Source organism: Triturus cristatus, chromosome 3_1 (genome assembly GCF_964204655.1).
Source record: "Triturus cristatus chromosome 3_1, aTriCri1.1, whole genome shotgun sequence".
Taxonomy (NCBI): Eukaryota; Metazoa; Chordata; class Amphibia; order Caudata; family Salamandridae; genus Triturus; species Triturus cristatus.
In genome coordinates, this window is record NC_140583.1 from 934,727,393 (window position 1) to 934,799,481 (window position 72,089).

The window sequence follows — 72,089 nt, forward strand, 5'->3', positions numbered from 1 at the left end:
ACATTACGCTATGCCAAAAAACAAAGCTTTAGATTTGTTTTACTTAGCACTATATAAAATCCATTCCATCCTCATATTGTCCTCTCCTACATCAAAATCAAAATTAGAGGTCAGATCCTCTCCTAATTATATTCCAAATTGTTATACAACTTTAAATTACAGGTACAGGAGTTGCATGCAGCTAGTTCCTGATCTTTTCACTTAGTGATTATATCATCCAACAAGCTAAAAAACAGACGAGAAAAATGTGCACATTACTAATTTGGTTGAGCTTACTTTTCCCATAGGTCATATATCCACCACAGTGCGTAACCCCTAAGATATCTCCATCACATGAAAATTCACCTTCTACGTTCAATCAACAATAACATAATGGCATATTTTCTGCTAATATAAAACTCTTCAGCAAAAAACCTCATCATCTCTGCATTCACATATATTACACCTCATCTCACAGATGGATAGTTACAGCAAATTGTAACATGCCCCATTGAAGGTTTTTCACCCATTCACTCACCTGTCAACATTTCAATCTGGGTTTTATCCTGAAAATAGACACAAGTACAAACCTATTGATAATCCCTTCTTCTCAAGGTCAGCATCTTACTTCAGTTCCTTTCGAGTTTGGTGCCAGAGAAAATGTTGCCTCTAAGTCCTGGACTGGATACTCCTGCTATCTTTCACAGTCAGACCATAGGTTTTCCTAAAGTATCACACAAAAAATACAAATACAATCATTCCATTATCAATCCACTCAATAATTAATGCTTTTGCACGTCGAACAGGGCTCTTCCAACAGTAATACCCTTCAAAACACAACACAATGAGAATCCCAAACTGAATTAGAACAATACAGTAAATTGTAATAAATTAAATGACATCAAAATGACAAAAAAAAACATAAGGAAAACCAGAGATGCGAATATTAAAAAGCGTTAGGTGCCAACTGCGGTCAAATGGTTGCTTTTAGACTAAGGCGGCTCCACAAGGTCAGAAAGCCAGTGGAGGTGGCCCAGGTGAAGCCATTCATTTTTGGTGAGAACATTTTGAGAGTTAGAAAATAGAATTTCCCGCTCAGGTAAGGTCCCTCACCAGTTGGATACTTTTGATGCTTTTGCCTGCCAAGATTTCTACTTTCTTACTTAGAGCCTGATTTATATCTTGGAGGAAATTTTACTCCATAACAGCAGTGACTGAATACCACCAAGATAATGGTCCGCCCACCAACTTTAAAAGTGGGCAGACCTTAGGTTCAATCGCAGCAGAGACTAGTCTGTCAACGCTATGATTAAACCCCTCCAATGGCCATGCAAAGTAGATTCCACTGCCCATCAATGCCAGAAAAACATTGGCAGTAAGGGACAGTGAAAACTGCTAAATGCTCCCGCCGCCATGGGAGAGGACTCCCATGGCAAGGGGAGCATTTTCTTCTTAAATTTAAAAGGAAATCTCACTTTGGTATTTTCTTTTTGAAAATAAAACAGAAAATAGTTGGGTGCAGGGCTCCATCATGTTGATGGAGTCATGCACCAAACTTTAAACAGCGTTAACAGGAATCACTGTTACTGCGGTTGCTGCTAATGCTTTTGAAATGACCGTCAGCTAGGTGGTCAATTCTAAATTTGGCACAAGGCATCTCAGTCAGAGTGATGGAGTAATTTACTCCTTGTCCCTTATGGAGAAAGAGGCCCCCTGCCATTATATAAATCAAGCCCTTAGTCACTTTTTCATAACTTGGAATAGTTCGAAGATCAAAGCTGCAGGCCAGTAGCCAAAGATGGCCTAATGAAGCTGGATACCTTCTCCATGCAGTCCAGCTGAATCGGATTTGCTGCTGCAGAGAAGCTCCAAGTCGAAGAAATGTACTTCCTATCTGAAATGTACTTGGCTCAGATCTGCCTAGCAGGTTTTCTCCAGTCCTCTGGAGGTGTAGTTGAAAGTTCCTAGGCACAGCCTAAATAGTCCTCCTTCCAGGGGAATTAAAATACCTCTCCATACCCAGGCCTTTTTTATCTGCTCTGAGAGCAGTTTTCACACCTCATTCAGGGCTTGAGTACTCAAAGGGCTGCAACTGACATCCAATACAATTAACCTCCAGAAGCTTTAGGCATGGAAAAGGTAACTTTCTAAAAGTTAGTTTTCCTTAGTGTGTATCAAAAGTATGACTTCATCATTAAATTACGTTTTTTGATCAATATAGTTTTTGTATCATGTTTCTAGCTGGTCCTTACCCTGATATAAAATTAATAATTAATATTTTTACCCAGTGTTTCTCTATGGGCCAGCCAGCCTTCCTACAGTGAAAATTGCTTTTGATTGCTAGTAACCATAGGAACATGTGAACATTACATTTCTACATGTCCAAGGTTTTTAAATACTATCCTCTCTCCCCGGTGGGAGACACAGCCTATTTGTGATTACAATATTATTCATAAAAAGAAGGTATAAACCTGTCGAAATGGTTTATTTTGACAGGTTTAACTGTCATTTTAAACCTGCTTCTGGCAGGCTATTATGGCAGGCCTGAAGCCATGGTTGCATTGCTAATGTAGTGGATGCCATGATAGGTGCTGCAGCCCACTAGTGACATTTAACCTACATGCACTGGATACACCTTGCACCTTAGGTATTAGGGACATAAAAATAAGTTATATATGTCAGTTAGGGTTATGGAAATTGTGTCATGTTTAACAAGCATTGGCATAGCCAATAGGTCTCGCCTTTGGGACCTTATAAGTGTTTAGCCATGCAACCATTGATATGTTGCACCGACAAATATTGTGCTGCATAACTAAATACTTATGAGGTCCCAAAAGCGAGACCTATTGTCTATGCAAATGCTTTGTTTTGTAACTAACAGCTCATGTCATGAACGGCGCGGTTTCTCCGGAGCTCAATCGCTTTCTGTTGTGCACATGAATGTTTGCAACTGTGGGCACTCTTTGAATCAGTGCAGTGCTATGCTGCAGACACTGCTAATAAGTCGCACTTCAAGGGGGTTACTACTAAGCTGCAGACTTGAGACACAGTGTCTGGAGGGCTTCAGGATGTGGCAGTTACCAAACCTGACAACTACAAAGCCATACCTGCCGGTAGATACATCACAAACATTCTGCTGCATCATGGTAGCACGCGCAGCTTCGGGAAGTGCAGAGCTTGACTCTTCTCATGCTGCACTGGTAAATCTAACCAGGGATTGAAGAGCTACACAATTGCTATACACTGGGTATGCCTGTGCTGATGTAGGTCATTATGCAGAGTATACCAAATGTGAAAGGTAAGCTTTTAATTTGCTGAGTCATTTTGCTTAACTCACTGAGCCACCCTTGCAGCTTAAATCGCTGTCTGGGTTGTAGTTTTTCCCTGAAAGTTAGTGTTAGTCTGAATCTTTTTTTTTTTTTTTGTCATTCAATCATCTGTTATGAACTTTGCCCTTAGAGTATTATCAAATTCCTTCACTTCTTCAGATGCTGTAAATAAACATTTTATTTGCTTACAACCCCCATTCTTGTAAGTATGTGAACAGCGTTATCAGTGTAACGCATGAAGGGGTAACGACTTTGGCGAGATTGGCATGTCGCAAACACACTGTGCAAAGAGAATATTCGTGTGCTCTAGAAGAGCTTGCAGAACAAAAGGCAATATTTCCTTTGTGATGGTGAGCCCATGACATTGTAGGACACACACACCCCCAGTAGTCCCAGCTTGCACCAGGCACACATTCCACCCGGAGTTTTCACAACACAGTAGATTGCATGTGTACTGACTGTAAATAAATTTTAACTAGACAGCTGGGACAGTGAAGGTCAGTCTCACCTCACTCCGCTGTTAACCCCTGCCTGGTCGCAGACAGATGAGCAAAGAGTATTGGGAAGAACATACCAGTGAGAACCAGCTGAGAGTGGAGCACAGACAGCGAGGTAGAGGAGGTGGGGGAGAAGCTGGCTGAGGAGGGAGGGACAAATACAGAGGAAAGACAAAAAGTGTGGAAATTCAAGAGGGAGATTGAGATAAAGAGGTGGCAGGTTAGTAGAGAGGGGGAGAAAGGAGGGTGGGAGAGGGAAAAAGGAGGGCCCGAGAGGGAGAGAGAAGCGGCTGGGTGAGTGGGAGAAAAGAGGGTGGGAGAGGGGTAGAAAGGAGGCTGGAGAAGGGCAGAAAGGAGGCTGGAGAGGAGGAGAAAGGAGGCTGGGATAGGGGGTGGAAGAGGGGGAGAAAGAAGGGTGAGAGAGAGTGAAAAGAGGGGGAGTGAGGGAGAAAGAAGGGTGAGAGGGAAAAAGGTGGGTGGAAAAGGAAAAAAGAAGGCTCAGATTGAGAGGGGGAAACAAGGGGATAGCTGTGAAAACAGAAATGGGAGGAGATGGGAGAAAATTAGAGGGTTGTCGCAGAACAAGTAAACAAGAGCTCGGCGCAGGAGGGACTGACTGACAGTGGAAGGAGCCGACGCTATTACGTAATGATAGTGGAAAGAGGACTAAAACCATTGAAGATTTTACCAACGAAAGGCCCGATTGAGGTGGCCATCTTTAAATGGCAATAATTTTGTAAACAATGCAGAGAAGCCTTTTTCTTTACGAATTCTGGATTTTTTTGCTAGTGCTTAGAAACATCCACACATCACTAAACTAGCACAGAATTGCTAAGAACACTGAATATATTATAGTGTCAAAAAGACCTGACCAGTGCATTCGAATCAAGAAAACCTGAGCTCTGTCTATGAACTATAATGAGCGTTTAGAATACACAAACATTGGTATTCATACAACGGGAAACGCGTAAATGTCAGCTAGCTCTTGTGCGCATCGTAGCCCTCAAAGATTGATAGCCATGCGGTATCGTAACAACGGCTCCTCACAGTATCATGTTCTTCATGTTTTGCCCTCAGTCATTCCCTCGGGGCAGTGCAGGCTCCCTCTGATTAGCTAACACTAGTCTTGCTCCCATTGGCTGCAGTTCTGGCAGGGTACGCAATTGGTTTGAAATATAAGTTGTAGTAGATGCCCTAGGTGTACAGCGGGCAACGGCGAGATTGGCGCCTTTTTCATAACAGAGAATCTGTTCACCGTGGCTTCTTCAACCATTGCACCTGTCGGTCTCCTGACCTGAGAAAGTGGATACTTGAGGGCTTAGGCAGCCAATTACTGACAAAGGTAAAGAGGAAGGAGGGTGAGTATTGTCAAGGGAGATGAGGGCAGAAAAGTTCAGGACCGAAACAAAGGAGATAATGAAAACCAGCGCGCGCGTGAAAGAGGAGGAGGCAGCAGGGGGAGGGGAGAGAGGAGGGGGCCTGCAGCTGTTTCCCTTGCAGGAGCGAGTAGAAACCATATGTTAAAGCTCGCTCCCGCAAGGGAATTGCCAGACGTGCACGCGTTGCATTCAAAGCAATGCAATGCGTGCACGTTTTTGGCAGCAAAGCTGAAGCGATTGCTAAAGGTCTTTTCCTACGTAACGCATGCGCACTGCGTAGGCGAGACCTAAAAAGGGAGAGCAAAGGCAGCAGGGGTAAAGTTCACTGAGTTCTACAGCTAGCAAAAACACATAGGGGAACATTCTCTTTTTTTGTTTTTAGATTTCCTTTTCTTTTTATTAACATTGCTCAAACAAAAGATCATTCTGTACATGAATTACATATAGTCTCACATGGTACAGCTTTGACATCACCGCTTTTGCATGAGGGATATGCAGGGAATCGTATAATTACAATGGCTTCAAAGACACAAGTCAACCATCAACAACATCAATAGACCAAAGGCGAAATGGCCCATCCACTAATCCCCTGCCATTCTTATATCCGAACATGACCTACGCGTCCTATTCATCCCCCAGCCTTTCTCTGTATTGGCGCCTTGAATGCCATATTTTTTCCCACTTTTTAACACAGCCCCTAGTTTTGTACACTGTTTCCTCTGCATGTTGGCACCAGTCCAGATCTCTTTCCCACTCTCTCAATGATGGCGACGAAGGCAATAGGGGAAAATTCTCGAGGCACACCACACAAAAGATGGTCATTTCCTAGAGGGATTTGCCACCAAGTTCTTAACTTTAAAGAAATATGCAAATATTTTACAAAAGATATCTGATCCCCTTTTAAAATCCTAAATTAAAAGTGTACTTTCACATAACTGAGTAACTGTGAGTGACCGCAGGTGAAAGAATAATAATAAACCCATTGTTAAAAGTTGTGTGGTGGAAATAGATATGGTAGTCAGAGATTTGTTTTTACCTTTTATCTTTTACAATGTTTTGATTGTTATGCATGCAACTTGTGTATATTTACAAGGCATAAGTTGCCGAATATTTAACAAAATGTCACTAAAATAAAGGTTTCTTTCTTTGTGAATGCCATCTACTTACATGTCAAAAGTAAGACTTTCTTGAGTGAAAATTCTTGTTGTTTTGACTGGTAACTTAAGAGCTGGTGTAAACATTACATTTCACTTAACCCCTTCGCTGCTGCGGACATTCCGCTGCAGCGCTGGGGGGCGCAGGGGGGCAGCGCGGTGGGCCTGTGCTCATGACGGAGCCGCTTCGTCATGAGCCACAGTTGAGCTGTGCTCATGACGGAACGGTTCCGTCATGACTCCGCCCATTTGCGTTGTCCCCCCGCACAGGCGGGGAAACAGCGCCGCGTAGGCGGAGCGGCTGCCAACGGGCGTGTCATGACGGAACCGTTCCGTCATGAGCACACGGCAACCGTGGCTCATGACGGAACGGTTCCGTCATGAGCGGGGAAGGGGTTAAGTTGCATTACTTTTGTAAACCAGCGCAATAGACTCAAGTGCAAAGAGTCCCTGATATGTCACATGCAGAAAGAACAGATATTGTTTTTAGAATTTCTGAGCTGCTCTGTTTCATTCACTAGCAGGCCACCAAACCCCTCTTTAGAATTGGTGGTAATAAGTTTCAAATTACAATATAATTCAATATAATACAAATCTTAGTTGATGAACAGATTTATATTAATTAAAAAATAATGTATCATGCGATATTAAATTGGAAAATCGGTGTGAGAAAATAACTTTAGATAAAACATTTTTTGAAGTTCTATCCATACTTTTATAGCAATTTGATAAGCTGAATTTGTTGATTTTTTTGGTGAAGGAGTGGCTGTGTTAGTGGCTCTATAGATGGGTAGGATGGTGTGTGAATGGCTGTATGGGTGAGTAACTGTCTGTTTGAGTGGGTGTTTGGCTGAGGGATTGGGTGTGTAATTGGTTGTGTGACTGGGTATGTTAGTACTTGTATGAGTGAGTGAATGACTATGTTTTGTAACTCTAATATTTCTTTTTTTGTGAAATTGTTACGTTTCTAGCAAGAAATTATTTAGATATTATAAGATGCGTATATAGTTTACATTTTTCATTGTTTTTGGTTACTTTTTTGTTATTTAAAATGTTAAACTTTTTTTGATTTACACTTTTTATGTTTTTTCTGCATTTTTTTCTTGTTATTTTAAAATATTTTTAAAGAACAATTCATTTGTTAGATAACAAGAAAAATTACAAATTTTGTGAAAAGTTTTGTGAAAAATATTATTTTTTTCAAATTGCTTTTAATAATTTTAATTTCATTTTATTTCACTATTTTTTTGTGTTGCGGTTCCTCCGGTGCACAGAAAACTGACACTGGACTTTATGGTATCTTATTCCAATCACTTGTACACAATGTATATATATATATATATATATATATATGAAGTACACCAGAATTCCCACCACTTGCTCCACACTCGAGGCAAAGATAGGGACATGGACTCCAGGTTGGTGCATGATTTCTTTCTTTCTTTATTCAAATAAGCAGACGCTTCGGCATGGTGGCATGATGCGTTTCGCCCAACAGGTGGGCTTGTTCACATGACGAGACTCTCGTCTCTCACAGCATTTAAACACATTTTTTACCACTCATTGCGTCACGTGATTTAGTGAAGGTAGAAGAAATACTTTTTAGGTAAATCATTTTGGTGTTCAGTGTAATTCATGTTATTTTTTTTAATTGTTATTTTAAAAAAACACAACAATATTATTCTCATGGCTTTTATATTGCACAAAGTGCAACGTGCAAATAAATGGTCATGAACAATTGAATAGTATTGGTTTAAATACTACAACAAATCAAGTGCAAAATAGGCATTCTTTAAAAAAATAGTTTGAAAAATAGATTCTTATAGATATAAAATATACATATCATTGTCAAGCAATTCATACTCGTCTAATGAATGTATGGGTTAATTTGCCTGCAACTGCCCAAGGGAAATCTTACAGTCCTATGATGTGATGTTACCTTCTATATTTTATGCTGAAATGACAGCATTATCCTAAATATTTTTTTTGTTTGGGGGAAAAATATAATGGACCGCAATAATTCATGAAGAATTCCCTTATGTCTTGCTCTCGATCCTTAATTTAAATTAATTTGCTATTGTTTTACTTTGTTAGCCATTGATCTAAGTGTGAACACCATATAAAAATATACTTCAAAGTTCTTCTAAAAAGTGCTGTTTAAAGTGTGTTTAGTGCTTAAAACTAATAAATAAATAAATAATCACAATTGTACTTATTGGGATTAAAAAAAAATTCTAACAAGAAATCCGAATTGACTTAACAATTCAGATTTTTGGGAGTTAAAGGGAAGATTTTAAGCAAACTGCTGTTTCTGATTATTATCGTAAACATTTTAATTGATGGAGAAAATATGTGTCTTAGGTCGTTTTTACTAGCCTGATACTATAGTCATTGATTCAAATTTTAGTTAATGAGACAGAAATGATTTCAGGAAATCAATAATTAAGAATTAAGAGATTTCGCTCACCAGGTACAGTTAAATGGGGACCTTAACGGATACAGTGGGGATGTTTTAAGAATATCAGCATAAGAAAATGTGAATAAATATGTCAACAAAGATGTTCATGGAAAAGGGAAGATCTGTATTTAGTGTATTGGCATTTCCTCTATTCTAAAAGGGGTTGTTAAAATTGCTAAAATTATGATATATTGTAACAATTTCATAAATAACCTCTAAAAATACATATAAAAATATATATAAATATATATAAATATATATAAATATTTATAGAACAAATGTAAAACAAATGTATAATATTGCATTCCTATAAAATACAAATATTCTAAAAGACAATCCACAAGATCTAATAAGGCTATATTTTCTTATAAAAAGTTGTTCAACTCTTCCCCATTATTATGTCCATTGGGAGTGCGGGTATTTATTTTGAGTATAAATTTTGCCTCCAGTTGTCTAAGGACTTTTTCCCTGTTCCCTCCCCTTCTCATTGGTGGAACCGCAGCTATGACATAATATTTAAGATCTTCTAGTTTGTTCCTGTGGACTGCCTTAAAATGTCTAGCCAGGTGGGCGTGGCTTGGGCAAGATGGCCGATCGGACCTAATCCGTGTCGGCTCCCGTGCCACCCTGGGCTTACCCCGGTTGCTGAGCTGTCCCAGGGCTCCCAGACAGGCTTGACGCCCATCGAGTGCCATGACAAGCGGCTGGGCATGCGTCGGCGTGGTCAAGACGGGCTTCCTGGCCGTTTGAAGCGCCCGCCGTCCGACAAGTGCAGCCACGGCAGAGTCCCGCAAGATGGCGGCCCCCGGAGACGTGAACGTGCTGCACGCCTGAAGAAGAAGAGCCGACAGGGTATGGATCGCGGCTGACGACCCTGCTCCCCGCTGGTTGCCTCCGTTGCAGTCCGAGCTCGGATGGGAGAGTTACGGGCCGCTCATCTGCCCGCCTCAGGTTCCCTCAAGACACCAAGCAGTGACGCGGCCGAGAGACACAACCCGGCGGCGCCCGGTGAGGAGGCCGCGCTGGTGACCGGCTGGAGCACGAGCGGTGAGCTGAACGGCAGAGAGATCTGGCGGCTTGGTGTTCGTGGCGCTGCAGCGGCTGACGATGTGGAACTCTCTGCGGGTCAGTGTGTGAGACCCTGTCCGATGGGCCAATTAGTGGAGAGGTCCCAGCCCACCGGGTGAGTGCAGCGTTCCCCCCTGGGGAGGAAGAGAGGCGTCGTCTGGGCACGCACGGCCTCCTCGAGGAGGCCGCGTGCGCCCAGACGACGCCTCTCTCGTTTTTTGTCGGGGTCTCTGAGAGACGCACAGATTCTTCCCCTCTCCGTCTCTGACCACAGTCTTGTCATGATCACCCTCCATTGGGCTGGCCCACGGGATAGCCGAACCAAGTGGTACTTTCCCGCCTCTCTTACTAGAGACATTGTGCTGCGCAAATCGCTACGTGAGACCATAGACAAATTCTTTACCCTTAACGACACGGAGGAGACTTCGGAGCTGATACGGTTGGACGCTTTTAAGCAGTGCTTAGGGGCAAGTGCATCGCACTTAACTCTGCGCTCAATCGTAGGAGAGTGGCGGAGTGGGAACGACTGGAAGCTGAGCTGGTGGCTGCGGAGCAGGCCCATAAGGCCAAGCCCTCCCGCATCACGTTACGGCCCCTTACGGTGTTACGGGGCAAACTGAAGTTGATATACGCAAACCGGGCCGAACTTACCCTCTTGCGCCTGCGCCACACCTCATACTCTCAGGGGAATAAAATTGGGAGGCATCTAGCCCGGCAGTTCCGCGTTAAAAGGGACAAAGAATATATAGAGGGGATACGAGACGCTGCAGATACGGTCATACACTCCGACAAGGGGAAGGCGGACTGTTTTCGATCCTTCTACAGCGAGCTGTATACCTCTGATTCTCTTGAGGCCTCAGTGAAGAAGAACTATCTGCAGGGTCTGACACTCCCCAAGGTCACCGCCTCTACCAATGCAGAACTTTGCGCTCCCATCTCGTTAGAAGAGGTCACCAAAGGCATTATGGCGCTCAAACTCAACAAAGCTCCCGGGCCTGATGGCCTCACAGCCCTCTTTTACCGCACTTTCGCGCCAGACCTGGCCCCGCACCTGCAGTCTCTTTTTAACGCTATAATCGCCCAGGGTGTGGTTTCGCCTTCCATGGCGGAGGCCGTCATCACGGTCATCCCGAAACCGGGGAAACGTAAGGATCAGTGCTCCTCCTATCGCCCTATCGCGCTGTTAAACTTGGACGCTAAATTGTATTCCACTATCCTGGCCGCCAGGCTCAATCCCCTTATGGCAGCGCTGATACACCCCGATCAATCGGGATTTATCCCGGGGAGACAAACTCATGATAACAAGCGACGTATTGTACATCTGATAGAAAAAGCCTCCAAAAGATGCATGCCGGCTCTCCTAGTTGGTCTGGATGCTGAAAAAGCATTCGACCGGGTGGATTGGGGATTCTTATTCTCCACTATGGAACAGATGGGCATTGCTGACTCATTCATTACAATGATTCAGGCCAACTATCGGATTCCTACATCGCGCGTCCAGGTCAACGGGACTTGTTCGGCTCCTTTTACCCTTTCTAGAGGCACGAGGCAGGGTTGCCCACTTTCCCCCCTTTTGTTTGCCTTGAGCATTGAACCCCTAGCGCTGGCCATACGCCACAATCCGCAGATATCGGGTACTCCGTTTGCGGGGGAGGAACACAAGATATCTCTTTTCGCAGATGACGTCCTCCTCTCCCTTACTCACCCATCCATGTCGCTCCCGACTCTGCATGCCGAGCTGCAGCTCTTCGAACGGGTGGCGGGGTTCAAGACCAACTTAGACAAATCCTACATTCTCAACCTTACGATACCCAGGGAGGAGCTCCCGGGGCTCTGACAGAGCACGACTTTCCGATACCTGGGAGTTCGGCTTACTCCGTTAGTGGAGGATTTGTATAAGGCTAATTTCCCCCCCCCCCTTCTTGCTCAAATTAAGGCGGATCTGGCGCGCTGGAAACCACTATTTATATCTTGGCTGGGGCGCATTCACTCGCTTAAAATGACGGTCTTGCCGAAGCTGCTTCATTTATTTCAGGCCCTCCCCATTGAGGTCCCCCTCTCCTTCTTCTCGACCATGCGCTCTCTTTGTTCTCGTTATATCTGGCAGGGAGGGAGAGCCCGCCTGTCGTATTCCCTGTTACGAAGGCCCCACTCTGCGGGCGGAGCGGGTCTTCCCGACTTCCACCTCTACTATAAGGCGGCACAGCTGTGTGTGTTTATTGAATGGTCTAAAATAGAGTCGGATAAACATTGGTTACATATGGATAGGTCGGTTGCGGGACGGACGATCTGGGACCTGGTATGGCGCCCGAAACAGGATAGGCCGGATAACACGTACATTAGTACACCCACCAGAACAACGTTGCGGGTCTGGGATACTCTATCCCGGGACGACCGATGGACCACTTTCCCTGCCCCTCACACCCCCATCCACGGGCATGCGGCCTTTCCACCGGCGTTCACCAGGGTCCTTTCACCGCTTGGGAGGAGGGGGGTTGCTTAATGATTGGGCATTTACTTAGAGGTTCTAGGTTGATGACGTTCTCAGAATGTAGAACTGACTTTAGCCTCCCGCAGACTGAACACTACATATATCTCCAATTACGTCATTGGCTCCAGTCGTCTGGGATGCAGGTGGCGATCAACAGGCCCCAGACCCCGTTTGAAAAATTCATTTGATCTACCACTACCATGAAGGGGGCAATTTCTTTTTTATACGGCCACCTTCTGGCCACTGTGGTCTCACCGTCCCCACGATTCAAGGTTAAATGGGAAGGGGTGGTGCAGAGGCCGATTGAGGAACGGGAGTGGGAGGCACTTTGGTCCGACATCACAAAACACAACCACTCGATAGAACTCAGAGAAGCGCACACGAAAGTGATGGTGGATTGGTACCTATACCCAGCTAAACTACGGCGCATCTTCCCGGGCACCTCTGACCGCTGCTGGAGAGGATGAGGGTTGCTGGGGAACTTTCAGCACATCTGGTGGACCTGTCCGACTATCCGCCCCTTTTGGGAAGAGATACTGGGACAAATCAAGACTATGCTGGGCTACCCGGTCCCCACCTCCATTGAGGCGGCGTTGTTGGGCCTTCGGGACCCCTCCCTGCGCTACCAAACCCGAGCAGATAAGGCCATAATGTGGCTTTGCTTGGGGGCGGCGAAGGTGGCTATCGCGGGGTCTGCCGGCGGCTGTTTTCCCGCCCCAGATTAGGGGGTTGCGGCTGTTCCAATTGTAGCCCGCTGGGGCTGCCACTGGTGGGTCCCCCTGGTAGTCTGCCTCGCAGTTCCTAGGCCGTCTGGATGAGGCATTGCCCTGACCCCGCCCTGGATGGGTCCGTCTCCGGTCCTGGGCCTCCAGGTTCCCTCCCTGGGTCTCTCCTCTCTCTCTCTCTCTCTCTATTGCTCTCGCTTTCCTTTCTGTTGTTTCTCTCTTTTTCTCAATGGGGTGTGCGGGGTGGGAGGGGGTGGGATCCTGGGGAGTTGGGTTTACTATAAAACGAGTTTGATGTTCCATGGCACGGAGGCTGCGGTTTGAATGGACACCTCCTTTCTACATAGACTGCGGACACCGGACTACTAGACTCCAGGTACTGCCCACTGGGGATCTCCAGGGCATGGTTTTAGGACTTGCTTCGCCTCATCTTTCGCACTACTGTACCCCTACATTAGCTTATGTTATTATTGGTGAAGCTTGCCTCTTCTACGTCCGGGTTTGGGTCTGTACTTTTCTCTCTCGTAATTCTCGCTTGCGGGTCCATTCAGTTGTATTACAAATGTCATGGTCTGTATTTTCCCTTTTTTGATGCTAATAAACACAATTTTGAAAAAAAAAAAATGTCTAGCCAGTGGATAAGTCATATCTGAATTGACTATTGGTCTCAGATGCTGCAAGATGCGTACATGCACCTGAAGTTTGGTGCTGCCTACATATTGCAAGTCGCATGTGCAACTCAATACGTAGACAGAAAACTCAGTGCGGCAGCTATATCTGGCCTTGATTTGGTTGATCGGTGCACCGAATACGGTAGTGTACTGAGTTGTATTTATTCCAAACTTACATGCTCTGCATGTGTTACACTTAATAAAACCGGTACGTGGTGCTAGCCACATTGTACTGGGTTGGCTGGCTGAAGTTGTCAATTCAGGACTAGGCCTGACTAAGGCATTGTACATAGACTTAGATTTTCTAAATGTCAAAGCTGGGGGGTCGGGAATAACTGACTAATTACTGTATCTGTTTGGATTATTGGCCAGTGTTTGTTTATAATAGTCCTAATTCTCTTGTGTTGGCTACTATATGCTGTTACAAATCTCATTGAATTGGTTTCTGTGTCCTCAAAGGCGGAATTCTCCTTTCTCTTGAATCCTGTAATGTTAGAGCAGGTTAGTAAATCGCTCCTGGATTTAGTTATGACTTTGGCCAAAGCTGTATTAATGACCTGGTCACTGTAAACCCTAGCTGAGAACCTGAGCTTACTCTCATTGATACACTCTTCAAAGAATTGATCAGTGCTACAGATTCTACGAAGCCTTAAGAATTCCCCATATGGGATACTTCTTATCAAGGGGGTGGGGTGAAAACTTGACGCATGAAGCGTCGTATTCCCAGCAGTACTTTTTCTGTGTAGTGTGGTCTCAATGCCTCCTTCTCCAATGCAAACATGAACATCTAGAAAGTCAATGGATTTATTATTGACTTCTGCAGTGAACTGAAGATTAAGGTTGTTTATATTGAGTTTCTGGATAAAATCTCTGACTAAAGTCTCAGCTCCCTTCCATATGAAGAATATGTCATCTATGAAGCACATCCATCCTATGATGTGCTCTTCCCATATGCTTTTATATTCCACCCTGAGGACCTGCTCCTCCCACCATCCCACATGTAAACACGCGTAGCTGGGGGAGAAACAGGCCACCATGGCAACTCCCCTGATCTGATGGTAAACATCCTTATTGAATAGGAAATAGTTATTGTAGAGGCATAGTGTTATCATTTCTATATTCATTTTGCCATGTTGGTAAAATTCAATCGGTCTACTTCCTAAAAAGGATTTTACTGCATTGATACCGTCTATGTGATTAATACTAGTATATAAAGCACATACATCGAGTGATAACAAATAAATATTCAGATGACCAAGTGATATCTTTAAGTTTCTCAAGGAAGTGAGTTGTGTCCTTAATATATGATGGCAGGGTAACTACTAATTCTTGCAGGTGGAAGTCCACATATTCAGAGATTTTCTCCAGAATTCCTCCTCTCACACTGATTATGGGTCTCCCCGGTACAGGCACAGTTCTGTTAGGTATTTTAGGTATGAAATACATTACTGGGGTTATTGGAAACTCAGTTCGCAGGTAGTTGAAATCCTCATTGGTGATCAAATTGTCTCTTTTCCATTTAAAAAGTTGTTTCAAACATGAGGCATTAAGTGCTCATAGTTGTTGTGCATTGAATTTGGCATAACATTGGGCATCATATAGGTGTTTCTCCGCCTCCAGCATATAATCTTCTCTGGGCCACAGGACTGTGTTGCCCCCTTTATCTGATTGTTTGATAATCACCTCGTTATGTTTCTGTAGTTTATTAATCAAGTCCTGATATTGTTTAAATTTGAAATTGGTGCCAGTCTTTCATTTTTTAATAGTCAAGCCAAGCTTTTTGATTTCTTCAATAATGATGTCCTGATAGATATCTATCGCATCACGCGGCATGATAGGAAAGAAGGTGGATTTAGGTTTGAAGGGGGATTTGACTCTACTGGATACACTGACACCCATTTCTGCGGCCAACTCCTGTGTAGATCCAATGGAGTCCTGCTCGTCAGTGTCTATCAAATTGCCCATAATCAAAAGAGTGGGAATGTCTGATGTTAAAAGGTTGGATACTGGCTCTTTATTGGTTGTTTTTAAAGATTCTGCGCTTTTTTTAGAGTTCTTTATTTCAAAGTACTTTTTTAATTTCATTTTGCGGATGAACTTATAGATGTCAACACGCGTTTGAACGTAGTTAAAACTACTCTCTGGGCAGAAGGATAACCCCAATGCCAGTAATTTGGTTTCTGCCTGATTTAATTGAATAGATGATAAGTTCACCACAGTATTGGGATTGGACTCTATTTTTTGTTGTTCCATTTCTTTTTGCGCTGCTGTCCGTTTCTTGCATTGCCGGGCTTTCCTTCTGGCTTTCCTTCTTTTGCTGTTTCTTGTTGCAGATTTTGTGCGGGCTTCCGTGGTATTAGCGTTTGACGCCACACCCACTGTAGAAAATCCAGTTCCTCTCCTGGAGTGAGGGCACCCATATCTCCCTTCCTTGGACTCTAGTGAATCCACTGCCATCCAAGTCAATATCACTGATTGTTGAATTGGATTCAGATGGGGACTCGCTTACTTGCTCTTATTTAATGGTACCTTGTGCCCCGCTCGATATACCTAAGGGAGGTAATTTATTTTTTAAGCCTTCAAATTTTTTTGAGAATGTAAAGATTCGCCCGGTTTTGCAGTCATGTTTGTCCCGTGCATACTTATATGATTTTCTTGTTTTTATAATGTCTTCCTGTTTTTTTAGACGTGCATGTATCTCTAATCTCGTTTTCTCAATCAGATCTTTAAAGTCCAGTTTAGCCAAACTCTCATTATTTCACTGATTTCTTTAATTATCAAATCCCGATCTATTCTGGCGTATTTGATAAGGATATGGACTATTCGCATGGAAGCCTCCAAGTTACTGCTGGCCCATTCTTTTAACATTTCGGGATTTGGATTTTCAAACCTAGGGGCAAGCAAAATTCGCAATCCTCGTGGCACCCTGTTAACTTCAGCATATTTTTCAAGAGATTTCTGCTCCCACCACTTGGTCATTTCCGACTTCATTAGCTTCTCCAGTTTTTTAAAAAGAATCTTTACCTCACCGTCAGGTTGATCGTTGGTTGGTAATTTGATCCGTCCATTATTTTGAACTGTGGGCAGGTTTTCAAATAAATCAGCAGCTGCTGATTCTCGTTCTCTTATCGTCTCATCAGCCATGCCTACAGCTAGTTATTGCTTAATGTCCCTTGTTTTTCACAAGTAGGATAGAAATCTTCAGATAAATAGACAAACGAACGAGTCCTGTTATGTTTAGGGAGTGAGGGTTAATCCGTTGACAGTTTCACGGAGCACTGTTTACTGTCCTTTTTTCCCATGTAACCCTTATTCACTCTCCGCTGACCATCCGTTGCTCCCGCGCACCTCCCAACCTGCATATAACAGTGAAATAGTGGCTGCAACCGTAACAGCTTACCGGCCTGCACAGATCCTGGAATCGTCAGCCCTCCGACGGGCGGCTCCTGGTTCCTGCGGCTGGGTCCCCTCTCTGTTGCATTCGCCAGTAACACTTCCGGGTGCAGGGGGTCACCGCTACGAATTCCTTCGGGCAAGAAATACACAAAGTTAGGCTGGTGATGGTTGACCCTTGCAAGGGAGGGGGTCCGTGTATTCGGGTACAGCCTGGTCCCGAAAAATTGTACACCAGAATTCCCACAACTTGCTCCACACTCTAGGCAAAGATAGGGACACGGACTCCAGGTTGGTGCGTGATTTCTTTCTTTCTTTATTCAAATAAGCAGACGCTTCGGCATGGGCTTGTTCACATGACGAGACTCTGGTCTCCCACAGTATTTAAACACATTTTTTTACCACTCATTGCTTCACGTGATTTAGTGAAGGTAGAAGAAATACTTTTTAGGTAAATCATTTTGGTGTTCAGTGTAATTCATATTATTTTTTAAATTGTTATTTAAAAAAAAATATATATTATTCTCATGGCTTTTATAATCACTGGATAAATCCCAGAGTAAATATATATTTCACAAAGTGCAACGTGCAAATACATGGTCATGAACAATTGAATAGTATTGGTTTAAATACCACAACACATCAAGTGCAAAATAGGCATTCTTTAAAAAAAAAATTGAAAAATAGATTCTTATAGATATAAAATATACATATCATTGTCAAGCAATTCATACTCGTCTAATGACTGTATGGGTTAATTTGCCTGCAACTGCCCAAGGGAAATCTTACAGTCCTATGATGTGATGTTACCTTCTATATTTTATGCTGAAATGACAGCATTATCCTAAATCATTTTCTTGTTTAGGGGGAAAAAAATAATGGACCGCAATAATTCATGAAAGATTCCATTATGTCTTGCTCTTGATCCTTAATTTAAATTCATTTGCTATTGTTTTACTTTGTTAGCCATTGATCTAAGTGTGAACACCATATAAAAATATACTTCAAAGTGCTTTGTACATATTGGGATTAAAAAAAAATTCTAACAAGAAATCTGAATTGACTTAACAATCCAGATTTTCAGGAGTTAAAGGGAAGATTTTAAGCAAACTGCTGTTTCTGATTATTATCGTAAACATTTTATGGAGAAAATATTTGTTTTAGGTCATTGCTACTAGTGTGATATTATAGTCATTGAACAGTGGGGAAGTTTTAAGAATATCAGCATAAGAATATGTGAATAAATATGTCAACAAAGATGTTCATGTAAAAAGGAAGATCTGTATTTAGTGTATAGACATTTCCTCTATTCTAAAAGGGGTTGTTAAAATGGCTAAAATTATGATACATCTTAACAATTTCACAAATAACCTCTAAAAATACATATAAAAATATATATAAAAATATATAAATGTATATAAATATTTATAGAACAAATGTAAAACAAATGTGTAATAATCCATTCCTATAAAATACCAATATTCTAAAAGACAATTCAAAGATCTAATAAGGCTATATTTTCCTTTAAAAAGTTGTACAACTCTTCTCCATTATTAAGACCATTGGGATTGCGGGTATTTAGTTAGAGTATAAATTTCGCCTACAGTTGTCTAAGGACTTTTTCCCTGTTCCCTCCCCTTCTCATTGGTGGAACCGCAGCTATGACATAATATTTAAGATCTTCTAGTTTGTTCATGTGGACTGCCTTAAAATGTTTAGCTACTGGATAAGTCATATCTGAATTGACTAATGCTCTCAATATTTTGGTGAGTAAAGATAGTGTAGACATGTTTGAACCCATTTGTATCACAGTATATCTAGACTTACATATCAAGGACATTCTCCTGGTCACTTGGTCGGATCACACGGTGATAAAAGTTAGTAAAACCAAAGGGGATGATAGAGTGTTGAACATTGCAAGCACTCACCCCCAGTCAACTGATCGGGGTTTAATCCCTTATCATTCTTTAGCTCACTCTGCCACCCCAGTTCAGACATGGCCATATGTAAATCAGTCTGACCCTGTGCCTCATGGGTACAGTCCAGCCCCAATTGCCAAGCCATGTCTTCCCTGGACCAGAAACAAACATCCTGGGACCGGTTTCTGGCTAATCAGCCAGGCTAGATTGAATCCAGTGGCAAAGTGAGCAAGGGACCCACATCTGGGAATACCCTGCCAACTTAGGGTGAAGAAAGCAAAACCAAAGGAGATGATGTATGGAGTGTTGAACATTGCAAGCACTCACCCCCAGTCAACTGATCTGGGTTTAATCCATCATCATTCTTTAGCTCACTCTGCCACCCCATTTCAGACATGGCCATATGCAAATCAGTCTGACCCTGTGCCTCATGGGAACAGTCCATCATCCCCTTTGGTTTTGCTAATAAATCAGCTCTCCGCAATGTAATTAAAAGTCATAGAACACGCCCTACGGTGGGCTGGTATTCACAAAAGCTGAGGGAGCTAAAAAGAAGCTGTCGAAAACAGGAAAAAATCTGGAGGCATAGTTACTCCCCAGGAGAGAAGTTTAAATACAATTGTCTCATCCTAAATTACAAAAAGGATGTTAAATCTGAAAAAAACTAACTTTTTACTGAGAAAATCAAATCGGTAAGCAACTGTCCAGCTGCTTTCATGCTCTCCTGATGCTAGCACCTTAGTTCCAATGCAAAATCAATGCGACAACTGAGCCGAATTTTTAATAAACAAAGTTGAGGCGGTCCATAGGGATTTTAAGGTAGGCCAAAGTGATAATTCCACATTCTCTGAAATTACCTCCACAGAGACAGCCACTTTGTTTTCTATAATTTTCCACTGCTTACAACTAAAAAGATGATGTAATTGATAAAGATGACTAAGTCTGGGGCTCCATCAGATCCCTGTCCTGCGAAAAACATTTAGGAATTAGCGGGTACCTTAGCATCACCCCTCACAGCATTACTGAACAATTTCATAAATGCTGGGAGCTTTTCCTTATAATAGAAAAAAAAAAACATCAATCCTTTCTTTGCTCAAAAAGCCATCCCTAAATCCAAGTGAAGAAAATAATTACTGCCCCATCTCTAGGTTCCCAATACCAGCCACATTTCTTGAGAGATAGAATGACATCCTGGATGGAGCACAATTTGGATTTAGGAAATCACACAGTACAGAGTCCACACTAGTAGTGGCCACAGATAAGATTAGTTTTTAATATTATGGACAATGGTGGAAAGGCTGCGGTGGTCCTTATGCACCTATCAGCAACCTTTGACACAGTAAGCCATACTGTCCTAAAACAGTGCCTAGTGAAGATTGGGATTGGAGGCGCAGCCTTTAACCTACTAGTGTATTTTCTAAGTGATAGAGTATAGTCAGTCTCCTTTGAAGACTTTACCTCCAGTTCCCTCTCCCTGCCTTGTGGAATCCTTCAGGGTTCATCATTGAGCTCCACGCTGTTCAAGATTTATGCAGCACCACTTGCAAAACTGATTAGATCGTTTGGCTTTAATACAATATCCTATGCGGAGGACACACAAATATTTATGTCAATCACCAGCAATGTAGAGGAGGTAACTCTCCAGTTTAATAACTGTATAAGAGCAACCGTTAACTGGATGAACAAACAATGTATTAAAAAACTGAACTCGGATTGGTGGCCGTCTACTATGGGCCTTTTACATAAACCAGTCACCAAAGTGAAAAATGTAGGTGTAGTTTTTGATTCTAAACTTTTGTGTGCTGACCAGACAAATCAGCTTATTTCCTCCTGTTTGTACCTGTTAAAGATACTGAAAAAAATTCTCCCCTACATCTTGTCTGATCTTCAGACACCAGTTGTTGTCTCTTTAGTGTTATTTAAGCTGGATAACTGCAATGCCTTATACTTGGTCATGCAGCAAGGCTTACTAAAGAAACCCCCTATGCTGCAGTTTGCAGCAGTCCAGCTTCTGAAACACATCAGAAAATTCAAATCAGCCTCCAAGGGGCTGGAGAAGCTACACTTGCTCCTGATAAAAGCAGAGTGACTTTTAGAACACTCTGTATTACACATAGGGCCCAGAATATCTGAAGAAAACAATTTGATGGTATTCTCCCACAAGATGTCTTCAATCTGCTGTGGCTAAAATGATGCAAGTTCCCAAGATCTTTAAAACCACTTGGGGAGGCAGAGGTTTTGTTCATGCCATCTCTTTGGAATCCAATGTGTCTTCCCGTGAGATGTCTACCTAACTTGTTAACTTTCAGAAAGCCTTTAAAACATGTCTCTTTACTTTATCGGTGTAATCTTCATACTTTTGGTCATTGTCAGCAGTATTATCAGAGTAGACGATAGCGTCAAGATGTCTTTGCGCTCTACAAATAAAAAAATCAAATCAGTATATATTTGTATGTACGATTAATAACACTGTTTATATTTTTTTGCGGTGTCACAAATCAGTTGATTGGCACCATGGAGTCCCTGCAATGAGCCAACCAAACCTGCTCGTATTATTGGCCACATAGGCACCACACCTTTTTTCTGAAAGAAATCCCCCAGCACCTGTTACTTTTTCTTCAACGGTGTGAGAGCTACATTGCTTTGTAGAAATCTTCAGATTTTGAGGTTTCTTCTACCTGTGAAGTACAGCTTTGGAAGACATGGCTGAAGCTACCCCATCCAGAGTAGATCTTGGTGCGGTTGAAGAGGAAGAAGAGCAGGATGCAGCTCCTGTAAAAAAGAGAGTGAGGTGTGGTAATTCTGTGCGATCCCTTCTAGTGAGAAGAAGGTGATGGCCAGAATTGTAAAATGCACCATCTGTGGCAAAGAACTATCTTGCAGTATTTATTTATTTATTTATTTGTGGGTTTGTACCGCGCTGGAATCAACTCCCAAAGGGGTATCTCCGCGCCTTTGGTCGGCAATAATGCAAAAGGAAAAGAGGATCCAAGCAGTATATCGTGTTAGTTTTGAAATAGGAAAGTTTTTAATTGTTTCCTGAAAGGAAGGTGATCATCACAGAGCCTCGAGGATTTTGGGAGGCTATTCCATAGAGTTGGACCAGCAACTGATAGGGCTCTGTCTCCCTGTCTTGCTTTTTTTACTCTGGGTACACACAACATACCAACAAGAAGTACAGTCATGGTACCTTATCGATGTGGAAACATCTTAAAACCATGCATGAAGGGTCTTACTTGAGGACGGTCCATGAGAGGGAAACCAGTGCTCATCCTTCAACATCAGCAGCCCCTCTGCCAGCACCTTTCACCTCCGCCACAATACGTGTACCAACTCTATGTCCTAATTTAGGGCACATGACAACCCACTGCTTGCGATGCCACATGCAAGTTGGCTTAAATACCACATATGTGGCAGAATAGTTGGATGCAGTAAATAAACATCCCAGCTAATTTTTTTGTTTTGTTTTGGCAAATAAAAAGTTTTTTTTAGAACCACACCAACTAATCAGAAAAATCTGTGCTTGTCCTTTCATTCCTAAATTGTGTATGTAGTGTGTAAGTGGGTGCCTGGGTGCCTGGGTGTCTCAGTGTCTGTATCAGTGTATGCCTTGGTGTGTCATTGTTTACATAAGTGTGTGCCTGGGTATGTCAACGTGTGCATAAGTATGTGCCTGGTTGCGTCAGAGTCTGTATTACTGTGTCCTTGGATGTCTCAGTGTGTTAGTGTATGCATAAGTGTGTGCCTGTGTGTGTCAGAATCTCTATTAGTGTGACCCTGGGGGTGTCAGTGTACATATCATTGTGGGCCTGAGTGTGTTAATGTATGCATAAGTGTGTGTCTGGCTTGTCAGTGTCTGTATCAGTGTGTCCCTGGGTGTATTAGTGTATGCATCAGTGTGTACATGGGTGTCCCAGTATCTGTATCTGTATCAGTGTGTGCCTAGGAGTGTCAGTGTATGTATCACTGTGTGCCTGGGTGTCTCAGTGTATGCATCAGTGTGTGCCTAGGTGTGTCAGTGTAGGAATGAGGGTTTGCCAGGGTATGTAAGTGTATGCATACATGTGTGCCTAGTGTATCAGTGTCTGTTTCAGTGTGTCCCTGGGTGTATTAATGTGTGCATCAGTGTGTACCAGAGTGTGTCAGTATAAGCATCAGTGTGTACCTGGTTGGGTCAGTGTATGTAACAGTGTGTGCCTGGTTGTGTCAGTGTATGTATCATTGTGCGCCTTGGTGTGGTATGTATGCATAAGGGTGTGCCTGGCTGTGTCAGCATCTATATTAGTGTGTCCCTGGGTGTATCAGTGTGTGCCTGGGTAAGTCAGTGTATATATCAGTGGGAACCTGGTTATTTCAGTATCTGTATTAGTGTATGCCTGGGTATGTCAGTGTAGGTATCACTGTGTGCCTGGGTGTCCCAGTATATGCATAAGTGTGTGCCTGGGTGTGTCAGTGTCTGTATTATTGTGCCCATGGGTGTCTCAGTGTATGCATCAGTGTGTGTCCGGATGTGTCAGTGTATGCATGAGTATGTCTCTGGCTATTCCAGTGTACAAATGAGTGTGTGCTGGGTGTGCCAGTTGATGCATACATTTGTGCCTGAGTGTGTTAGTGTATGCATAAGTGTCTGCCTGGATTTATCTGTATCAGTGTGCGCCTGGGTGTGTCAGTGTATGTATCACTGTGTGCCTGGGTGCATTTGTGTGTGCATCTGTGTGTGCCTTGGTGGGTCAGTTTATGCATCAGTGTGTGCCTAGGTGTGTCAGTTTATGCATCATTGTGTCCCTGGGTATGTCAGTCTAAGCATCACTATGCACCTGAGTTGCAACAGGCCATGTGAGTAGTGGATGGGTGAGTGAATGGGTGTGTGGGTGGCTGTATGGGTGAGTGAGTGCATGCGTGACTGGCTGTATGGGTGAGTGAATGTTGTTGTGAGTAGTGTATGGGCAAGTGAGTGGATGCATATGTCAGTGGCTATACGAGAAAGTGAGTGCATGTGTGAGTGGCTGAATGGATGAGTGAGTGCATGTGTTAGTAGCTGTATAGGTAAGTGAGTCGGTGTGTCAGTGACAGCATGGGTGAATGAGTGGGTATATGAGTGCATGTATTGATGCATGACCGGGTGTGTGAGTGGCTGTGTTGGTGTGTTTACTGGATGTCTCAGTGGCTGTATCACTCTCTACCTCATTGTGTACCTTGACAATGTAAGCTTGTTGAAGAACACAGAAAGAATTAATTAGGAAATTACATCACTCCAATAGATGCTGCCATTCATCTGTATAAATAGAAAAGGAACATATCTGTAAGTTAGTATTACATTTTACAAAATTATACAAAAAGTGTTCAAGTTCTTCAATTTGCAAGTTAATATTATAAACAAAACAATAAACATTTCATATGCTGTAGAAGTATTTCACATTAAATTAAAGAATTTCATTTTCCCAATACAATAGTCATTAACATACTTGGAAGCCTTGGTTCTTCTCAGAATGTATGTGTTTTTTGGTGATTTTCATGTAAATGTATGTCTGACCGCAGATAAAAAACTGTTCAGTCTTCCATGGGAAATGACAAATGGCAAGACGTGGAAATCCAAAACAAAATCTTGTGCAAAATGTTCCTTCACATCTGTATTTTCGATGTCAGTATTTGACAAATCTATGTGTTTTGAAAGCACAAAACTTTTTGTCATAGGCTTTTTTTCCATCATTGTCTTTCGAGATGGTGCTAACGCATACTTTTCTATGAAAGAGAGTACAGTCAGCACTGTCAGTTCTAAAATTTGGTGCATCTTTTATCCATAACTGCATGTGAATATGATGAGCACCTCTCGCTTGGTACTCTTTACACCAAAAGAAAGCAGTACATTCACCAAGAGGAGGATTTCTTTGTATGCAGATGAAAGACAGCATCTCTTGAAATCTGTGGTTAAAAAATATACAAACATAAGCAGGATCCAAAGAGCAAAGTTCTCCTGCTGTTTTCAAATTGATGTCCTTAATGTTTGATTTGCTTCTATCAGAAATTTAAGCAAGTCATCCCAAGCATACTCTGCACAACTGAGTGTCCGAAACCAAGTAGGTATACCTAGGTTTCTCAGCATGCATTTCAGTTCTCCATGACAATGATATCAATACTCGTTGGTCCCACGTTGGCATGCCACAAAATTAATCAAATTGTATTCTAACCTTTCATCCTTTCCATGAACTTTGTCAACCAGATGCTGTGGAGAGAGATTTTGTAGATTAACTCCTGTTTTTAGTATGTGGTTTACAACATATGATAGTCCAGACAAGTAACTTTCAAATAATAGATGGGATGTGTGTGAAATACACTATTGAAATCTAGGGACCTCTGAATATAGTATAGTTGACTTGTACTCAGCTGCTGGTATTTGTATGGGACTGTCATCATAGTGGCCACCTACTGCAGTGGGAAGCATTACTGATAACGTCTTTGGAATGCAGTGGTTGGATGCTATAGGGTTCATATATTTCTTCTGATTTTGATTGATCCACTTTCTCAATCTGTCCACTTGATCATAATACTTCATCCTCCATACAACTTACATCTCCAATAACATCAACATTTTTGTACTAAATATTATTCTTTTTCAGGTATAATGTACCTTTTTAAAAATGTATTCACATTCACTAAATCTTGACAGATTGATTTGTCCTTGGTAGGCACCACCATTTTCTAGAATGATAAGTGGTTCATCAGTATCTCTTTGTACACCCACAGTTTCAATATTCCATTTAAAATATATAGGTAATTAGACAACTCTTCCCTTAAGGCCTTTCTCCAGCTCTGTCGGTAGTAATTTCACAGTATTTTGTTCCATATGAACTACTGCTTGAGAAAGGTGTATATATTGTATGAGAATTGATTCATCAACATTTAATTCTTGAACTGCTTCTGGAATTTATACCATTTCTAACTTGTTATGTATTGCTTTGGCTGGCATTTTGCTATCCTCTAAATTATCATAGCAATATTTACATATAATTTGCTGTGTTGACAAGTCAAAGCGTTACTCTACAAATAAATATACATTAAATTCTTGCCACTTATCTCTATTCTCCTGTTCAGTTTTAGAGAGTATAGCTACATTGTGAGTTGAACTTTTGTAGTGAGTATTTTGACAACAAATACAAACACAGTTTGGTTTCTCTGAAGATATGTTAAACTTTTCCATCTCTTGTGCAAAGTTATCAGTATTAATGACTGTGCCCTGTTCCTCTACACCTCCAGTGACCAACTCCTCTTTTTCCCTAGACTCCTTTTCAGGACCAATGAAATGAAACTGAACATCTTCACAAACTTTTCCTACCTCTGCTAGTGGAGCATATAATAGACATCTACTCATCCCTCCTAAACATAAGACAGGAGATTTCACAAAGTAAAATCTCTTAACCAAATTTTGCATTTTAGAGTTATGAACAACTAACATTCTGAAGTGATGAAAGGTGCTTCTGCACACTTTCTTTGAAAGACATGCCTTTAAATGTCCTATAAATTAGTATACTTTCTCACTTCCAATTTTCCTCTTCACACTGATGCATGGAAATTCATGTAGGAAACTTCTCAATAAATCAATTTATTCATGCTAAACACTGCAAATACCACTACAGTTACATGTGTATACAGCGGCCTGTCTACGTCTTCCTTGTACCTCTTCAGCTATCACTTCTGCTAAATTTCTAGGAACCATCTCCTCTTTTCCAATAGAAGTACCATCATTCACCACATCACAATGAGCAGTTGTTTCAAGTGCACGCACTAATATGTTTTTTTGTAAGTAGCTTTCTTCAATAAATAAAATCTCTGTACTAGAGGTGTGCTACCATTCACCTTTAAAAATCTTGAAAAAATGTGTTTTTTTAATAAGACTTTTTATAGGTTTTTTTCTTCATATACAATACTGTTTTGTCTAATGTCCTCACTCTGTTCAATATCAAGATAGTTTCCATTTCACAGCAAATGCTTTGTCAACTATACTCTCAATATGTTGCTTTTGCTTGAATGCAGCACTTCCCCTTTTAGAATTTGCCATCCTTTATAGCAAATTCTGTATTACTCTGGTTCAAAACATTTTAGCTCATTACTCTTAACACTGTTTCTATCTCCATTTAAACTTACCTGTTTTCTTATAACATTTCCCATTTCAAAATCATGTACTCTCTGCTGTTTTTGAGTTGATTTCAAGCTTTGGATTTTACTTCACACTTTTCCCTTATTCTGCATTTTACAACATATTGTTTCCAGAAACTGCTTAGTGCTCTTACCAGCTAATCTTTTTTTCTCTGCATATTCCTCATTTTATTTTATTTTCCATTCTCAGTTTTAAGTATGTAGTGCTGTTTCTTCAGTTTATTTCCTCTTTGTCTCTTGTCAGGCATCTTCTCTAAACACAAGTGGATATCTGGAAAGCAAATAAACAATGCATTTACCTCCACAGAACATAGTATTAATGTAGGTACTATATGCAAGTAAATAAGTACACAACTGGTCATTTCAGTGTCTAAAATGATGTATGAGTCTCTCAGTATAGCTCTAGACATGCACACTTTAGTTAGTATATGGATATCACTAGAGGTGTTCAAGTTTTTCAAAATATATTAAGCAACTATATAACTAATTCACTAGGTAGCTGGTGTCCTATTAACTCTATGAGTTGTAAATAGTTACACAACTGATTATTTACATTGCTTATTTGCTCTGTTTCTTACAATAGGGACCTCTAACTGTCTGTAGAATTACCTCTCTTACTCTTTTATTGATAGGCTGAATGTATCAGTGTCTGTATTAGTGTGAGCATGGGTGTGTCAGTGCATGCATTAGTGTTTGGCTGGGTCTATTACTGTGTATCTCAGTGTATACCTGGGTCTCTCAGTAGCTGTATTATTGTTCAGCTGCCTGTGTTTGTCGCTATATTATTTGAAACCTGGGTCAGTGTATGCTTCAGTATATCTAGGTGTGTTAGCGTGTTCATCAGCATCATTCTCAGTATGTCAAGGTATGCTTCAGTATGTGCCTGGTTGTGTTAGTGTATGCAGCAGTGTCTGCCTGCATGTGTTAATGTAGGCATCAGTGTGTACCTGACTGTGTTATTGAATACAGGAGTGTGTGCATGGGTCTGTTAGTTGTATGCAAAGGTAGGTGTCTATGTTTATTAGTCCATGCATCAGTGTGTGCCTGGGTGTGTCAGTCTAAGCATCAGTATGTGCCTGGCTGTCTTCGTGTATGCATCAATGTATACCTGGGTGTTTTGGTGTATATATGACAGAATGCCTGGATACATTTATGTTTAAGTGGTTAAGTCAGTGTCTGCATTGGTGAATACCTGGGTGTTGTTACTCTTTTACACATTTTTAAAACTCCTTTGGTGATCACTGTATTTTCCTCATTTTCATCACATGCTCTCCTTTTATATTCCCTTTTACTTTTTGAAAACAACCTACTCGTTTCATCCACCTTACATACACTCATGCCTTTTCTATAAAATTTTCTTTTAAACTGTAGCTTAATTCACATACCTGTGAAATGGGATTGTTGGCCTGTGTTTTTGTTTCTCAAGATCATTTAGAAGTTACAGAAATTGTGCAAAAAACGAGCACAAGAATGGTACACCACTCTCATACAAGGGACGATTAATGGCAACCTTTTCAACTTTGCTTTCAAGGTTGCTCAGTCAGTAAACATATCCCAGCATCATTTTCTGATATACCTTTTCTGATTGGTCAGCATTGTTAACCCTTTCTTATACTCCTCTAAAGAAAGTCCAATCCAGTAGGGTTTTTGGGTGGATCCGCGGATCCAACACGACGATCAGCACAGTCCTTGTGTAACTGCATGGCATATTGCCGGATCCACCCAGGATACCAAAATAATTTTTATTAATTGTTCATATACAGTGTCATTTATACTCCACTTAATAAATGGCTAGGTTTGCATCAAAATATTTCTTATTCACCATTTCTCCTATTAAAACTTTTCCTTCCCATGAACATTCTAGCCTTTTTTGTTCCCTTCCCCATGCTCCTGTAGCTCTGCTACCATGGTGTTCAGTTTTGAAACATTCTCGCTAGCAGTAGATCACAAGTTAACAACACTTTCTTAGACCAGCATGCTAACTCCTAAATGAATAGTAGCAGGTTTGGTTGAGTGTTTGCAATCAGAGCCATATCCCAAATACCATTACTTGTTATTATTATCTCCAAAGCCAATCACACATCTACTTGCTTTTATCTCAATATCACTACCTAGTTTTATCCACTAGCATATTTACACCATCCAATCAAATTTGATCTCTTAAAATTCATTTGCTAGGCTCCTTTTTAACTGCCTTGCTTTCAAATCTGCCTCATGCAGCTGCAGCAGTCTCCTGTGTGCTATCCCTCCTTGCCTTCAAAATGCTTAGAGTGTGGAGTGTGGATCACAGCTTTATGTTTTTGGCTAGATAGTGTGGAAGAAAGAGTGACATTGACAGGGAACTGGGTTTGCCTAATGTAGATATTACTTGGGTTGGCCAGAGAGAGTTATGGATTGCCAACATCTAAACCCAATGATTGTGCACTGTGGTGACAATGACCTGGGCAAACTTCCTGAGGTAGGACTGGAAATCCTAATGAAGGATACCTTTGCTCCATTAATGACACTTTCCCTCAGACAGCCTTGGTGTTCTCTAACATTTGCCAAAGGCAGAAATGGAAGTGGTCAAATGAATTCTGTCAATGGACAAACAAAGCCAGGAAACATGTTAATAAAACTGTTCCTGCATTCATCAGTGCCCATAACATGGACAATATCTACAACAACAATGTATGCTTTGACATGGATGGATGGTATCTATAGAATTGATGGAGTTCATTTTACAGAGAAGGGCAACAATGTGTTCCTCAACTTGAAACACTGCATCCTCTTTTATCTGTAGTTATATTCTACATGCAAGAAACACAAAAGCTCTTATCAGAGCCACCCTATTTTCCAAACACTCGTTCATGTTCTTTGCAAATCCTTCGAAAATTAATTTTACTCAAATCTGCGGATTCATCACAAATCTGCAAACCAAATGCACATATTTAATAAAAACAGCACATTTATTGATTTTCTTCAACAAGTTTGTGAGTGGAAGAATGATTGTGCAGGTGTATATATGAGTGGGTATGTGAATGCCTGTGTAGACATGTAAGTGGATGTCTTACATGGCTCTACACACAATAAATTCTATTCAAAAGCTATGAGAGTGGCAACAGGAAGATATTCATATCCTAATACTACAAAGAATAACACAACATAACAAAACAAAACAGACATATTTGAGAAATACAGAGCTAAAAGATATAAAACACCAAGTTAGAAAGATGCAATGTACCTGGCTCAAAACAAAAAACAATCAAGTCAAACTTCACCTACAGAAACTCAACAGATTATACAAGTCAGCAATCAAAAAGGGTAAGACATAATACTATTCAGACACAATTCAAAATGCTAAATAAGCAAATAAAGAATTCTACAAAATTCTCACAAAATTTCGTAAACCAAATTGCCTAGAAGGCGCTCATCCAATTACTCAAGAATTCACAGACAAACTGGAAAATCATTACACGACCAAAGCAGACACGTTAGACTCCTATTTAAAACAAAGAAAAACCACCAGCACTACCCCTTTTCCAAAAAATCCCTCAAAGAGTAGGCTAACCCAGACTCTGCATTCCTTTAAACAAATATCACACAATGAATTTATGGACCTGGTCAAGGCCAGCAGTCCTGACGGCAGGTCTTCAGACACATGTCCACCATAATCCTTTAAGAAAATTCTACCTCTGCTGCCACACCAGTAAGAAAAATCATCAACAATTCCTTAACTATAGGAATATTTCCAGAAGATCTATAAAAAGTAATCCTAATGCCAATTAGTAAAGAAAACACACCTGGAGCCGCTTAACCTCAAAAGCTACAGACCAATCACAAATGGGTCTTTCCAGGGCAAACTGACAGAAAGAGCAGCATTCACCCAGATGTCATAATTCATTGAAGATAATTCCTTACTTTCAGACTTCAAAACAGATTCTGTCAAGGAAGAGGCACAGACTCTGCCCTCATTGCAATCTGGGATGACCTTAAGAACATAGTTGACTGTAACAGGGTTGCTGTACTACTTCTCTTGGACCTCTCAGCTCCCTTTGACATGGTTGATCATGACACTCTAATACAAAGACTCTACAAAGCCGGCATAGAGAGAACTGCTCTCGACTAGATTACATCCTACCTTCAAAATAGAACTAATGTCATTCATACACCCCCTTTCTCATCCAAACCGTACTTCACAAAAGCAGGGGTTCCTCAAGGCTCTATCATCTCACTCATGCTTTTCAACATCTACATAAAGTCATTACTGGCACTGACTAACCAATTTCACCTTACATGCTATAAATATGCAGATGACACACAAATATTCCTTAAACTAGAAAGCCCCAAAAGTCATTGGAAACTCATACATTTTCAGTTGCCTCGGAGCCATTGATCAGTGGATGACATGGAGCCATTGATCATTGGATGACATGGAGCCATCTCAAATTGAATGCTTCTGAAACAGAAATACTCACATGTGGTGATTGGAAAAATTCTGACCCACTTGCTCCCTCGCCTGACGTTCTGGGAATACCACCTAAAGTATCAAAGGAAGTAAGAAACCTCTGAATTACCATGGACTACTAGCTATCGATGAATGCCCAAGTAGGCAAACTAGCAAGCTCAAGTAGTGTTACTAGTAAAACCCTGCGACGCATCTTCCCCCACATTGGATTCCACACAAGGTCCAGGCTACTATCTCTCTTGTCCAGTCTAAACTCGATTACACCAATAGCCTCTACCAAGGATAATTTTTAACAATTATGAAAAGACTACATTGGATTCAGAACACTACTGCTAGATTACTCTTACATATAAGCCACACACCCATATCTCATCTGCCTTTAAGGCCCTACATTGGTGACTGGTTGCCAGAAGATCCACATTCAAGCTGCTTTGTATCACCCACAAAGCGATACATGGAACAGGACCACTCTTCATCAGGAATAAAATCACCAAATATATTTAACAAAGGAACCACCACTCTAGATTGGCACCTCACCACATGAATCTCTGTTCAAGCAGCCAAACTATGGGACTCTTTACCCCAAACATAAGATCCACCAACAACTACCTTATCTTCATAAGACTACTCAAGAGTTGGCTCTTCTCCACATAAACACATACTCAAACATAAATATACAGCATATCCCTGTGTATATAAGCATTTATTTGGACTATATATGTGTACCTACATATGTGTATTTCTTTGTATAAACGTGTATAATAATTATGTTTATAAATATATAGATATTCGTTAGTTCTGCTTAACAAATGTACATATTACTTATGGTTATATTATTCCATGTTTAGCATGAGAATAGATCACTGGATAAATAAGTGCATCTTTATCATAACTATTTATCTCCAATTGCTCCACTATTGAATTACAGAAAAAATTATAAAAAACAATATACATGAACCTAGAGTGCAGCAGCCCTTGAAAGTCTGAGTTTATTAAATACAATTTAAATCGACATATATTACCTTCCTTATACATATGTATCTTTTAGTTATGTATCTTTATATTTATTACTTAACTCCTAATGCAGCACCGCCAATGCACTGCCCTATATCTCACAATATACCTCTTTCAACATATCCTCTACCTCCACTCTCTGACTCATCCCAAACCTCATTCTACTACCCTATTTCTCACCCTATACCTCTCTCAATATATGCTTTACCATCACTGACTCATCCCAAACACCATTCTACTACTGTGATCCCCAACATAACCCTTTCTAAACACTTCCCACCTCTACCCCTCCTTGCATCATCTCATACCACTTTTACTATTCAGATTGCCCAAACAAGCCCTTCTAAACCCTTCCCTCTGACTCTTCCCACCTCCACCTCCCCTTCACTCATCCCAAACCTCCTCCTACTGCTATGAGCTCCAACTCCAGAAAATGCTTTCTAGATCCTTCCCTCTTCTATACCTCCACTATCCTTTTCAATCCAACTAACCGACTAACATGTCCACTGTTCAGATGATTTTCATATTTCCCTATACTAATTCCCCACTAATTCTGTTTGGTATCCAGAGTAGCATGCTACCCACTGAAAAGCACTTTGACACGTCATCAGGTGTAGCAAGTGCTATATAAATGCAAACCCTTCCCTCTTCTATCCCTCCCCTATGCTTTTTCAATCCAAATAACAAACTCACATGTCCACCATTTAATTAATTTCATATCTCTCCATACTAAGTTATCAGAAATCCTCTTTGGAGTCTGGAGGAGCATGCTACTCGCTAAAAAAGCACTTCAATGCCTCGTCAGGTGTAGTAAGCATATATATACACACACATATATATATATATCCAACAAACAGGTTTGCACCATTCGGAAAAAACCTCACAAGTGGGTGATAAATTCCTTGTTTGAAGGTGCAGCGGGAGGGAGCATACCATGGTGCCAAAATTCTTCTACCAGACATCTTTCGGGCTATGCGCCCTGGTTCACAGGCAGCACAGGATACACACATGGAAAAATGCAGTCACCATTTTATTTCAAATAAGCCCTGCCTAACAGCCTCCGGGCATTCTGTTACTTGTAGTGTTCCTTAATATTATCACAGTGGATTTCATGTTGTTCTCCTTCTTAGTGCACAATAAAAAACCCCAGTGGGTTGGCCTCAATGTCCGTCACTACACCCCTGCCGATACCAAAGCCTCCACGAGGACACCCACCAGTCACAAACAGCACGCTTTCGTGGTCTCTTGATCCGCTGTTCTGCGGCGGGCTTTTTCCACGACCGGGCCAGCTGTCAAAAAAATCCAACGAACAGGTTTGCACCATTCAGAAAAAGCCTCACAAGTGGGTGATAAATTCCTTGTTTGATGGTGCAGTGGGTGGGGGCGTACCATGGTGCCAAAATTCTTCTGCCAGACGCGTTTTGGGCTATGCACCCTTGTTCACAGGCAGCACAGGATACAAACATGGGATGTTGGTCATGGGGGCCCTGCATTCCATATGCTGTCTGATAAACCCTCAGTTGTTCCAATGCAAGTTTCCAGTGTGTCTAATACTGTAGCCCCCCACCCAAACTTTTCCCAATATATCAAGGGTTTTTTAACCTGCATTACGGAATCCTTAATTGCCAGTGATTAATTTGCCTCCGGCTTGATGTCCCTACAGTAGTGTATTAGCTGGTGCCCCCCCTGTGTTAAGTGCCTCCCAAGTGTCTCCTACCCAGCTCAAAAACAAAGTGTGCCATTGGTTGATTAAAAACTCTGCTATTAATGTGCAGGATCATAATAATAATTTAATGATGTGCCGTGTGGCTTGGGACGGTGCTTCCCTTAAGACCATTCAAGGGGACAGTATCATTGTGAATTTTAGGCATACCTTAATCGCGGAAAGAATTTTGTTTCAGCACTCTCATTTTCAGCCCTTGACTTTAAATAGTGATGTATGCATTCTTCCGCTTGGGTTTTTTCATAGGCTGCCCCTTTTTGCTCCACCTGTAGAGCAGCCCCATGGCCCCATAATACAATTAGTGAATGATAATTTTAACATAGAATGTTCCAACTGCTTTGCACCTTTAGCAAATCTGGTCAAACAGGATTGACAACCCGGGGCTTAGGTTGTGGCCCCCTCACCAAGTATTAGTAAACCAATGATAGGATTTTGTGGACTTAAAGAGTAGTGATGAAATGATTTCATCTCCAGTTACGATGGATATTAAGGGTAAAACAAACTATATAATTTTTATAATAACCCATCTTCAATTTGTGGTCCTCAATGGGTTGATCCTTTTATATTTCATTGTTTTACTGTGATTAGTTGGAACGTAGCCGGACTTAAAAGTAAAGTTATTATCCCCGATTGGCTTGCCTCTATAAGCGGGAATGATTTCATTTGTCTTCAGGAAACATGAGCGGTATAACCTGTAACATGTAATGACTTTGCATGTTATTCATGTCCGGGTGTTGCTTCCCCTTCCAGAAGAGCTAAAACTGGTCTTGCCATCTGGTTCAAGCTCAATCTTAGGCTCAAAGTGTCCACAGTAAATACAGGTAGCCATGCATTTCAGGCTCCGTTAATTAGAGACTGCAGAGGTTCTTTCAGATTTTATATAGTTAATTTTTATAATACTGATTTTTCGAAGACTAATTAGCTTCATAAATTATTTGGATTTGTAATGGCTTTGAAACCCCAGGGGGTAATTAATGTATCCTTCCCGAGGATCTTAACTTGTGGGGATTTTAGTGCTAAAATGGAGACTGAATTTGATTAACTGAGTTTCCGAAACACCAATGTTGATATCAGACCTGGAGATACTATGGGTGCGGATCTAATTAACTCAATTGCACAAATGAAATCTGAGGACGTTGTAAATTATTTTCGGGGGGTGCCAGAGCAAGCCAACATTCAGAGGTGGGGGACAAATGTCCATTATTGATTACATGTTTGCTTCAAAACATTTTTTGTAATGGTGTCGGCGAAGTACTGTAATTGAAACCCAATGGAGTGACCACAATGCCCTGGTTGTTGAAGGAGCCTTCTCTTCTTTAGATAGGAATTGAAGCCCCCTATCAAATGATGGTATAAGTAAGCACTTTAAAGATGGATTGAGGGTGGTATGGCATCTTAAAGATACCTCAGCAACATTAAACACTTTATTAAAGAAGAATCTCCAGGCTTTCCATAGCTGTATATCTAATTGAACTACTAAAGAGATGTTCTATTACTATGAACAACTATGTAGTATTATCAAAAACTCCCTATTGAAACCTTTTGCACCTGCGATTGACCACCATCAGTGGTTTGATGGGGATTGTTCCACAGCAAACCGCCATCTGAGAAAGATGCCAGCCAGCTCCCCCAGTGATATAGGGACAATACGGGAGGCTAGGACTTTCTATAGGATGACTCTTAAAGAGAGGAAGCATTTATTGTTTCTCAAGGATTGGGAGACATTAGAGCAGGCCACTTTGCAAAATAGCAGTAAGACATTTTGGGAAACGGTTAATTGGTCATCTTTGCACAACAGCCCCTGCCCCCACGCCCTATTAATGTGTAATATTTCTGGGCAGGATTGGGTGGAGCATTTTACAGGTATATATTCTTTAGAGAGTTATGGCACAAGCAAAGGTGCACTGAAGCAGCTTCTCACCCCTTCCATACCTCTACAGATAACTGTTCAGGAGGTTGAAGTGGCTATATGAGCTAGTGTCGGTGGCAATGTGTCAGGCCCGGATAGGATTCCCACAGATCATTTTAAATGTAACCCTGATAATCGGGGACCCCTTTTTGTAAAACTTTTAATAACTCCCTGTGTAATAAGATTCCAGAGCCCTGGGCCATGCCTACAATTGTACCAATTTTTAAGAAAGGTGATAGCGGTTTATCGAAATACTATAGGCCCACTCCCTTGGTGGATAGTTCTGTAAAGATATTGGGAAGGGTCATTTTTAAGAGCTTGCAGACATGGGCCATAGACAACAACATTTTATCTGTGTATCAATATAGTTTTCCACATGGGCTGGGTACTGTGGATCAGTGCCCGAACCTACACCTCATAGTAAGTAAATACACTGGTGCCAGGCACTGCCTGCTGTACCTAGCCTTTTCTTTCTACAGCCTTCAATTGCATCTATAGAACTATATTATGGTTGATGTTAATCAAAATGGGGTTAAACATTGCATTGGTTAATTTTCTGAATAATTTACATGAACATCTGAGTGCTAAGGTATGATATGGCAAATCAGGAGAACTTTCTGATTCTTTCCCTCTACCAGTGGCGTGTGACAAGGGTGTGTGTTAGCACCACAGCTTTTTATACTGTATATTAATGAGTTGGGTGTGTCTTTATCACATTCAACTAAGGATGTGCCAAAAGTTGTGAACCTTGCTGTTCTGGCTCTGTGATACGCCGGTGATGCGATGTTGATGGCCAGAACACCGAGCGTCCTTCGCAGTTTGGTCAAATCATTTGTGTCTTTCATGAATGCATTAGATATGAAAACTAATTATGAGAAATCTCATATTATGGCAAGTGGCCAGTGGCAAGTGGCCCAGGCAAGAAAGCTCTGTCCATACTAAACTTAGGCGGAAAGCAGCTAACAGCAATTACAAACTTCCGTTATTTAGGCCTGCTGTTTTATGCTAATAATTAATGGCAGTCACAATTAAACAGTGTGTGGCTAAAACTTGGGAGGGCAGCGGGCTCTATTTTTAACTTGGCTAGGAGGGATGACAAGACTACAATCTCCCCCTTCCATAAAATTTACAAGATGCAACGTGTTCCCACTGCTACCTATGGATCTGAGGTTTGGGGATTTCACTCAACGTCAGGTGGAAGAAAACATAATATGTAGGAGATTGCTAACTTCCCTCCCTCCAGTCCAAATTTTATTCTGCACTCCGAATTGAATTTAGAATTTTTACAGGACAGTATTAAACTGGACCCCTGAATCTCTGGGTAAATATTTGGAGTAATAGGGAGGCTTATTTTAATAGATCAGTTATTGCAGACTGCTTGAATTGTAAGTGCTGAGCGGGTGTGCAACCTGCGATGATCCCCAATTCCGGTGGTCCGGACAGCTAATGTGTTGTGTGCCCTGCTGGACCGCAGTGTAGGCCTGAGCAATCGAACAGCGGGGGCCTACCACGTGGCCTCACTGGCCACTGAGTTAGTGGCACCGCAAGGGCTGAGCGGATGTGCACCCTGCGATGATGGTGGGTGCACTGGTATGTCCTCTGTCTCTGTAAAATCAAGACGCAGCACGCAATGTGAGACCTGGTGGCCTGCGGAGCGGGGCTGCATGATGTGGAGGGTTCCCTGTCTGCGAAAAGGTGAGCAGTGAGGCCTGGGTGTGCAGAGGCGGGCAGACACCTCTGGCCGGTGGGAGTGGATAGGGTTCAGCAGCCTGGGTGCTCAGCGGCGGGCATACACCTCTGGGCAGTGGAGGTGGATGATGTGCAGCAGCCTGGATGCACAAAGGCGGGACAGCGATTTAGGCATGCGCAGTCATATATACTCTGCCATTCCTGATTCTGTACTATGTTTCAGATGTGGAGCTTGAGGGCTCCACTAGGTCCCGGCACGTGGTTGGAGACATAGCGGTGGCGTAAAGGTGAGCTGTGAGGGTTTTGTCCACAGTGTGGGCACTCACTGTCCCTCCGCATCTCTTCCTTTCTTCCTTTCTCTCCCTCACACTCTTTCTCTCTCTCTTCCTCTCTCTCACACTGTTGCTCTCTTTCTCTCACTCTTCTTCTCTCTCTCACTCTTTCTCTCTCTCTCTCTCACTCTTCCTCTGTTTCTCTCTTCCTCTTTCTCATACTCTCTCTCATTCTCTCTCTCTTCCTCTCTCTCACTGTTTCTCTCTCTCTCTTCATCTCTCTCACTCTTTCTCTCTTTCTATCTTCCTCTCACTCTTTCTTTCTTTTTCTCTCTCTCTTCCTCTCACTCTTTCTTTCTCTCTCTCTCTTCCTCTTTCACACTCTTTCTGTCCCTCTCTCTCTCCTTTGATGGATGCATGATACACAATCTTATCTTGCTTTTTGTCTAACAGGCTGTGATTCACGGATTGACGTCCCCGCCCCAACACAGAACTCCCGCCATTCAGTGCCACCAGAGCGTAACGTGTGTGCAGCCTGCGATGATTTGTGGCCATCCTGACAATCAACACCCAGTCTGTATGCAGCGCCTGAGAAGGTTGCTTCGGCATGTGGTGCACCCTCTTACACACACGCTGGTGGCAGAAGGTGAGCAGAGAGGCTTGTTTCCGCAGCAGCGGATAGTCACCTATGGGTGATGGGAGTGGATAGTGTGCAGCAGCCTGGGTGCACAGGAGCGGACAGACACCTCCGGGCACTGGAAGTGGATGGGGTGCAGCAGCCTGGATGCGCAGGAACAGGCAGTCACCTCCGGGCACTGAGAGTGGATGGGGTGCAGCAGCCTGGGTGCACAGCAGCGAGCAGATACCTCTGGGCAGTGGGAGTCGATGGTGTGCGCAGGCCGGACAGAAACCTCTGGGCGACGGGAGTCGATGGGGTGCAGCAGCCTGATTGCGCAGGGGCAAAACAGAGAATTACCCGTGTGCAGTTGTATGTACTCTGCCATCACTTTTTCTATACTATGTTTCAGATGACTAAACTTGAGGGCTACATTATATCCTGGCACGTGGTTGGAGACACACAGGTGGCAGAAAGGTGAGCTGTGAAGATTTTCTCCACAGTGTAAACACACTCACTCTCCCTCTCCATCTCTTCCTTTCTGTCACTCACACTCTTTCTCTCTCTTAGTCTCTATCTCTTCCTTTCTCTCTCTCACACTTTCTTTCTTTCTCTCTCTTCCTCTCTCTCACTCTTTCTCTCTCTCTTCCTCTCTCACACTGTTTCTCTCTTCCTTGTATCTCACTGTTTCTCTCTCTCACTCTTTCTCACGTTCTCTGTCTTCCTCTCTCTCACTCTTTCTTTCTTTCTCTCTTCCTCTCTCTCACTCTTTCTCTCACTCTCTCCTTTGCTGGACGAATGACGCACCATCTTATCTTTCTTTTTGTCTTTCAGGCTGTGATTCACAAATTGTCGAGGAATGACACACCATACCTGTACCTATTTGTATTTTGTTTTTTTGTTTAAATAAAATGCTTTATATGTAAATCCATACATGACTAAAATTCTTATTTGTCCAAACTCACAAGCATCTTCTTATTAATAATTGCATGACATTAGCCAATTTTTTATGTTCCAGATTCCCTAACGTGACTGTCACATTTGTTTGTGGGGGGTGGAGGTGGGGGTGAGGGGGGATGGCAGAAAAAGAGCTGCTGCTGGGGGGTGTCGGAGCAGTGTTGGGTATCCGACCTGCATGATCGTTGGCTCCATTGCATCTGTTCTCAGAGACTTGCAAGCCGGCGGGCTGGCTCGTAGATGAAGAGCTGCGAGCCGACTGGCTGGCTCGCAGAGGGAGAGCCACAGCCGTCAGTTCGCAGAGGGAGAGCTGCGGGCCAGCTCGCAGAGGAACAGCTGCGGGCCGACAGGTGTAGGGAAAGGTGCGGGCTGTCGGCTTCCAAAGGGATAGCTGAGGAACAGTGATGTGGGGAGAGGGAGCGTGAAGGGGGTATCTCGCAGAGAGAGACCTGCTGTATATTTCCAGTCTTGACTTCACAGATACAAGTGCGGGCCCGAGAAGTCGCACCCGAAGAGCTGCGAGCCGACCAGTGGTTCACAGAGGGAGACTTGCGGGCCCAAGATGGTTGTTGGGGGTATGCTGGTGATGTGGGAAGAGGGCGCGTTACCTGCTGATGTCGGGAGAGGCAGCGTGAAAGGGGTATCTCGCGCAGACAGAGCTCCGGTATGTTTTCAGAGTTGCCTCGGACAGATGCGAGCTGACGGACTGAATAACAAAATGGCTTTTCAATGCTCATATAGTGTGACTTATCAACAGTTTGCACCCAGGCTCGCAGAGGGACAGCTGTGGCCCATGGACTCGACTCGCAGAGGGAGAACTATGGGCCGTCCGCTCCCAAAGGAACAGCAGTGTACTAGCTTGCAGAGGTAGAGGCACAGCAGCGTACTAGCTTGCAAAGGTAGAGAGCTGCGAGCCGACAGACTGGCTTCTAAAGGCATAGCTGCGTAGTGGTGATGAGGGGAGAGGGAGCGTGAAACGAGAATCTCGCACAGACAGAGCTCCGGTATATTTTCAGTATTGCCTCACAGAGGTAGAACTAAGGAGAGATACGAGCTGATGGACTGAATCACAAAATGGCTGCCAACACCTCCTAGTCTCAACTGTTCACAGCCAATGAGCCGCAAGCTCGTGCTCGTAACGCCTCAACCAATCAGATGTCAGAATTCTCAAATATCGATATCTGTACAATATAATATTTCTCAAAAACAACTGAACGGATTTACCCCATTTAAACAAAAGTGTGTTTTCTGGACCACGACCTTTCTCCCTGCCAAATGTGGTGCGTCCACTCGCAAAGAGGCACAGCAGCGTACTAGCTCGCAAAGGTAGAGAGCTGCGAGCCGACGGATTGCATTCTAAAGGCATAGCTGGGAGCTGGTGATGTGGGCAGAGGGAACGTGAAAGGGGTATAAACAAAAGCATGCTTTCTGGACCACAACCTTTCTCCCTGGCAAATGTGGTGCGTCTGCTCGCCAAGAGATGTAGCAGCGTACTAGCTCGAAAAGGTAGAGAGCTGTGAGCCGACGGACTGCCTTCTAAAGGCATAGTTGCGAGCTGGTGGTGTGGGCAGAGGGAGTGTCAAAGGGGTATCTCACACAGACAGAACTCTGGTATATTAAATTGCCCCTGGCACCTTTGTTTTATATTTTCACTCAATGCGAGGCACAAGATGGTTGCTAACAGTTCCTGGTTTGAAGTGTTAGCAGCCAATCAGAGGACACTTCCTGGTTTGAAGAGTTAGCAGCCAATCAGAGGCAAGCTCGTGCTCGGGAGTTAGGCTCCTCCCAGATATATATATATATATATATTTTTCCCTTTAATATCTCAAAAACTACTGGACGGATTTACACCATTTCAACAAAAGTGTGCTTTCTGGACCAAGACCTTTCTCCCTGCCAAATTTGTCGTAATTCCTTTCAGCAGTTTGACCTGTAGCCTTGTCTAAAGTTTCCTATGGAAAATGCATTGAGAAAACATGTTTTGGGATCCCCCTTTTTTCTCAGCCCCCATCTTGACCATTCACCCCCAAACTTTCAAGATAGGAGCTGATCAAAAAAGAAAAACCTTTTAGAAAATTTCGTAAAGAGATATATATATATATATATATATATATATATAGATAGATATATATGCTAAAAAACAGAGGTTACAGCGCCGTTATAGTTATTATCAGTGATTTCATAGAAGATTTCATGATTGATGTAATTTGTGGGTCAATTAGTAGTACATGGTGAGGGCACAAGTCAAAATTACCTCAGGGCACAAGTTTATTTACTTGAGATAACTATAACTGCCGAAATTCTATGGTGTTCTGTGTATCAAATCTGAACCTAACTATAAAGTAGGTCTGTGAGTGGTTTGTGTGGGTGTGAGAGAGTATGTGTATTTTTTTTTTATTCAGTGCTGGATCCGTGGATCCATCACAGATTAACACGGAGTGCCCCAATGGGCGCTGCAGTGTAAATGGGAATTTCTTCCCTAGGATGAGTATCTCACAGACCCTTCCACCATGAGCATGGGGTCAGGGAGGAGTACCTCCTTCCTGACCCCTTCATTCAAATTTCTGTGGTATTTTTGCCCCCGGTATCCAGTCCAGATGTACAAAATGCCAGCTGCAACTTTTCTGTCAGGTTGCGGCTAGCCAATCATGGCATTGCTCTTGGTGCATGGATCGGCAGATCCACCGCAGTGGATCCTCATCTCTAGATATACATAAATATTTTTTTCTTTAATAACACCAAAACTACTGAACAGTTTACACCAAATTACATAAAGAAAGACATGACTAAATTCCCCAATGGGAAATTGCATGAGGAAAATGTGTTTAGGGAGCCCCCCTTTTTCTCAGCCCTCAGTTGACGAATCACCCTGAATCTTTCCAGACAGCAGTTGAAGTGACTTGCATACTAGTTTTGAAAATATAATGAAGATTCAGCAACTGCGCCAAAGATATTAGCAAACAAAAAATGCTTTGTTTATGGAAACTAGGTTCTAACTATAACTACATAATGGTGACCACGAGTGGATAATATATATATCATCATGGGGCATCCATAGTGGTTTCTACCCAATAAGTTGTGAGCCCCACTTCTTCATATAGGGTGCAAGAGAGTATTCGTTTTGGCCTTGAGACAGGTTTAGGAGCAGAAGATCAAGGGCGAGCTGAAGTGAATTGTGCTTATCATTACCAAATATATCAATGTGATCACTTGTGTATGTACCAAGACACATATGGGTATACAACAAGAAGTCTAGATTTGAAATAGATTTTGGTTACAACTATTGTGGGAATGTATCCTTGTGGCACACAATATTGACAGAACAAGGAAAATTTAAGAATGTCCTGCAAGGGATTTTACTTAATATCTCATAACCTCATTCTTCTAGCTAGTAGTGTGCCTACTGTATCCCCTATATCATAACATTTCTGATCTCGTTTTAGAAGAGTGGTCTCTGTTCCATTTTGTATTTGAGTTCACTTCTAGGTATTGCTATCTATGACATGTTCATTTACTATTCTGCTTTATCCAATGTACTTAGTTCATTGGTCCATTTGTCTTCTAGGACATGGTTATGACTATGCTTTTGCTTAGCAGCAAAGGTGTGGCGCAGCGAGGGAGAGGTGTGGCGCAGCAGGCAGGTATGCTGACTCTGAAGTGTAGGGCTCATGGTTCTATTCCCGTCGGCAGCTCAGCACTATGTGACTCTGGTCAATAGCTCACTTAATCTACCCAACAGCCCTCAGTGCCTGAGACCCTTAGGGGTGAGTAGTTTGCACTTTACAAATATCGGATTTAGATTTCGCAGCTTGAAGGCACTTAGGTGAGCATGGCCTTTAAATACATCCCCATTTTACCTCCACAACACTCCTGGGAATGTTTTGCACTTCAGAAGTATTTAATCTCATTCTGACCATGAGCTAACATAGAAATATCAGAGATCTCAACCTTGTGAAGTGACAACTCTAGGGTCATAATTATGTCATGAAAACAGCAGAATGTTATGTTTATGTAGCAATAGAACATATAATCTCTTTCATCTCTGTAAAGATTATGTCATGTGACTCCAGCTTTCTTTCTAAATCCTTGAAGACAGCCCAAAAGTGGTATTTTACAAGATTGTCCTATCCAGTTGTGGATGCTAGTTCTGGGTGAATTCTACATCCAGTATTACTTCCCCCTTGTAATGCGGTATAAAGATTGATGAATGCAGAAGGACTGCTGCATAGTTTTATCTGTACCTGGGTAAATCTCTTTTCACTCTCCCACCTCACTCCAAACTTGTCACTTGCTAAGTTTACCTTGGAGTGCTAATCTTGCTCTTTTGTCTCTGCAGAACGCCAGAAATGCACTGGGTTTATCCTGCACCTCATTCAGAATTGGTGTACAAGGATGGGGTGTGCCTCCTTCACAAATATTAGGTCTTGTGTCTGCAGCCTTATAAGGGTCCATATTAACTGCCTCCTATTCGAGGAGTTGAAGCACATAAGTGAAAGTAGCTTAACTCTACTTTGTATGGTGCTTTGATGCACGACTACTCTATAACCACAAGTCCCTTGCCAGTGTTGAATATACCTTAAGCCATAGACATTATAATCCAAAATAACTTTAAAACAATTGTAAGAAAACTGGGCCCTAACTCCGTCATAAACTAGGATGGCAATACTATCTTTTGGGGGGTATGGTTAATTCCCACACTCTCTTTAAATGAAGCTAACAACATTAGACATGCATGATTATTCTCACCTTCTGATTGTGTAACAAACTTCTCAGTCTGGCTCCATTCATCAATCCCTCCCAGCATATTGTGGCCTCCTAGGGATGCCCCTTTCTAAACCCTCAGCATAGTTCTCTCTTTTTCCTAGGATTGCTCCCTTACAGCTTTACTTCGTTAAATTGTATCACCCTCATAGATCTAGAACATATAAAAGTAATCGTCACAGAGATGAGTTCAGTACTGCTTTTCTCGTTGTTCCCCTCTCTTTTGCAAGAGTCTCTCCCTCTTTGCTTCTGGCATATTGTGTCATCAATCGGCTTTGCTGCTCAAGTCATCTGAATGGATAACCTCTACTTCTATCTGCAAAACGTTTGTGCCCTCTTCCGCAGTCTGAACATTTAGCTCCTTAAACTCCCAGCTAAATTGTTGAACATTGTGAAGGACCTATCCGTGTCTGTGTATTTTCTTTCTTTCCAGCTCATGTCACCGGGCAGAATTCCATTCTATGTCACAGAGTCACCACTGTGTTATCCTGAAATAGTGTCACCTGATGAGCTGTTTGTTTAACTTGTGGCATGATTCATTTTGCGAGCCTTATGGTGGCCATCTTTGCCAAGCTTTTTTGCTATACCCCAAAAATCTAAAAGAAAACTTGGAAAGCTGCTCTAGGCACAGGTTTCCAGGTGTACAGCTGGAAATATCATACGAAATTTCTTAAAGGGTATTATTGACCCTATGTGAAGTTCCCCATAGCAGAGAACTCTGCACATGCACAGTGAAGCCTTCCTGGGCAAATACAATTATTTTGCTTGTGGAGAAAGCCCTTCCCCTAGCCTCACAAAATCTGGGAATGCTCTTTACCACCATTAAAAGAGATAAATCTCCAATCATTTCCACGGTAGGAGAAAGTCAAAGAGGAGTTTGAGAATGACCAGAAACATGTAAAAGCCCCAACCTTGCAAGGCAAACCATACATTTCTAACCTCTTGGGTGGGATTTACTACCGTCGATTTCTCTGCACTCCCGGGGAAGAAATCTGCACTACTAAATATACACATACGCCTGAGATTAATACCTTCATGAATTGCTGGCAGCCATAAAAAAAAAAAATTCTGTTGTAAACTTATGTTTATGACCAAATTTACTTTTGAAAACAGGGCTGAAGATATTGGTGTGCAGTAAACTCTTTCTGGAAATATGGGGCCCTAAGTCTTGATTACTGAATGCTAAAATGCAGTCACCATTAGGAACCAGTATTTTTGCAACCAGTAAACAATGTAAGAAAACTACCTATGAATTCATAGATCAGTGAACAGTGGGGGTCATTATGATGGTGGAAGGACTGCCACCGCCGAGCCGGCGGTGGCGGTCCCTTCGCCATCATACTGAAAATTCCCACCGTCAAATTAGGATGGCGGTGGGAATCACAATGGTTCTGCGGTCCGCCATGGTTCAACAAGGTGGTCCTTTTCTGCCCATCTTGCGGAACCCGGAACCGGGGTAACATTGCTGGGGTGCCGTGCAGGCACCTCCGTAGTGATTAGGGTATGTCCTTCCGCCTGTCTTTTGCGGCAGATATCCCGCCGCAAAAAGACAGACGGAGACTGGCTTTGGGGGCCCGTTGCGGGCCCCCTCTCTGTGTGTGGGGGGATGAACTGGGAGTTCCATGAACCAAGTGGCACGCACCATGTGGTGCCTGCCACAGGGTGCAGAGAAATGCTGTGCATGCTCTTTTGACATTGCGGACGGTGCTGCAGCCAGCAGCACCGTCCACAATGTTAAAAGGCCAGGATGCGCCTGCCAGTAAGGCGGACACATCCTAATTGCACTAGTGAGACCGCCGCACCTCTAGCAGGCGGTCCCAGCACCGTTATGATGGCGGGCGGACTTATGTCCGCCCGCAATCCTAATGAGCCCCTAAATTACAATTCAAAGAGGGTTACAATCTGACCTATCTCATGAATGTTAATGAGGTAGTTTACAATTTGTGACTCACTCTCATTGGTGTCAATTACAGAGAAGGTGGCCTGCTAAGGTTAGTAAACAACCCTGTCTGTGATTATCTTATAATAAAGTAAATGGCTTTTTTTTGTCTGTTTTCCTTACAGAAAGTGTGGCTGTCCTGAAAAAGAAAAGTTTTCTTTTTTTGCAAAGTTTGTTAGAGAGTTGCCAGTGGTTACATGGGCCAATGCCTACTTCCCCCAATCGTTTTTTTTAACATTCACAATAGTAAAGGGGTCTCAGGGAGTGCATTGCTTGAGTCATTAGACCAAATTGTCAGAGAGCAATTGTTTTTTTATTAGTGGAGTCTGTTTAAAAAAATACGTTATATGTGACCCCTTTTCCCTGTCCAATTGGGTTATTAACTCCTTTCGGGAGTCAGTAACCTATGAATGGTTTGCCACCGAAACTGCAGTTGCAAGCCATTGATATGGAGCATTCCAAATCACAAGGCAGAAAGGACGTCCTTAAAATGCCCTTTCGGTATTCATTTCTAAACTCATTTTGTAATTCGGTAAGCACTTACCGAAAAGCAAAATGGGTTTGGTACATAGTAAACATCAATTTAGGGGTGATAAACGCTGTGATTTAGTGAATCGCAGGTTTTAAGACCACTAAATGGTTTCGTACATCTGGCCCTAAATATCTACAAAATTCACATTTTGCAATTGCTTCTAAATTCTCTTATGCGGTCTCTCACTTTGCTTGCATTCTCTTTTACAAGTTTTACTCCGGCATTGTCATTTTAGCCTCTTTTCCTATATCTTTCACGTTAGGGAAAGAGAGAAAATCTGGTGCATAAATGAGGGAAAACCAAGCTCAGATTGAATAACTTCCTGAATGTGACATTACATGCCTATTTGTGACACAATAGAAAGAAATCCTTCTGTAAAATGTTGGCCACTAAAAAATGCTTGAAATCGAGGATTAGAATGGAGATTTCATCTCATTTGCAAGTTTGCTGCAAATGCCTACTCCGTTATGCAATAAGCACCCTTAAATCCCCTTTGGATTCTAATGCTGAACTAACATGATTACTCACTCAATATTTTACCCTTAACATTCTTATGCTCGGTGACATTGGCTATTAGTAAAGTGCATGTGAAACAGAAAACTAAATCATGTTCGTGGCTCCAAAGCACACTACGTTCTCTGCTCTACACGTTGTGCTGCAAGGCCTTGATTTCCTCTGGGAGTACATTGCTGTTTGATCTCCTCTGGCACTTCGCGCACATCACATTATATGTTTTCTGTGAGCTGTTAGGAGAAGGAAGCTAAACTCTTCTTTGAAGAAATTCACATTCCAATTGCCACCGCATGCAGCACTTATCTGGGGAATAAAGCAGCAAATGAAAATTGAATGAGCTTATTATTGTATTTGACAGTATAAAGGCTATTTATTTTCAAAGATGTGTGTAACATTAATTCCAGTATTGAATAGCAATTTGGCCTACTCAAAAACACAACAATTTATAATCAATATTTAATATGTAGCAATCAGAGAACCTCAACATTTAAAAAACAGATAAGAGACAACAGCGTATTTTATTTGCAGGTATCTGCAGCACTTGTTTATATGCGAGCAATTGGATATAATATAATTTGATGCCCATGCTCATCGTTTCCTACTATTAAATATGAATAGATTGCAGGTAAATACTTTTTGTACATTGAAATTGAATGGCATATTCGAATGAATAATTCTTATTAGGTTGGTAAAATGCCAATTTTGTAAAATGAAATTGTATGTTAACACTTTACTGCGTAGGTTTGATTAAGCCTGCTTATCATCACTTCGTTTTCAGCTTATCTGTCTGAGACGAGCAGTGGGCAGATATGCTATGCTGGCACAGACACTACGAACTAGGTGAAACACTTCAATCGCTGTCTGATCTTGCGCAAAACAGTTCATAGCATTAACAGTTTGTCCCTCTTCCTCAACACCATTTTTAACTGTGAGAGAGAGCCAATCTATCCAGGCAGCACGCTGCAGCATGACTATTTTTTTTTTATGAACTTGGAGTAGGATAATTTTGGCTCCATCCTTTTACGTTTGTCTAGGCCACATATATCTATATTAATACTTTGCCTTATATACTCATGTGGCGCAATAATACAGATGTGATGTGGTTAACTAAAGGTATAGAAAGTGCATCTATTCCGGGTTTTGATAAAAATATGTGTGCATATTAATGCTTTTTCTTCACAGAGATATCTTGATTGCTGATATCGATCTTCTATAGGTTTGGATTGTAAGGTGGTACGCTAAAATGCGTTTACTGCAGTGCATTCGCCAGGGATTAGTGAGAGTGGATCATATGTGTGTTTAATGCTTTTCTAATTTGTGATTAGATTGTCGTGGTTGCTTAAAAATGACATCTATTTGTTGTTGTGCCACATTTAAGAGTACAGCACGATATAGCTTGATTCATTATCAAATATATCCTTTATTGGATTATATGTAGGTTGTAGAACTAATGTGTTTTAAAGAGAAAATGTTAAATTAGCATGATTGTGGGCCTTAAGCTTGCCGTCAAGATAGTCAAAATTAATGTAAAGGTTCTTTTTCTGCATGTTTTTCTCCTTTGCAGGTGCAGACCAAAGGCATTCATTAGTTTGTGAAAGGCACATTGTATTTCAGAGATAGTAATGTGAGGAAGAGTTGACAAGGCAGAATTATTTTAATTGAAAGAACAAAAGGATTGATACCAGTTGGCACTATCGGACGAAAGGAGGAACCCAAGGACACTTTGGAGGTGGAGACTGGAATATGGGAGTAGTGTTTAAGGAGTCAAGTTCTTTTTTGTGAACTGAAAAACATATTATCATGTGGATGAGGTCATGTTTTCTTGAATGTTCTTTGTTCATTTTTAATGAGTAAACCCACCTTGGGTTCAGTCAGATTCTCTTTAGACTTGGAGAGGTACAGACCTCTCTTGACATCTCTGATTGGGTGGTGCCATGCTTTACAAGACTCCTTACTTATCAAACTTCTACCGAGGTTCTGATGCTGACACCTTCCTTGCTTCCTTGAATTAACTGGGTTTTCTCTAGCCATAGGTTAGTGTAGGGATAGTATATGCTGCAAATCTATTCTATGTATGGAGAGAAGGATCGGAATTATTCATCCAATCATCAAGTTCTTTTCCACATAGTTTGCATTGCAGCAACAGATATTCTTATATGTTCTTTATTGTTAAGGATCAATATTGTTAGACGTTGTGGTCTATGATTGATAATTCTCTATTTTTACAGTATGTTCTTGCAATTGATTTATATTAGTTCGGGTTTGAGTTTGCAATATACCTTTTAATTTCAAATGACTGATTCTGACTTTCATTGTGTGTTCCTAGTAATCACACTGTACTTTAAGATTTAAGTTGTCGTTAACCCCTCTTCCCCTCAGGCTACTACAAAGGTCTATTGACAAGTTAAATTTGAAGAAGTGGCCCAGAACATTCTCAGATGGTAGCATATCAAGGATGGCTAGTATTTGAAGTAGAAGGGTTAGAAAACTGTTATTTTAGATTAGTCTAGATCCAATTACACTCCCCAGTGCCCATGGTTTGACCTGGAGAATCTGTGCCAGTGATGTTCTAGTGGTTTGAGAGCGAATTGTAACAGCAGTGGATTATCAATAGGGTTGTTTGTAGACGGCTCATGCTTAGATAGTGGTGTTGTGGTAATTGTGTTGTGTTTTGCGGAGATACTATGATATGATGTGGTAACGTTTTGGATGAAGTTTGAGTGTAGTACTTATTGTGGAGAAGTTGTTATTGGGTCCGACATGGCCTAAGATCACAGGATGATATAAAAAGTTTTGAAGAAACTGTTTTGTAATTGTCTTCTGAGATTTTGTGGGGTTTGTCGTGAGACGTCATCGACAGCTGAATTGAGATAGGGATGTTTATCTTTTCTGTGAAAGTGAGATATGATTACTGTGGTGAACCTTTTGCATAGAGGAAAGCTGTACTTATCAGAGTGATTCCACACAGGATGAGGTTTCATTTTAATGTGTGCTTGGGTAACTTTGTATCAATCAATCAGGGAATTTTAAAGCACACTACTCACCTGTGAGAGTCTCAAGACGCTGAGGGGGGAGGTGGGTGCAGCGCCAGGATTAGCTGAAAAGACAGGTTTTTAGGCTCTTCCTGAAGGTGTGCAGGTAGGGGGAGCGTCTGATGTCGACTGGGAGTTAATTTCAGGCCTTGGCAGTGTTGTAGGAGAAGGCTCTTCCACCCGCTCTGGCTATCTGGATGCGCAGGGTTTCTGCCAGGGCGAGATTGGCTGAGTGGAGGATTCTTTTGGGTACGTGGAAAAAAACTCGGTCGTTGAGGTATTTGGGCCTGGTGTTGTGGAGTGATTCGTAGGTGTGGGTGAGTAGCTTGAAGGTTACTCTCTTCTCGACGGGGAGCTAGTGAAGGTCTCACAGGTGTTGGGTCATATGCTCATGTTGGGGGGTCCGAAGGATGAGTCTGGCCGTGCTGTTCTGAATGGTCTGGAGTCTATGTAGGAGGAAATTGTTGATTCCAGCATAGAGGGTGTTCCCGTAGTCCAGTCTGCTGGTTAGGAGTGCGTGAGTAACGGTCTTTCTGGCTTTGGGGGGATCCACCTGAAGGTCTTGTGGAGGATGTGGAGGGAGTAGAAACAGGTTGAGGTGACGGCGTTGATCTGGCAAGTCATGGCGAGGGAGAAGTCTAGGATGATGCTGAGGTTTTGGGTGTGATTTGTGGGTGTGGTGGGGTTTCTGAGGGTGGGTGGCCACCAGGTGTTGCTCCAAGCCTTGCAGGATGATCTGAGGATGAGGACCTCGGTCTTGTCAGAGTTGAGGTTTAGGCAGCTACGGCTCATCCAGTCTGCGACGTCCTTCATTCCTTCCTGGAAACTGAGTCTTCTTGCTTCAGGGTTCTTCATGAGGGAGAGGATGAGTTGGGTGTCCTCTGTGTAGGATACTTTAATGAGTCTGTGCTGTGTGGCGATGGCGGCAAGGGGGTCCATGTAGATAATGAAGAGCGTGGGGCTGAGAGATGATCCCTGGGGTACTCCACTGTTGATCTCTGTGAGTTCGGAGAGGAAGGGAGGGAGTCTGATCCTTTGGGTTCTATCAGGGAGAAAGGAGCGGATCCAGTCGAGTGCTGTTCCCCTTATGCCGGCATCGTGGAGTCTGGCTGCGTGAGTGCGGTGGGAGACGGTGTCAAAAGCTGCGGACAGGTCTAGCAGGATGAGGGTGGCAGTGTGGCCCTGGTCGAGGAACACACGGATGTCATCTATGGCAGCAAGGAGGGCGGTGTCGGTGCTGTGGTTTCTTCTCTTTGGTTTCTGTTGATCATTTAGTAAAGCAGGCAACTGTTATTTGTTAATATTGCATTGTATTTAGCTGCAAGAGTATTGTTGGAAATTGTGTGAAAATTGTAAAGGAGGGTGAGCTGCTGCGAGGATTGAGATTGTCATCACAGCATGGTGCGCTGGGATAGGTTGGTTTGTGAGAAGCCACACTGTTATTGGCTGTCTACATCACGATGTGCCGCACTGATATTGGTTGATGATTTGGAACAAGATTGTTATGCAAAATTATTCATTTTGAATTGAAATGAACACATTTTATTAAAAAATGATATGTTTTATAGTTGTAAGAGATTTGTTTAGAGGAGATTTTCACATACCTCTTACAGGGGAGACGAAGCCCTGCTTAAAAATACCAGAGTCCATCGTATGGTGATAAATGTAGGGTTGTGCACACTTGTATTTGGCTAGAACAATGTCAGAAGATCACTGAGAAAGAAGGAGCAGTGGCGTTTCCATGTTATGATACATTTAATTTGAGAATTATTGAACATTTTAGGAGAATTCTATATGAGATGAAACCACAACCTAGATCCACACAATTTAAAGTGCTCAGAGCTTGGGAGCATGTGGCTCATGCAAGAGAAAAAGAAAAATATCAGGGATGAATGAGTGCATATGCATGCAGGTGCGAGGTGGATGCAGAGCAGAAAAGGTGGAGAACTGACATGATAGAGGGAGAAAAATTATAACCATTATTGCAAAACGGAGAAGTGGAAAGAGGGACCTAAAAGCGAAAGAAGGATAAAACAAGAGAGAAAGATGAAAACACTGATACTAGTGACACATTTTTAGACGTATTAATGTCTGAGCGACCACCTCCGTCTAGTAAGATTTAAATAGAGGGGGGTGGGAGCGAGACTGCAGGTCGGAATACTGGGATTGCCCACTGCACCAGTAGGTGTGAGTCCTGCTATGATAGGGATTTCTCCTGTACAGAAGGACCAGAGAATGATGGGGACTATCACAATGAATCAAAATATGGAGAGAGGAAATGCAGGGCCATGCTTTCCTGCAACCTTCACTGGTTGCATAGTTCCAGATGCACTTACAGATCCTCTTACCATTGGACCAGTGGTTTCAATGTATAAACCTGGTTCCAGGGAGAATGGGATTAAACATTCATCTGGTCCCGCTCAACAAATGGCATCAGAAATTACCTCCGTCAGTCGGAAGGAGGGAGAACTTGTTCCTTCAAGTTGAATTAATGTAATCTCTACTTGCAGTTCAAGTATAGACCCATCTGTGCATCAAACTGGATTTGGACCTTTAAGGTCATTCCTGGGTTTACTGTATTTGGGCTCACTTACCTGGAAACTGCCTTTAAATATTAATAGCAGTACCCCAGAGCTAAAGGTAATATCTAAAGCTTCGAAGGTACATCCTGGTATTAATGCCCCTGAATTGGAAGACTTTTTGAAAGCTCTTAATGCTACATCTAATGAGAGTGGGAGGATAGTAGTGAGTCAGAGAACTCTTCAGTCTACTTTGAAAGTAAATTTGATGGATGTGGGGAAATTGAATTTGGAATTGGATGACATGATAAGTGATTGTCCTGAGTTTTATAGAATAGAAACATATCAGCGGAGTGAACTTTTGTTCAAGAGTAAAGATGTTAGTTACTAGGAGAGCAAGACAAGCATGTGACAACTTATCTCAATTAGCCCAGAAATATGAGGTAGATCTGGAGTGGACAAAGGCTTTACAGAAGAGCCACCAACTTGTGTTTAGCGATCAGGACATAGAACATATGAGAATGCCAGGGATGAGGATGAAAAGTCAGGATTTAATCCACTGCATTTGAATTTGGAGTGAATTAGAGAAATGGGAAGTTAAATGGCCAAAATGGACAACTCCCAAGAAAATGATGGGAGAGCCAACTCAACCTGGAGGGGGGGAGACAGGAGCTACTAGCTTTCCTTTATAGGAGGTACCTAGGGGAGGTTATATATATGAATCATAGAGTGGGAGCGATTTTGCGTCATTTACAAATTAATTAGGTTGGGGCATTGGAAGTGAAAATCTCATTTTAATCCCACAAATCAAGGTCAGAATTCAGGGTTTGTACCACGTCAGAACAGTAATTCCATGCAGCAACAGAATGTACCTAGACTGAGATCTCTGAATTTTAAGCCCCAGTGATGCAGGTTCCCCAACTTCCGATGTCACAGCAAGCTGCTAATGTACCCAGATTTTCTTTGAATTGGGTCCTGAATTTGAATAAGAATGCTTTCCAGAATAAGGACCCTTACCAACAATGTCCTATGTTTGAGACAAGTGAAAATCTTGGCATCGAACAATCATCCTGACAGTGCCTGACTGGGGAAGAAGATTGCATGCTTGGCACAGTCTTGGAGGTAGACCAGAGTGGCCCATGTATAGGTGCTGAGGTAAATGGCTATGATGTATCATTTTTAGATGATACTGTTGCTACCCATTCTAGTATGAGATCAGTGGAAGTTCCAAAACTACCCCTCTCAGTATGAACTATCCAAGTTGTTGAAGTTGCTGCTCAACAAATGAAGAATCCGAATATTGAGGATGTCCCTTTAAAGATTTGGAGTTTTGAGGATACTTATCAGTTCTTGTTTTGTGTTTCAGGTCCTGTGAGTTTGTGAGGACGTTATTTGTTGTGCAAACTGAATTGCACTATACATTGTACCCCAAAAGGAATAGAACTACAAACTCATGTTGAGGACATTGTTTTTAAATTGGCTAATTAGAATCTAATTATCTGAATGTATCCAATGCTGATGACAGTAGATTTTTATCTTTAGATCTCAGAGATTCAGTGAGAACAGAAGTTCGCGATTTTCCAGGAAAGGTCATTGGACTCATTAAAGGAGATGAGCCTGTCAGTATACAAATAAAGCTGAATTAAGAATATCCTAGAACACAGCAGTATAATTTGACCGCTGAAATGATTGCTGGAATAACTCTGGTGATCGATACAATGAGTCAACGAGGAATACTGAAACAAATCATGGGAAGTCACTGTCATCACCCATTATAAGTCTGCAGAAGCCTAGTGGCAAGTGCGGCATAGTGCAGGAACTTTGCAAGATCGAAAATATTGCGGTCACTTGCCATCCTGTGGTACCGAATACTGCTGTGAATTTTTTTCAAATTCCACGTGAGGCTGAGTGGTTTACTGTCATTGGTTTGTGACAGGCGTTCTTCTCCATACCCTTGCATGAGGACAGTCAGCTCCTCTTTGCATTTCAGCTCAGGAACCGTGCATGTTTTAGCATGTTGCCTAGTTCCACGAGGGTATACAGAGAGTCCCTCCAACATAACATGACATAACTGTTGAACCTGGCCCTCTCTGCCGGAGCACACCCAAACCTTTTCCCTTTTACCCTCCACTTTTTGCAGATATGTTAGCCTTAGCACTCTGTGCACTTTACGACTGCTAACCAGTGCTAAAGTGCTTGTGCTCTCTCCTTAAAACATGATAGAATTGGCTTATACACAATTTGCATATTTAATTTACTTATAAGTATCTCGTAAAATGGGAACTACATGTGTGCACAGGCCTGCAAATAAAGGCTACTATGGGTCTGCAGCATTAATTCTGCCATTCACGTATGTGGCCTTTTAATCATGTCTCAGGCCTGCCATTGCAGAGCCTGTGTGTGCAGTTTTAAACTTCCATGTCGACTGGAAAAATAAACCCTTTGCCAGGCACAAACCTTTTTTTTTAATACATACATATAAGTCACTCCCAGGGTAGGCCCTGGACAGCCCAGAGGGCAGGGAGTATTTAGAAAGTTGGAGATTGTACTTTTAAGTTCTACATGTCCTGGTAGTGAAATACTCTTAAATTTTATTTTTTACTACTGAAAGACCTATCTCTCCCATAGGAGAACATGTTGCCTTATTACATTTTATAAGTGTAATGTGCAAATGAGTAGAGATGACCAGTTCATGTTTGGTGTCCTGTAATCTTAATTTAAAATTCTAGTTTATAGTGAAATCAGATTTTACATTTTAGCTCTGAAAATGCAACTTTTCGAAATATGCCATTTTCCTGCCTTAGCCATTTGATGTCTGTAGCCTGTCTTGGGTAACATGACTGGGGGAAACTGACAGACTTTGTGAATTCCACCCAGACAGAATAGTGGGAGTATGTGTGCCTGAATGGGCCATCTGTAAGCCGGATGGGATGGGTGGAGTTTAGCAAAGCCCCCTTGCAATTGAATAGCCTGTACTTTGCCTTCATACAATGGGCCTAATGACCCCACAGTTACTGCAGCCAGCTTGGACCCAGAGCAGGGGAACTAGGGAATTCCATGCACTTTCAACACACTGTTCAGAAGCTTTTCCCACCTTCCAGAACCTGGACACCAGGATATAAAAAGGGGACCTCAGACACCAATTCTTCAGTACACTTCTGGACCTGTGGATACTCTGCCAGGAGGAAGGACTGCTGTGCTGCTAAAAGGACTGCTACTCTGCTGGACTGTTGATCTAAAGAAACTTCTATCCTGCTGTGCTGGCCTTCTGCCCTCTTGCCAGAGAAAGAAGAGCTTGACCTGCATCTTCATCTTGAACCCAGTTCCCCAGAGAGACTAAAAGGGCTAGTCTGTTGGCCTTCTGAGCTGATTATTGGGGACATAAAAGGCTTCCCAACCAGCTCCTAGACCCAGCTGCAGTGAGTTCCTGACCCAAAGTGGTGTCTCTCAGCTTTTGGCCCCTTGGTGTGGCTCACAGGCTCTTGAATTCAATCTTTTGGGTTCTTCATGACCACAAACAGGTACTTATGCACCGAGACCTCGCTGCTCAAACTGAAGTTCATCATGAGCAGCCAGTCTCTTAACACAGCAAGCATTGATGGCCCGAGGAGGACCACCACCGCAAAGCTCTAGCCCACCTCTCTGCAACGCCAGACTTCTCTTCGTGCCGTGCCAATCACCACCTATGACGCTGTCCTTCCTCCCTGCAACCCTCTCCAATGCAAACGGGACTCTATGCACAAAACTTGAGTAGGTAAACCTTCAGCTGGACTAATCTGGGACTATATCTGATCAGCGCGCCTTTGGCCTGAAATTTTGACTTTGACCCAGTTCAGTGCAATCGGATATGTATGAAGAACAAGGGGACCCCAGTAGTATGACCAGGGGTGGTATGTATAGTTGAAAGGAACAATGGTCTAGGGGAGGCCTAAAAAGGTCCTCGGGTAGCCTAGGCTACTTATTTAATGAGCGCAGTATTAATCTAGAGGAACACTTTTATAGGGAGTCCAAGCGGGACTCAGTAAGCAATGTATGGAGGGACCCCGCAACCAAAACTCTTCCAGCTGTATTTGAATAGATTGGAGTTTTGAAGTCTGTCAATGTGATGTAAAGCTTTTAAATGTCACTAAGCACCTTCACTTCACGCACCTGTACTTTTTTTGTGTGAGCACCAGAATTATTATCGAAAAGAATTGAATGATACTCCATTTATGCTGTTAATAAATGTGATGTCATTCCATACCCTGTGTCCCTCCATACATTGCTTACTGTAGCCTCCCCTAGACCATTGTTCAGTGCAATCTGATAGCACTGTTAGTGCCTTATGCTTGTAACTATTTTATAGTTTGTTCTTTATAAATGTATAACTCCTATTCTACTGATTGGATTTTTTTCATTTTGGACTTGTTTTATTTATTTAATTAAGCTCTGTATTCTAACCTGGTGTAGGATTTTTTTGGGATGTTTTCACTGTTTTACTGTTTGAAGTGTTGCACGAATACTTTACACATTGCCTCTAAATTAAGCCTGATTGTTCTATGCCAAGCTACCAGGGAGTGGGCACAGGTTAATTTTGGGTTTGTTTGTGCCTTGTCCTGACTAGGATTGTGGTTTCTGCTTCACCAAGTCTCACACACCAGTCAACCAGTAACCCAATTTCTAGCAATAACATAACATAAAATAAAGTGACAGGAGGGGGAGAAAGAGAATTTGATTCTCCCCTCTATCACACTTCCCCTTTGTCAAATAAAACATGATATGAAGAATTTACTGGCATTAAATTAATCTTTTCTGGAGAGAAGAGTGCCAGGTAAACTTCCTGTTGCTTTTATGTTCTCTAATTAGGTACTTGTCTCTCCAGAAAGAAGTGCGAGTGAAGTGTAAATGAGTACAGGGAATCTAGACCCTTCTTAGAAAGGGATTATTAGAATAATTGTATTTTTTCTAGAGAATTATGATTATATGGACGCATGCCAAATGCTGGAGTGACTCACGGTCTAGTATTTGCTAGAGACAGCCCCATTTGTCATTTAGCGCGGCCAGCCTGCGTACCGCTACACTTTATTTGATTGAACGTTGTATACGGATTTTTACAGACACAATACATTATTTTATACAGAAAATAACTTCGTATGAGGGTTGTCCCACAGATAATTAAACTAAAAGGTTCACCTTTTAATCAAAGTACGAGGAGAAAAAATGCCAGCCAATAGGAGGGCTGGAATGAACAATGAACGCGAGAAACGGCAGCTGAGCTGGCTGCTCAAATGCATCATCCGAAGACAAATGTTTTAAATTGCATGAAAGAAAAAAACGAACAAAATGTATCTTGTTTATAATTGACTTGCCATGTCATGGCATGATGATAAGTGACTCCTATAACCCAAATCAATAGAATTTAATGGTATATCATGATAGTTTGGGAGAAAGAACCACACAAATCAATTCATCAAAGAACAAAGCAGGCCTACAAAAGCATCTGCCTCTAGAAGGAGGTCAGATAATGCACCGGGCACACTTTAAAAAACACAAACAACTTCTGTTAAAGTGTTTTAGTGAGCTCTCATTTGTAGCAGGTACTGGCCTAAAATGCGCATCACTCATGAAAGTACGTAGCTGTCATTTTCTGATGCACAGTTGCACACATATCACAGACTTTGCATAAGATGCTCAAAGGAAACGACCGACCAGCCACACGGTGCCCTAAGCAAATACGAGAACAAGGGGTGTTAAATGCCATGCCAAGACTAGTCAATAAAGAAGCCAAGCCCACAGAAACGCTGCTGAATAACAAAGCAGGGTCAAACTAATTGCCACAAAATATTACCATCGGAAACTGCTTCAATTACAGCCAGAAACAGAAAATAAGCTGTGCAGTTTATAGTTCAACGCTTTCCGAAGAAGCAATCCACATGAGGTTGGTGCTGTATTAGAAGACAAGGATGTGAATGATTGAAGTTGTAAATCAAAATATCGCAGTCAAAATATCGATCTGCAGCTATATCACCGTAATGTCGTCAAGGTAGAGCGGAGATTTTATTATTAAATCCGCCCTGACGGTATTTTGGAGTTGATATTATTGGCACGATATAGCTGCCGTTCGAGATTTTTACCACGCGATGTTTAACCACATTTAATACCAAACACCATCATTGTGTATGGCCACACAAAACGCACATTCCTTTCCCTTGCACTTTTTTCAAATGACAACCTCTTGAACGCGCTGCCATTCCTGGCCACAGTGCCCTTTAAAAAAATCTTAGAGATTACACCTGCCTCACCCAGGCTAGGCACGGCCCAGCACCGATGAAAGTTATAAACATATCCTACGTCCTCTTTCCAGGCCCACAATACTCTGGGAATTGTGTGGCCAACTCAGTTTAGTAGCTCGCGCCACTGCTGGTGCTCTGGTGTCAATGGCAATGAGGTCATACATATTCGGGAACCATACTCCTGTCATTTAATTGGTGTTCATCTGCTGTACGATGCAAACCACATACTCCTCACTGTGAGCGAAGGTAATCTGGAGTGGCCCATGAAATTCACTTTTTCCCCCATTCTGCAATTGTCAATATGTCTAGGCTTTGAGATGCATGGGAATGCACCCAGGTCAAACAGGATTACTTTAGAAGCAATCCCAGAGTCATTGGATGATCATCCAACTACTCTAGAAGTCATTTTCACATCATCAGACATCATCAAGCTCTTGAAGTCATCAGCAGAGTTTAGAAACTTGAGCTCGATGACTTGTGGATGACTTGAAAATGAGCATCTGATGACTTCACAAGGTGTGACTATTCCTGATGACTTCAGGAGGATTTAAGAATGAGTATGCGATGACTTCACAAGGTGTGACTATTCCTGATGACTTCAGGAGGATTTAAGAATGAGTATGCGATGACTTCACAAGGTGTGACTATTCCTGATGACTTCGGGAAGACTTAAGAATGAGTATGTGATGACTTCACAAGGTGTGACTATTCCTGATGACTTCAGGAGGATTTAAGAATGAGTATGTGATTACTTCATAAGATCCAATTGTGCTTGATGATTTGAAAATAAACATCCAAATCTCCACAAGCATCATTTCTTCTTAACATGATGAAATTTCTCCTTATGTTTTGAGAATGATTATACTTCTAGTGCAAGAGGTAAACACCCATTACAACTAATCGTTTACCACTACTACCATCACCCCGCATACCATCACAATGCAACTACCATTACTCGGCAATGCCATTACAACGCATGGCATTACAATGCATATGCATTTACCACACATGCTTTTACAACGAAATTTGTTGTAAATGCATGAATGGTAGAAGCATATGTGATTTATATGTAAGTATAAGGTATGTATAGGGTTTGGGTTTTGGAGTGTAGGGTTATATGTTTTGGGGTTCAGGGGTAATTTTAGGGTTAAGGCGTTTGGGGTGCTGGGGTATTTATAGGGTTCAGGGTGGGTTTAGGTTTTGGGGTGTCTGGGTATTTTTAGGGTTCAGGGTGGGTTTAGATTTTGGGGTGCAGGGGTATTTTTAGGGTTCAGGGTGGGTTTAGGTTTTGGGGTGCAGGTTTATTTTTAGTGGTCAGGAGTAATTTTCGGGTTAAGGGCATGTTTGGGTTTTGGGATGCTGGGGTATTTTTAGGGTTCATGGTGGGTTTAGGTTTTAGGGTGCAGGGGTATTTTTAGGGTTTAGGTTTTGGGGTGCAGGTTTATTTTTAGTTGTCAGGGGTAGTTTTAGGGTTAAGGGCATGTTTGAGTTTTGGAGTGCCCACGGTATTTTTGGGGTTCAGGGTGGGTTTAGGTTTTGGGGTGCAGGGGTATTTTTAGGGTTCAGGGTCGTTGTAGGTTTTGGGGTGCAGGTTTATTTTTAGTGGTCATGGCTAATTTTAGGGTTAAGGGTATGTTTGGGTTTTGGGGTGCTGGGGTATTTTTAGGGTTCAGGGTGGGTTTAGTTTTTGGGGTGCAGGGGTATGTTTAAGGTTTAGGTTTTGGGGTGCAGGTTTATTTTTAGTGGTCCGGGGTAGTTTTAGGGTTAAGGACATGTTTGGGTTTTGGGGTGCCCAGGGTATTTTTGGGGTTCAGGGTGGGTTTAGGTTTTGGGGTGCAGGGGTATTTTTAGGGTTCAGGGTGGGTTTAGTTTTTGGGGTGCCCGGGTATTTTTAAGTGGCATGGTGGGTTAGGGTTTTGGGGTGTAGGGGAATTTTTAGGGTTGAGGGTGTGTTTGGGTTTAGAGGTGCTGGGGGATTTTTAGGGTTCAGGGTGGCTTTAGGTTTGGGGTGTAGTAGAAAATTTAGGGATCAGGGTGTGTTTTGTTTTTGGGGTGCTCAGGGTAATTTTAGTGTACAGGGTTCAGTTTAGGTTTTGGGGTGCTAGGGTAGGTTAAGGGTTCAGGGTGGGTTTGGGGGTGTAGGGGTATTGTTAGTGGTCAGGGTGTGTTTTAGGGTTCAGGGTGGATTTGGGGTGCCAAGGGTAATTTAAGATTTTAGTGGGCATGGGTATTGGGGTGGTATGGGTAATTTAACAATGTTAGGGGTGTTTAGTTATTGGGATAAAAAAGGCCTTTTTTTGTTTTTAGTTTTTTTAAAAAAATAATTAAAATAAAATATATATATATATACATATCATATTAAAAAATATATATATATTGACCATAAACACTTTTACAAACTTTATGCATTCACCGTGCACGCCTTTGCGTTGTCATGGCATGCGTGGTAAAGGCATATGGTCGACCTCGGAGATGGGTATCTGGTTCGAGCCTCGGCAGGGAGGCTGAAAATACTGTGATCCTGGGCATATCACTTAATCTCCCGGAGCCCAACAAAAAAAGAATGTGTCCGTCTGTATTGTGCCTTAATGTAGAATAAAGTACCTGTTTTTTTCCATAAGAGTAGCACTGGGTTGGACAATCACATTATTGCATGGCTGGGTGTAGTGTTGAGTGCTGAGCCTGTGTGCCACCAAACTTACCTCCATGAGAAGCCTGTGACTGCTCACCATTGCTACCACCGAGAAGCTAGTGTTGAAAAGGTTGTAGTTTGCCCAGTTTTGCAGAGTCATAGTAGAATGGGCCCTGGGACAATAGAGTAAAATGACTCCAGCCTACACACAGCCGTGGCCCATAGCCCCTAACTGCTCCATTGCCCATGAATGGGGTTTAACAATCAGATCACATGCCTAATTAAAAATCAATAACATCTTTTCAAAGTCGGCCTCCTTGCCATTAAAACATATTTTGTTGCTTCCCATCTGGCATCTTCACTGAAACCCTCTTGGACCTTTTTAAGGTAAACCAATCTTTGCTGGATCCTATTAGTCATGCCACCATGGCGATGCCTTCAAAATCACTAGGAAGAACGTGGCCCTCTTTTATTTCAAAGCAAAATCAACACACACACACAAACACATACACACTGCAAGTCTCATTAAGGGAGACAAGCCCAGAAGCCTCTAGGATATCTCGCTGAGCCAGCTTCCTGATATGTCCATGGCAGGGGTCTTCTTAGCACTATCCAACCTGAAATCAGGATCACTCTATAATCCATGTTCTCCCTCTCCCTTAAAATAATTGATGCCTGTTCTTGCCCCAACTCGTTGCACTGCTATCAGCTCCTCTTTTAACATGAGCATTGTTAGTCAGCTTTACAAGAAAGGCATCTTCATTTCACTCATGAAAAAAGCTAGCCTGGATCCTAATGAGCTAAAGATTTAGCGCTCTATCACCCTCTTTCCAGCCTTTTCCAAGGTCTTGAAACAGCTGGCCAAGTTGCTTCAACATCTTGAATTGCTTAACCCACTATCTTGGATTGGGAATGGTGATATAGGCCTGGTGTACCTCTTCCTGGGAAACTATGGACCAGAGAACACAAGACAACGGGCTTTATTAGACAACTCATGGTTCTGGTGTCCGCTCACAGGAATCTTCCACGCTTGGCATAAAAGATTTTTAAACCTGCTATTACAAGAGGACTGCTAGTCACAATTAATTGTGCAGTGACTGGGCAATGAACCGTCCCCCTTCCATACTGTGAATTTAATTTGCCAAGACTTTGGGCAGTTTTTAGGCCTTCATTGGGGGGCAGGCATAGGACCAGCAGAGGACCCGAGGTTTTTCTCTTCAACAGGCACATGAATCCAATGGACTATCCTACCTGTATGTAAGGCTACTGAAATCATGCGACAGGGTAGCACTAAATTATTTGGCACCGTTAACTAAATAATGCGTCAAGAAAAGGTAAATTATGAGGCATGGCGCAGCACATTTTTGTACAGGATTACTTCATTAGTTTGTAATTTATACATATGGTAATACTGTCTGGGCAAACGTTTGACCTCATTAGTACCAGCTTAACAACCAAACACAAAAATAAACAATTTAAAGATGCCCAGTTAACCTTTGCAAAGGGCTTTCCACAAAGTTCTAACACATTGCCACATTTTTAGAAATGTTTGATCCATTTGAGTTATAAAGAAGATTGTTTTTGTTAAAATCTGCAGATTAATTAGCAAATGATGTATTATTTGGCAAAGGGGAGGGGATGTGGAGGGGATGTGGTCCGTCAGCTGCGCTGCCCACTTTGGTGCAGGAAACCAGGGTTCGAGCCTCGAGGTCGCGTGTACATCCTGTGATTCTGGGCAGGCGCGCAACACCCATTGGACTCAAAGGGCCTCAGCCCCCCCCCGTCGTGTGTGGCCCGGGAGGAGACTAGCTTCCCGGCGCACACATAGCAGCACCCGAGCACTTCACAGGTCTTTAAAAGACCATTTGCATGTTAATGAGGCCTCGCTGTTGTTTCACCCCTTCTAAGAGCCCCTGCAGTTCCACTTTGCCTATGGCTTAAAAGATTCAGCCCCCCCCCCCCCCCGAAATTTTTTCTTAGCCCCCCCCCCGAAATTTGGCTCTAGTTGCACCTCTGATTCTGGGCAAATCACTTAATCTCCCTGTGCCTGAATATGTAATGTAAATACGGTGCTCATGTACAGCGCTCCAATACCTTCGGGTCCAGTTCGCGCTATATAAAAGATGCAACAAAAAAAAATGCCGCAAATCTATAATTAGCCCAAAAAAATGCAGTGACTGCAGAATCGCATGATTCCAGTGGCCCTGCCTATATGCATATTTTTATACATATACCTGTGGCACCTCTGGTATATAAATAATAACAGAACTTTCTATTGAAAGTTTAAAAGCTGTCGAAAAGCAAAATGTGTCACGTTTTAATTGAACTATAGATATCGTAGCAGTGAAATAACAGCCATACCTAATGAGGTTCACGATAGATGTTTAACTCAATATCATTGTTATAACTTTATGCTGACTGTTAATTATTATACCAAAAACCCTTTCACTCTCATGAAGTGAATATTTCATTAATAGACTTCAAGAGTATAATGGATTATGATTTTGAAAATGTGCATTCTTCTCGCTGCGTTCAGAACGGCAGCGCTGTCTTCTAGCCTTTCTTGAGTTTTCAATAAAGTTGGTTGACAAATGGAAACGGCCTTTCCTGCAACCAACCTTTGTCCGCCTACAGGCCATTTCGGCCAATCAGCAGGAGGATTGTGTGTCCAGACCTGCAATCGGGCTACTCGACCACAGGCGGCTCGTGTGTGTTCTTCTTTGTGCTGCTGCTCAAACAAGGGAAAATGCCGATCCTTCCGAGCTGCGCTTACCTTGCTCCAGGACAAGAAATGGCGCTTTCTTTCTCATTTCAGATGCAAACAGAGGAAGGTGCTTGGTTTGAATTCGAGTGTAGCGCTCTGGCAGGAAGGGAATGAGTGTAGTCGCAATAGCAGGGAGAAACAAAGGCAAATAAGGCACTGAATTCCCCTCCCCCCCAAGGTGAGAGATTGACCAGGGTTGCACTTTAAGTAGGGGTCGAGGACTCCTCTCTCGGTCTTGTGTGTTTTTTTTTTTTGTTTTTTTTTTTTTGCGTGTTTCCATTCTCTCCGATAACTAATCATTCTCTTTTCACACTCGAGACAAAAATACGCTTTTCATCTTTTTTTTCCTATGCATCTTTCTTCACCTCTCCACCCAGCAGGTTCAACACTTCCCTCTCGTCCTGGTGAAGCTTGCTTTCTTCCTCCTGAACCCTTGCTCTATTTTCCTGATAGTCGTCCTTTTATATTACTACTCTTTCAAGTTTGCTCAGGGTCGGACTGGCCTGGTAGTGCCACAACGGCTGATCTGATAGGTCAGAATGTGGGGCATTATTTAGGCTGTTTGTGGACTGGTTTTGTGGTTCTGGTGGGCCACTGTTTACTGTTGCTTTCCCAGTTAGTACCATATTGCATGCAGCAAGCACAAAGAATGTGGGTCCCAATACACAGTGTAAATAACCTATACAAATGGCTATACAAGGTCAAAACTGCCCGATTTATAACTGTGGGCCAATTTTTAACTAGCTGATTTACGGGGCCACTTTAATTTTACTGCCTGGGTCTATTTTCTGTTCAAGTCCGGCTCTGCGTCTGCTTTACAAACTGCACACTCCGGACACTTGGTCTCCATCCTCTGCATGCGCTCTCTACTCGCCACATAGACTTCATTCGCATTATGTTCCCTATTCTTCAGTGGTGTTAATTGTCAACCCTCTGTTTTACCAGATTCAGGAAGTGTGGGGTTCTTTTGTTTGCAACTCGGTACAGGGAAGGTGGGCGGATCAGTGATACGGTGGAGGGGTGGGTGAGTGAAGGGATGCATGGATAGATGAAATAGTGAAAGGATGGATGTAAGAATGGAGTAGTGAAAGGAAGGATGGGTGGATGTGTGAAAGGATGGATGAGTAAGTGAAAGGATGGCTGAATGAAAGAATGGATGGATGGCCAGGTTGAAAGGATGGATGGCTAGGTTGCAAGGAAGGGAGGATAGATGAAGGTAGGGTGAAAGGGTGGATGAGAGTGAAAGGATTGATGGATGAGTCAAAGCATGGATGTGTGTGTGAAAAGGTGGATGGATAGATGCATGGATGAATGAGTAAAACGAATGTAAGAATGGATGATTGAAATGCTGGATTGATGATGGGAGAAAGGCTGCATGAGTGAGTGAGTAAAAGGATGCATCGATGAGTCAAAAGATACATGGATGGATCAGTGAGTGGATGTATGAATGGACTGAGTTAAAGGGTTAATTGGTGGATATATGGATGAGTGAAAGGGAGAATATATGGATAGCTGGATGGAAGGGTGGATGAATAGATCAATGAAAAGGGTGGATGGATGAGGTAGCAAAAGAATGGATGAGTAAAAGTGTAAATGGATGAGTGGAGCAATGTGTGGAAGGGTGAATGGATGAGTGAAGAGATGGGTGGCTGAATGAAAGGGTGGATTGATGGATAAGTGAAAAAGAAGATGGATGAATTAAAAGGTAAATGGATGATGGATGGAGGGATGTGTGAGTGAAGAGGTGGATGGATAGATGCATGGATGAATGAGTGAAGGAAAAATGGATGGATGAGTAAAAGGATGGATGGATGGATAGATGAGAGGAAGGCTGGATGGATGAGGGAAATAGTAAATGGAAGGACTAAGTGGATGGATGAATGGATGGGCTAAATGAAACCGTGAATGGATGGATGTATGCATGGATACATGAAGGAAGGGTAGATGGCTGGCTGTATTAAATGGTAGACAGATGATGAGTGAAAAGCTGAATGGATGGATGAATGAGTGAAAGGATGGATGGATGAGTGAGTGAAAGGGTATATGAATGGATGAGAGGATAGATGGGTAAAAGGGTGGAATGATGAGTGAAAGGATGGATCGCTGAGTAAAAGGGTGGATCAGTCAATGAATGAGTGAAAGGGAGGATGGATGGAGTAAAAGGATAGATAGATGAGAAAAGGGTGGATGGATGGAAGTGGGGATAGACAAGTAAAATGATGGATGACTGAGTGAAGGGATAGATATGTTTTGTGGATAGGTTTGAAGATGGATGAATAGGTTTGCATGTAGATGGGTATATAAATGGACGGAATGGTGAAGGACAGAATATTGGATGGAAGACAGAATGTAAAGGTGAAATGATGATAATCAGCAAGTGGATGGAAGAATGAATTGATGAAAGGAAAGGTGCTTGGATGCAAGAGACAAGCAAGTCTTTCTGGGATGGTCCCGATGACTTGCTTCACTTGCTTGGTCTCATAAGATTTTTGGTTCAAAGTGGGGGGTGTTTTAATTTTCTGGCTACTCCCTTGCCCATACTCCTGTGTAATTCCACTTTCTAACCTTTTATCTTCAATCTCCACTCACCAAATCCGATCTCTACCATGCACATTGTTGTCCACATCAGGCATCTTCTCTATACTGCTCATGTGCTCTCCACCCTCTACCAGCCATTGCCACCCTATTTATCTACTCTTTACACTATAGTTTTTCTCTCAACCGTTCACTTGCTCTCTTCCCTCTGCACACAACTCAATATATCAGATTAAGGAAAGCACAAATGAGGCACATTTTTTGTAATTCTTTGAAGTATGGTGGAAACAAATATTTCAATATGATTTAGAACAATTCAGTACACTAGGAGATTACACTTCCACACATTGTTTTGTGCACTGTATACTTTAAATCAGTAAAACTGTATGCCTTAGCAAATGTAATAGTCATTTAAGTTGCAAATGTGTTGACTGTACAGGCAGTGCACCATCACACCAGGCATACTCCACGCTACACCACTCTACTCTGTACAACACCATGCCCCTCCCCTCTACCACACAACCCTCTACCACACACTACTCCACTCCCTTCTACTTTACAACATGCCACTCCACTCTGACACTACACGACATACCACTCTTATACACCCCTCCACTCACGCTCCTATATTTTTTGCAACGACTCTCTACTTTGATACTCCAATCTTTGACACTTCACTATACTCTACACCACTCTACTGCACTCAACAACCCTCTCTGCCACTCCACGACACTGCCACTCTGTTAAAGTCCCTCTACGCCACTTTACTCCACTCCATTCTGACTCACTTCTCTGCTCAATGACTCTCCATGCCCCTCCACTATTCAACACTCCACTCTGCAACCCTTTACTCCACTCTACACTACAACAATCTACTGCACTCTATGCAACTCTACTCTACGCCACTTCACTCTACAAAACTCTACTCCATTTTATGCCACTCCACCTCACTTTACTGCACCCTACAACACTCTGTGCCATTCCACCCTAGGACACTATCGCTCCACTCTACAACACTCTACTCCACTTTATGCCTCTCTACGCAACTCCCTCATTGTCACTCTTTCCACCATCTGAATGTGTTCTCCATCCTAAACATCCACTGTAACCCTCTCTACCCATTCTCCAAGCCTCACCTCCTCTTTCTGTCATTTGCATTGGCTCGCCATATCCATGATCTATTTCGCCCATCCTCCCTCTGAACATTAGATCTTCTCTCAGTGCACCACATGGGCTTTTAGCCCTCTACTTCCAACACCCACACTGTTTATCCTACTCCCACACAGGATCTCCACCAATGACATACATGAACTGTCTGCCATATACACTCTCTACCCAGCACATTCACTCTCTACATCAGCCCTCGTATAGTACTCTGCACATGCTCTCTCCAGCCGCCAATTGTGCTTGTCACCCTGTCATACGCTCTTTACCTTCCAAATAAGTTTCTTACCCTCGTTGGTCTCTTTCCACCCATCACTTGTTGTCTTCACCATTTACTTTCTCTTGTCTGCATTCTACAGCCCACATGTTCTATCCATGTTCCACTTCCACTGTTCATATCTACACATAACACCCGATTACTAAACACTGTATATCTGTCCTCCACATGAGTGCTACACTCTGTACATGCGTTCCCTACATTCACACTTTATTTGCATGTTCGCTTTCTACCATCCATAATTGTATTCTACCCAACACTTGCACTGCTTGTGTATGTACATTGTTCACCCTCTGTATCCACCATCTACATCTGTTGTTTATCTCACATATCCAATCTAAGCCTTCTGCATCCACTCTCCAAGTACTGTATCCTCTCTGAACCCTGTACATCTGTTCTCGACACTTGCTCTAGCCACTCCAAACACCACTTCTGCTCTTGGTGCACTACATCCACTCTCCAACATCTTATCTGCTAAATACAAACCTCACCAACTCCCAGCCCTTTTCATTCTCAAAGCATTATGACCGCTGCTAACACCATTTAAGTTCCCTCTGTGGGTATCTTCTAGCCATTAAATTCATCTTCTACATCCACTCTTCTTCCATGATAGGAGCTTTCCACTTCCACTAAACATTTACTGACACGCCACTTCTACTCCTCTATAGCCTCCAAATGCGTACTCTATTTTTCTCTTAGAACTGCTATCTTGCTGCTAGCCCACACTTCAGATATGCTCTTCATAGAAGCTCTCCATATCCAGTCTCAACATCCACTATGCCCTGTTATCTTTACAAGCACTCTTCAAATCATCTGTCCAAATTTACTGCACAACATATTTCACACGCCTTATCCTTACTCTTCTATCCAGTGCTGCACTGTTCTACCATTCACAAACAGTACTCAACTCTATGTATTCGGCCTTAGCATGACACGTATACACCTAAAGTCCCATGCCTTTTTGTTCCACACTACATATGTTAATATCTCCTCTTTGCAGTCAGCATCTGCTATCCACATAGACTTTCCACATGAACATCCTCTCACACCATATAGCTGCAGAGTTCAATATCCATTTGCACTTAAATCCCATTCTTAAACAAAGCGTCAGAACAATAATTAAACTATTTGCCAACTGGGATTTAGAACACTTCACTGCATGGCTTACTAACTACACACATGTAACACTGTGACCATATACAGCTACACAATCCATCACCACGCTCAGTTATAGTACTAAAGACACCTAAGCAATAGCCAAGAGTGCCCATCCAGTGGATACTCTTGGATGTTACGAATTGGGATTACTTCTTAATAATTCCACTGAGTACTCTTGGTTGTTAGGCAGTGATGAGGGGATGTACCGTAGGGTTTTCCCAATACCCTTGTGTACATTAACTCCAATTTGAAGTTGTCATAAAATCATACTACAGTAATGCATAATAATTCTGAAGATATTAGCAAATCATCCAGTGGTTGTAGACAGTAACCATGAGGTTGTCCTGAAATCATCCGGTAGTATTTCAAACTCATCCTGCACTTGTCAGTTAGTATTCCTTGAGAAGTACAAGATCATCACGCATTTTTAATTGAAGTAATCAGGACACCATCCTGGAGTAATTCACACTCATCCTGAAGTTGTCAATTAGTATTCTTGGAGTTGTAAAGGATCATCACGCATTTTTAATTGAAGTAATCAGGACACCATCCTGGAGTAGTTTTTGTGATTACAGTAAGAGTCATCTCATTTAAATATTTAGCCCTGTGGGCAGACTTCAGGATGGCTTGGGATGACTTCCCCAGATAATTACAGGAATAGCCTGGCTGAAGTCATCGGATGACGCTAGAATGAGTCCAGGATGATCTTCCTTTTTGACTTGGGCAGTTTGTCAGGTGGGAATAAAAGCAGCAACTCGAGAAGTAAGCAGAGGCAAATGCCAAAGACAGTGACAGCAATAACACATTCTCATCAGCCGACCATTGAAGGTTCATCAGCTGTGTCTCTTTGGAAAGTCCACCACCATTATTTGCAGTAGCAGTTATCTGTCCAGCAAGCTGGTGTAATCACACTGAGGGCTGTGGAAGAGAACGTGAGAAATGAGCTGATCGAGCTACTCTTCACATAGGCATGCCATGGTATTTATTTCCAGAAGTGCAGGGAACATTCTGAGACAATATCCATTGTTAAAGAAAGTATCATGTATGGGGACTTACTTATGAATGGTTCAAGTCGCACAGTTATCCTAATGGTGTACACCATTCTGCTAATTTCAGGAATATGTGTAAGGTATTTTTACAAATTATAGAGAGTTGGGCATAAGACCTGATTGTGCATGCCTTATTTGGCCAATGGATAGATTTGAAGCAGTTCACTTAAAATTCTATTTCAGATGAGGTGTTTAACACGCAGATAATCATCAAACACTCTTTTGAACAAGGGAAAGTTTAATCAATTTCGGGGCAATTCACAAAGTTAACTCACACTGGTAAGCATTTTACACATGTAAGTTTACTCCTGAATAAATTGATGATTGTATTACGCACCTGAATACCAGTAAAAAAGAGAGTGATAATATCTAAATGTGGGTGATTTCACAGATATGCTTTGTGTTCTGTACATTGCAAAAGGTTGCACCCTTTAGCTATATGGTGGGTTACAGACAATTGGATCCAGATGTACCTCACAGAACACCTTCCAATATGAAAGACATGTAGCAAGCTGTGATATTCATTAAATTATGTCATAAGTGATGTCATCAATGATGTAATTTGAGAAGTTATCACTGCTTTCATCAGTGATGTCACTTAACATGTTAGGAGAAATGTAATATGGGAGGTCTTCTTCTTCTTCATAAACTTTATTTCGCATCTTTTTCGGTGCATAAAAGTAGAGCCATATCATAAATCAAATGTATACATTAAGAACAGGTATTTAAAACAAATTCCAATATAAAATCAGCTAATATAGAATTCATTTTTGTACATGACCAATAAAAATAGATATTTAAACCAGAGACTAAAGAGAGACCAAGTATGCCCACATAACATTAATAATTGAGTAACTTTATATACACAAATATACATAGCAATATATCCCCATTTGGTTCTCTATTTAATCCCCCTGCTCTCATTGCCTCTATTTAAGACAAACTCATCCCCTCTTTCCCCCATCATAAAACATATATACCCCTTGTTTAATCAAATATATCTTATCACAAGCCAAACAGATAAAATAAGGGCTAATAAAAGTTATCTAATGGAGTCTACTAAGTAGTAATTAACACTGCTATAGTCACATACGATAG